The sequence below is a fragment of the Mobula hypostoma genome, chromosome Y (assembly GCF_963921235.1).
Source record: "Mobula hypostoma chromosome Y, sMobHyp1.1, whole genome shotgun sequence".
NCBI classification, from domain to species: domain Eukaryota; kingdom Metazoa; phylum Chordata; class Chondrichthyes; order Myliobatiformes; family Myliobatidae; genus Mobula; species Mobula hypostoma.
Window position 1 is genome coordinate 3270011 of NC_086130.1, and position 72089 is coordinate 3342099.

At 42.5% G+C, this 72089-nt stretch overlaps 2 protein-coding genes across 2 annotated transcripts; one reads left to right on the forward strand and one right to left on the reverse strand.

The window, feature by feature from the left end:
• Positions 1-1941: 1941 nt before the first annotated feature.
• LOC134341074 (transcription factor Sp1-like) lies at positions 1942-33520 on the forward strand. Its single transcript, XM_063038821.1, has 6 exons — positions 1942-1948; positions 4860-4942; positions 5278-6541; positions 30421-30571; positions 31019-31218; positions 33132-33520. Exons 1-6 carry the CDS (start codon positions 1942-1944, stop codon positions 33518-33520), a joined length of 2094 nt encoding a protein of 697 aa, XP_062894891.1.
• Positions 33521-60416: 26896 nt separating this feature from the next.
• Positions 60417-62531, reverse strand: LOC134341087 (zinc finger and BTB domain-containing protein 39-like). Its single transcript, XM_063038838.1, has one exon. It carries the CDS (start codon positions 62529-62531, stop codon positions 60417-60419), a length of 2115 nt encoding a protein of 704 aa, XP_062894908.1.
• Between the last annotated feature and the right edge of the window lie 9558 nt (positions 62532-72089).

Below are 72089 nucleotides of genomic sequence, written 5' to 3' on the forward strand. Positions count from 1 at the left end.
TTTTGAACACTGAAAACTTCACCATATAAATTGATGGCCAATACGCTCCTTGAAAATCCCCTGCAACCAGACCAACTTCAAGGAGAAATGCCTCGAACAGGCGTCCATCATTAAGGACACCATCACCCAGTACATGCCCTCTTCTTATTGCTATCTTCAGGGAAGAGGTACAGGAGCCTGAAGAAACACACTCGATGATTCAGCAACAGCATCTTCTCCTCTTCCATCTGATTTCTGAATTCACATTGAACCCATGAACTTGACCTCATCACTACCTCATTACTTCCTTTTTTTTCACTACTTATTTAATTTAATGTGTGTGTGTGTGTTATTATGCCAGTGATATTTAACCTGATTCTGTCTTGATTCCTTGCTTTCATATTCTAGTTCTTTCAAAATGAATACTAACATTTCATTTGCCTTCCTTACTATTGACTCAATCAGCACATCAACCTTTAGGAAATCCTGCATCAAAGACTCCCATGTTGCTCTGAACTTTTGATTTTTCAATTTTCTCTGCTTAGAAAATAATCTTTGTTTCTTCTACTTTATGATGAATCACCCCTCTGCCACAACCTGCCTACAAGGGGTGAGATATATAGATAAATAGATACTTCATGTTCCCAATGGAAATTACCGCTTCACAGTAGTATTACCAATGCAAAGGTATACAATATTAGAAGAGACAGGGAGAATCTGCTAACTCTGAGGCTGGAGAACTTGGTGCTAAAGTTGAAAGTGTTTTTATTTAGTCAGAAAGAGGAGGGAGAGGTCACATACTGGGGAGGGTAAGGAGTATAGTGTGTAATTGATGAAATTTCAGTGTTTAGATATATCTCTATTTTGCCTTTGAGTTATTTTGTGATGTTTGATATTGATTTATATCATTTATACTGTTTTTGTATGAACTAACTATAGTTTGTGTTGCTGCTCAACTGAATCTGAACGTATTTCAGTAATAGTGCAGTCCATTCTATTCCAACATTAAATTTTGTTATTATGTACAAATTCACTGCTTTTTATCAACATTTGTTATACTTTGGGACCTGCTGTTCAATTAAATCCCATATATATTAAACCTATGGACTCAACTACATCATTTTAACCTTCATTTGTACTCAGTTTTGATTTTCTTTACAGTTTCATAATTATTGTTTTATATAATTTTACACTTTAAACAAATTACCATATTTGGAAGCATGTATTCATTATTTACCAAAGTTTTTGGTACAATTTATATTATTCTACATTATTTAATCGTGATCTATGCTTTTTGATGTCATTTTTCCATGTTTAACTCATGTTCTTTTATATTAATTCGCGAATGTTTCTCGACATCAACCATTAATGCTATTCTAATTGCACTGTCGATCAATCACATTTCCAGCTCCTGCTCACGATATTTCCAATGACTAGAACGGAGGAGGGGGGTGAGGATAGATAGTCTCCGACTGGCGAATCTGTCGATAGGCCATTGCCGACAAATTTGCCATCACTTCATAGCTGGACCGGAGAGAGTCACTGTTCTGTATCGGATTGGTTAGTTTGCCACGCGTGGTCGCACGTACTCCGCCTACGAATCATCTTTCACTACTGATTGGGTTCGGTTAAAGCTGTGGTTACGATTGGTGAGAACTCCAGTCACTCAAGTTTCCGCCCCACACTCCGATTTAACATTTTTTCGCGTCACCCTATCCCTCGTCCGTATTTCAAAATATGAGCAGCTGTCCTCGTCATTCTCAATAGAGTGGACAGGACAAACGATATTTCCCGCCCCTTCTCCAAATCCGTTACCTCCGTCTGCCAATCAGCAATTATCACTGCTAGATCATTGGGTGACTGACAGGCCGACGACGAACATTTGGCACTAGCGGCTAGCGAGTTAGGTAGTACCGTAGACAGTTTGTAATATTGGGAGCGGGGCGGTTATTGGATGCCGGAATGAGCGGTAAGAAGGCGGGGAAGCGGTTAAAGAAAACCCTCTCACCATATGAGAAACCGTCTAAGGGAGGGGAAATGGAGAGGAGAGAAGAGGCGGAGAATGATGAAGAGTGGCGGAATGTGGGAGATGTAGGGAGGTATGGGAGTTTGGAGATGGGTTGGGAATAAATTGAGAAGAATGAATGGTAGAATGAGGGGAGGGGTGTCGTGAGAGCAGACGGGGTTTCAAGGAGTGAATATCGGCAGGAGGACGAGAAAAAGAATTTGGGGTGAATGATAGGACGAGGAGGTGTGCGGAAAAAGGATGTTGGGAGAGATTGAGATGCAGTGGTATGAAGGAGATAAGGTGGGGTTGGATGTGGATGGGGAACCGGATGAAGAGCGAGGTTTTGAGAGAGGACATGGAATGTAATGGACCGGTGAGGAATGAAGGAGATGGGAGTCGGGGTGTAGGTTTGAAGGAGTTGAGGGTGATAATGGAGCTGTTGGATCAATCAGGTTGTGACACTTTTTGCTTTACAGCTGCAGTATAGAAGCAACTCATAAAAGAATGTTACAAAAAGAAGTAAACTAAATTAATAATGTAAAAGTGGAAGGGGTAGAAGAAAAGAAGTTGTTCCTAAAATGTTCGTTATGAATATTTAGTCTGTTCCTCAAGTCCAATGGCAGTATTGAGAAAAAAAAGCTTAGACTGGATGGTAAGGGTCTCTGTACTTGTGTTGCCCTCTTGAAACTTCTTGTAGAAGTTCCTCAAGCACTGAGGGAACTTTCGGTGATGAAACTGGTTGAGCCCTACCACTCAGTAGCCTTTTATCATTCTGTGGCACTTCACTTGGAAAGGGATAATGGACTGTGGAACAAGTTCTAGTGGAAAGGTGGATGCAGGTTCATTTGCAACAGAGAAGTCTGGATAGATATATGGATGACAGCAGTATGGAGAGCTATAGTGTGGGTGACAGATTAAACTAAATTAAAGACCAAGGCAGCAAGGACTAAGTGCATGACGGTCCTGTTTCTGTGTCGTAGTGTCTATGACTATGGTAGATGACACCAGAAAGAGGGAACAGCATCAAGATTCAGTGAGCTGATTTAAGCCAGAGATAAGGACAAATTGTTTTTCATAGGGAGTAGTAAATCTGTGTAATTCTATGCAGAAGGAAACAGTAGAAGCTCTACCAAATATATTAAATGACACTGAGCTCAAGAGTCATTAAATAATGCTGTAGCTCTATAGAACTTTGGTCAGGCCATACTGTAGTATTCTGTTTTAGTTGTCCCATTAAAATAAGGGAGTAGGCAGGGTGCAGAAGTGATTCAGTATCAAGTTTATTGTCATTGGTATATGTTGGGAAATTATCTATCTTGTGACAATACAGTGCAAAACATAATTACGGATAATAGTGTAAAAGAAACAGCAATGTAGTGTTCATGAACTGTAGATAGCTCTGAAGACAGAGAGAAATATTGAGTGTGGGTTTTCAGGGTCCTACACCTCTTCCCTAGTAGTTCCATCAGAATGCTATTACAGAGTTAGAGGACATATGCTGTAAGGAGAGGTTGGTCAAATGTAAATTGTTTCGACTAGTGTAGGATGAATTATTTAAGAAGCTCTTACATTAGGAAATCATGTGCAGTGAATCGAGATGTGGATGTATAGACAGATGGGATTCATTTGGTTAGGTGTTTAATTGCTAGTTAGTTCAGCAGAACATTGTGGGCTGAAGGGCCTGTTCCTGTGTTCTGTGTTCTAATTTATCTCCTGTCATGCAAACTCTAGTCTGTCTGCCGTCTGAGGAAGATTTGAAGAGAGGGTGAATCTTAAGATGATTCCCTTATTTTTAAACAGTGAGCTCCAACCCCAGCCCCTGTTTTGAAGTTACCCCTCATGAGGAAAGTCCTGTTCACCACACCCACTATATCTGAGTCAATTCCGAAGACAGGAGGAAAATGAGGGTGAGGTGTGGTCAGTAAGGATTGCCACAGACAATGTGGTCCAATACGCCCTGTATAATAGTGTTCCCAGGGTAGATATGAGTCATAGAACACAGGAACAGACCCTGGTGAACAATATTTGTTCTGAACAGCACACCATGTACCTATCCCATGTGCCTTTTAAATATTGTTAAAGTACCTGCCTTAACCATTTACTCTGATTGTTTGTTCCACATAAAGACCACCACAATATGGCAGCAGTTAGTGTGATGCTATTACAGTTCAGGGTGTCAGAGTTTGGAGTTCAATTCCAACATCATCTTTAAGGAATCTGTATATCCTCCCCATGGAATGTGTGGGTTTTCTCCGGTTACCTCCGACAGTCCAGTTAGTAGATTGATCATTGTAAGTTGTCTCATATTTAGTCTGGGGTTAAATCAGAGATTTCTGGGCAATGCAGCTTGAAGAGCCAGAAGGGTTTATTCCATACTGTGGTCAAAAAATAAATAAACCTTTTGGATGAAAATCATACCTCTCAGGTCCTGATTAAACCTCTCCCTTCTCATCTTAAGCCTGTGCCATCTAGTTCTCGATTTCCCCAAAACACAGTGTATCTTCACCCAGTTTCCCATTGAAGCCTGTCCCATCTGCCTGCATTTGGTCTGTACATCGGTTTTCTACATATGTACATTAACATTCCCTAGTACCCTGTATATGTCTTACCCACAATGAGTCATAGAGTAACAAAGGTTCAATTTAACACATGAAAACAATTCTTCTGACCAACCCTCTAAATTTTTCCAAATATCTGTTAACTTGGGGGGGAGGTGAATGGAGTAGTCAAGGAGGAAAGAGCCAAGTTCTGCTCAGAGTAGGCCTGGCCAAGAAAGTGTGGCAGAAGTGTACACTGAGGATTGTTCTTCGGAACTAATGCAGGTCTTCAAGGAACCTTGCTTACAATCCTCACTCCTCTCTGTAACCTCCAGAGAAAGACCACAGCGGGGAGATAAACACTTCAGCAGAGGAAGCAGCAAATGCTTACATGCAGCAACAATCTAATTCCAACCAGGTAAGTGGAGAGGTGATAGGGTGGGGGAGAGGCACGGATGCAGCAGGATGGGGTATTGGAAGTCTCACTGAAATGCACTGTGGGAGGGGACGAAGGATTACCTTCCCCTTGTTTGTAACCACTTCGGTCTGTAAGCCTCCCCATCTTTGTGACTGTTCTCCCTTACGCCCACCCTATGTCTGACTCTTCCCCCATCCACTCTTTCCCAACCCTGACTCCTTTCCTCCGCTACATCATAAGCGCCTCTGTGACCCTCCTCCCTCCTGACACTTCATTGTGACCCCTTCCCTCACAGGGACCCCAGTTCATCTCACTCACTTACTCTCTCTTTACAGGGGTCCCAGCCCTCACCCCTGGCCCTGCTGGCCACCACCTGCAGCTACTTGGAGACCCCTTTGGAGGAAGAAGGGAGTGTTTGTGGCATTGAGCCCGTGGTAGACACACTGGCAGAGCCTGAAGCCTCCAATTCTGCTAACCAGCTTAATCTCAGTACCACACAGACCATTCAGACTGCCAACAGCTGGCGAATGATCATCCCCACTGTTGTCCCAGTCCTTGGACAATCCCCAAGGGAAGAGGAGCAGGGAGGAGAAGTGAAAAAGAAGGGGCTTCAGGGAGAGGAGGCTGATACTACTGGCAGACAATCTAAAGACAAGAATGGCATTTACCTCCTGCCTCATCAGCTCCTGGGACCACACCAGTCCCCTCACCCAACCTCTTCCCAACTTCATCACCAGTTCATGACACCCCACTTCCCCTCTACCTCCTCCTCGTCTCCTCTTCCCACATCACCCTACACTTCCCCTCAACCCCCTACCTCCCAGCCAACCACCTCAGCTGGGCTTTTGGGTCCTCTGCCCGCTCTCCAAATCCTCCCAGGCTCTATAGGAGCTGCTGCAGGAGTTGAAAAGGGGTTGAAAGCAGGAGGAGGTTCCTTTGTAGCCAATTTCCCTCTCAATCTCAATGGCAACATAGCTTTGGTTTCAGTGGCGAGCTTGACAGCCCCTCAGACACTGCCTCAGATATCTATGGCCTCGTTCAACCTAGATGGAGGTGGGAGAGTGAGAATTGGAGGAGTTGTCTCCCCAACAAAAAGTGTGCAGCACCAGCAGCCTTCAGCCCTTCCACAGATCATCGTCCAGGGGCAGCCCTTCCCTGATCATTCGCAATTCCAGGAGCCCTCCCAGGGCTTCCAGGCTGTGTCCAGTTCAGTTGGGCCCCTCATCCTCCGGACACCCCCACTCTCCCTTTCAGGGCAATTGGGCTGCTGGCAGGCCATTCAGCTAAGAGCATCGCAACATCAGCAACAGGAAGTGCAAGGCATGGAAGGCCAGGCCATTACATTCCAGGGTCTTTCCTTGGCCCAAGGGCTGGGACTGGCAGGCGGCTCCATTGTTCCCACAGTCTCCCCCTCTGCCTCTTCCTCCTCGCCCTGTTCTTCCTCTGCTGCAGTAACAACGGCTGGGACACTGAAAGTTAACGCCACCCAGATCTCCAGCTTACCAGACCTCCAGGCCATTAACCTCAGTGCACTGGGAGCTTCTGAAATTCAGGTGCATCAGCTCCAGGGCATCCCAGTCACCATCGCCAGAACAGCAGGTAGGAAGTGCAACTCTTTAATTCCACTCTTCGGGGGCAGATAAGTTTCAGTGAGGGGGTGTGGGATGAAGGGATGGATCTCATATCAATGGTGCTGGTTTTATTGCAGAAATAGGTGTGAGTTTATTGTCACATGCACAGGTACATGTGTGCACACTGAGGCAATGAGAAACGTGATGTGCAACAGCATTGCAGGCATATAGCATCAGATACACAACATTTGCAAGGAAAGCATAAATTGAACTTGAATTTCTTTCTTGCTGTCTTGCTTGTCTATTACTCTCTCCTGCATTTTTCTCTTGCTCTTTTACCCCTTTCTCTCTCTTCCTCTCCATTCTCTGTTTTTCCTCTTTCTTGAGCTCTCAACTTTCTCACTATTTTGCTTTCTCATGCTCTCTCTCACTTTCCTTTTTCTCTCATTCTCACACTGTCTTCCTCTATTCTTCTCATTTTTGTGTTCTTACTCCTATTTTTCCTCACTCTCATATTCTCTTTTCTCTCACTCTTGCACTCTCAACTGCCCTTTTTCTGTCACCCTCTCTCTCACTCATGCCCTGTCTCCATCACCCTCCCTCCACACCTACTATCTCAAATGCCATCTGACCAGCATCTTATAAAGCCTCAACAGAAATACCTTTTTACTGGTTTTCAGGAAGTAATAGGTAACATCTTTATTTGCCTTCCTTCCTAACCAGAGTTGAGTGTTTATTTTCAAAGTTGAGTTGGTTACATGCACACCTATATAGCTGCATTGAAAACCATTTTCAGCAGCATCACCAATCTATAAATTTTAGTACATCTTTCAAGAAATGACATAATCAGAACAGACAAAAATTGTGCAATGTATGAAGAGTTCCTTGTGTTGCTATGAGAATATGGTGTTTTGCTGTGATAATATAATCATTTTAAAAAACTTTTGCATAGAGAACATAGTCATTAGGGTTCAAGGAACCAAATTGTTGAAGAGAAGTAGCTGTTTTGTAGCAGTAAGAAGATGTCACGGGCTGGATAATAGTGATGCTTGATTGTAGATGTTGCCTTCCTGAGGCATCACCCCCTGTAGATACCAACAATGGTGGGAAGGGATATGCCTGTGATGGAATGGCCATTCTCTCTGCAGTTTCTAGCAAGCTTATGCTTTTGAATTACATTATGGAACATGATGCAACTGATCAGGAGACTTCCAACAGCATAATTGAGAAGTTTATTAGTATATTTTTTAACCTTCTCAGAAAGCAAAAGCATATCTTATGCTTACAGTTATGTACCGAAGACAGGGCAGGTCATTGATAGGTTGTGTTATCATGCAGGAAGAACTTTTGTTCTGTATGCCATTCGTAATTATCATTAGTACATCAAGGTAGTACCAAAGGGAAGCAACGTGGAATGATGAGCCCTCCATTTTATTTGCCACTGGAGAATCCTGAGATCATTTTGGTAGTGGTGTACATTCTACCTCAGGCCAATATCAAACATGCTTTAGATGATCTGCAATGAGATTAATATGTATGAAGCAGCACACCCTGCTGATGGTTAGATACATATATACAAAATAGATAGATGGCTTCACCATCATTTGGGGGGATTTTAACCAGGCCATGTTGAAGAGTCACTAAATAATTACCATCAACAATCGCGTGCAGTATCAGAGGAAACCACACACTGGATGACTGTTACACCACCATCAAGAATACCTACCGTGCTATTCCACACCCTCACTTCAGGAAGTCTGATCACCTGGCTGTACTTCTACTCCCTGAGCACAGGCAGAGACTGAAGACTGCAGCACCAATAGTGAGGACCCAGAAGGTATGGACAGGGGAAGCACAGGAGCACCTACAGGACTGCTTTGAATTTGTGGACTGGATTGTATTCGGGGATTCATCTTCAAATGTGGATGAGTATGTCACAGTTGTTACCAACTTCATTAAAACCTGACGATGAGTGTGTGCCCACAAAAACTTGCTGTACATTCCTACTGCAAAAGCCAGGTATGAACCAAGAGGTATATCATCTGCTGAGGGCTAGATTGGTTGCATTTATGTCTGGGAACACAGGCCTTTACAAAAGATACAGATATGACTTGCAGAGGGCTATTGTAAGTGTGAAAAAATAGAGTTCGGACTGACGTTGAAGGCAACATCAGCTGCATGCCAACTCTAGTAGCATTTGCAGGCCATTAACTCCTACAAAGCAAAACTCAAAGGTATGAATGCAATGGTGCTTCACTACCAGATTAGTTCAACATCTTTTATGTCTACTTTGAAAGGGAGAACATAAGTGCAGCTGTGAAGATCCCTACTGCACCCGGTGACCCTTTGATCTCTATCTCTGAGGCTGATTTTAGGCTGTCTTTCAGCAGGATCAACCTCGCAAGGTGGTAGGTTCAAATGGAGTACCTGGTAAGGCTCTGACAACTTATCGCAACAAGTTAAAAGTAATATTCAAGGACATTTTCAACCTCTCACTGCTATGGTTGGGACTTCAAAAGGCAACAATATGCCAGGGCCTAAGGGTAGCCCATAAAACACTGGAGCAGAATTAGGCCATTCAACCCATCAAGTCTGTGCCACCATTTCATCATGGCTGGCCACAGCTCCATTCAACCCCTAACCTGCCCTCACCATATCCCTTGATGCCTGACCAATCAGGAATATATCTACTTCTACCTTAAACATACCCACGGACTTGAAATCCACTGCATTTTGTGGCAGGGCATTCCACAGATTCACCACTCGTTGGCTAAAAAAAAATCCCCCTAAAAGGTCACCTCTCAGTTTTTTGAGGCTGTGCCCTCTAGTTCTGGATACACCCACCACAGGAAACATCCTCTCCACATCCACCCTATCTAGTCCTTTCAACATTCGGTAGGTTTCAATGAGATACCCCTGCATTCTATTAATTTCCAGTCAGTACAGACACGAAACTGCCAAACGCTCCTCATATGTTAACACTTTCATTGCTGGAATAATCCTCATGACCCTCCTCTGGACGTCCTCAAATAACACAACATATCTGATAAGGGACGCAAAACTATTGACAATACTCAAGTGCAACCTGACTAGGACCATGTGAAGGCCCAGCTTTATCTCCTTGCTTTTATATTCTATTCCCCTTAAGATGAATGCCACTTACCAGAGACTGAAGCTATAAATTAACCTTCCGGGAATCTTGCACCAGGACTCCTGTCCATCTGCATATCTGATGTTTGAACCTTCTCCTCATTTAGATAATAAGTTTGCCCTATTGCTCCTTTTACCAAAATGCATTATCATACATTTCCCAACACTGTACAGGTGTCCCCCGCTTTTCGAACGTTCGCTTTATGAAACCTCACTGTTACGAAACACCTACATTAGTACCCTGTTTTCGCTTTCAGAAGGTGTTTTCACTGTTATGAAGAAAGGCAGCACGCGCCCCAAGCAGCCTCTCTCTCCCTGATTCGGAACGGCATTGCTTAAACACGTTGCATTGAGCAGCCGTTAGCAAGATGAGTTCTATGGTGTCGGAAAAGCCTGAAAGAGTAAGGGTATTACACTTAGCATAAAACTAGACATAATTAAGCGGTTTCGATCGTGGTGAATGAAGCACGGGCAAAATGAGTTTGGCTTGTGGAAGTTGACGAAGATGATGTTGAAGAGGTTTTGGCATCCCATGACCAAGAACTGATAATGAAGAGCTGGTGCAATTGGAAGAGGAAAGGATAACAATCGAAACTGAATGCATAAAGTGAAGCAACTGCGTGAGATTTTCGCTGCAGTGATAAAGTACGACTTTAATTTTGAAAGGGTATGTAGGTTTAGGGGATATTTGCAGGATGGTTTGAATGCTTACAAACGACTGTATGATAGAAAAATGCGCGAGGCTCAGCAGTCAAGCAAGCCTTCCACAGCAGACGACGAACCTCGACCTTCGACATTGAGGCAGGCAGTCAGGAGAAGATGAGCTGCCTGTCCTGATCGACAATGAGATGACACCCCCATGTCCCACCACCGCAACACCCAGGCCCCGGACAGATACTGTACCGATTCGCGAAGAACGCAGCAGTAGCCGGGAGGCACACAGCACATCTTTAAGGAAAGTGCCAAAATAACATGCTAATTAATTAAGTGCCGCCTAGCATGTAATTGTTGGCCCAGATCAGAGGCAATGCAATCGGCAATCGCCTCTGATCTGCGCCGACATTTACGTGCCGGGCAGCACTTAATTAACTAGCATGTTTATTTCGGCTTTTTTCTTAAAGATGTGCTGGGTGCCTCCCGACTACCGCCGCATTCTTCGCGGCAATGTATCGGGTCGGCGGCCCGGAGGGGGGGGCCACTGCACCACCCAGCCTGCGACAACTCAGTCTAACACACCATCATCAGTGTGCTCAGCGCTGTCTTCCCAATTCCGGTAAGTGATACTACACTGTACATACATTATTTCTACTTTATATAGGCTGTGTATTTTTACGTGTTATTTGGTAGATTTGGCAGCTTCATAGTTTAAAGGTTACTGGAGAGCGTGTTTATGCCAACATCGCTTGCGTGAGATTTTCTGCCAAGAGCACTTGCGTGAGATTTTCGCTACGGAAATCTGCAGGCAATCGTTGTAGAGAAGTATTTCTACTTTATATAGGCTGTGTATTTATCATATCATTCCTGCTTTTACTATATGTTACTGTTATTTTAGGTTTTATGTGTTATTTGGCATGACTTAGTAGGTTATTTTTGGGTCTGCGAACGCTCACAGATATTTCCCATATAAATAAATGGCAATTGCTTCTTCACTTTATGACATTTCGGCTTATGAACCATTTCATAGGAGCGCTGTACCTTCGGATGGCGGGGGAAACCTGTATTCCATCTGCCGCTTTTTTGTCCTGCTGCAATTGCTTCCTCAGCACTACCTACCCCTCCACCTATCTTCGATTCATCCACAAACTTTGCCACAAAGCCATCAATTCATTGACAAACAATGTGAAAAGTAATGATCCCAATACTGACGCCTGAGGAACAGCACTACTCACTGGCAACCAAACAGAAAAAGTTCCCTTCATTCCCACTCGCTGCCTCCTGCCTGACAGCCATTCCTCTATCCATGCCAGTATAGTTTCTGTAACACCATAGGATTTTACCTTTTAAGTAGCGTAATCCAAAGCACCTTAACCAATGCCTTCTGAAAAGCTAAGTAAATGACATACACAGCCTTTCCTTTGTCCATCCTAAATGTTACTTCCTCAAAGAATTCTAACAGATTTGTGAAGCAAGATTGCCCATTACAGAGATCTGGTTGACTCCAAGTATCCCAAAACATTGTTTTCAATAATGGTCTCCAACACTTCCCCAACCACTGAGGTTAGGCTACAATTTGCATATAACCATATAACAATTACAGCACTGAAACAGGCCACCTTGGCCCTTCTAGTCCGTGCCAAACTCTTACTCACACTTAGTCCCACCGACCTGCACTCAGCCCATAACCCTCCATTCCTTTCCTGTCCATATAGCTATCCAACTTTACGTTAAACAACAACATCGAACCTGCCTCTACCACTTCTGCTGGAAGCTCATTCCACACAGCTACCACTCTGAGTAAAGAAGTTCCCCCCATGTTACCCTTAAACTTTTGCCCCCTAACCCTCAACTCATGTTCTCTTGTTTGAATCTTGAATTTCCTTTCTCCGGCACAGAGTCCAGCCCTATAGCTCAGAAGGGTAGGGAAAGGAAGAGGAGGGCAGTTGTGATAGGGAACTCGATAGTAAGGCGATTCTGTGGACGCAGTCCAGAGACCCGGATGGTAGTTTGCCTCCCTGGTGCCCATTCAGAATAGAAATGGGAAGACATTTTTTAGTCAGAAGGTGGTGAATCTATGGAATTTGTTGCCACGAGCAGCAGTGGAGGCCAAGTCATTGGGTGTATTTAAGGCAGAGATTGATAGGTATCTGAGTAGCCAGGGCATCAAAGGTTATGGTGAGAAGGCGGGGGAGTGGCACTAAATGGGAGAATGGATCAGCTCTTGATAAAATGGCGGAGCAGACACGATGGGCCGAATGGCCGACTTCTGCTCCTTTGTCTTACGGTCTTATGGTCTAAAACCTATTATTAATAAAGTAAGCTGTCGTATAATGAGATGACGACTATTTCCTACCATTTTCCTTAAGACCACAAGACCAAAAGACATAAGAGCAGAATTAAGCCATTTGGCCATTGAGTCTGCTCCTCCATTCAATCATGGCTGATCCTTTTTTTCTCCTCCTCAACCTCAGTCCACAGCCTTCTCCCCATAACTTTGATGCCTTGTCCAATCAAGAACATATCAATCTCTTCCTTAAATACTTTATACTTTATTGTCGCCAAACAATTGGTACTAGAACGTACAATCATCACAGCAATATGTGATTCTGCGCTTCCCACTCCCTGGATTACAAATATTAAATATTAAAAATAGTTAAAATTAGTAAATATTAGTAAATAGTAAATACACCTAACGACCTAGCCCGCATAGCTGCATGTGGCAACAACTTTCCACAATCTCAGCACGCTTTGGCTAAAAAAATTACTCTGTCTCTGTTTTAAATGGACTCCCCTCTGTCCTGAGGCTGTGCCCTCTTGACCTAGACTCTCCCATCATGGGAAGCATCCTTTCCACATATACTTATCCTGCTGAATTCCAGTGAGTACAGACCCAGAGCCATCAAACATACCTTGTAAGATAACCCTTTCATTCTCGGAATCATCCTTGTGAACCTCCTATGAACCCTCTCCAATGCCAGCACATCTTTTCTAAGTTGAGGGGCCCAAAACTGTTCTCAATACTCAAGCTGAGGTTTCACTGGTGCCTTACAAAGCCTCAGCATCACATCCCTGCTCTTGAAATGAATGCTAACATGGCATTTGCTTTCCTCACCAACAAACGCATCTCCCCCATTTCACGTACATCTGCTCTCACTCCATCCTCCCACCATCCCACTAGGAATAGAGTTCCCCTGGTCCTCACCTACCACCCCACCAGCCTCCGGGTCCAACATATTATTCTCCGTAACTTCCGCCACCTCCAACGGGATCCCACCACTAAGCACATCTTTCCCTCCCCCCCTCTCTCTGCATTCCGCAGGGATCGCTCCCTACACAACTCCCTTGTCCATTCGTCCCCCCCATCCCTCCCCACTGATCTCCCTCCTGGCACTTATCCGTGTAAGCGGAACAAGTGCTACACATGCCCTTACACTTCCTCCCTTACCACCATTCAGGGCCCCAAACAGTCCTTCCAGGTGAGGCATCACTTCACCTGTGAGTCGACTGGGGTGATATACTGCGTTCGGTGCTCCCGATGTGGCCTTTTATATATTGGTGAGACCCGACGCAGACTGGGAGACCGCTTTGCTGAACATCTACGCTCTGTCCGCCAGAGAAAGCAGGATCTCCCAGTGGCCACACATTTTAATTCCACATCCCATTCCCATTCTGACATGTCTATCCACGGCCTCCTCTACTGTAAAGATGAAGCCACACTCAGGTTGGAGGAACAACCCCTTATATTCCGTCTGGGTAGCCTCCAACCTGATGGCATGAACATTGACTTCTCTAACTTCCGCTAGGCCCCACCTCCCCCTCGTACCCCATCTGTTACTCATTTTTATGCACACATTCTTTCTCTCACTCTCCTTTTTCTCCCTCTGTCCCTCTGAATATACCTCTTGCCCATCCTCTGGGTCGCCCCCCCCCGTCTTTCTTCCCAGACCTCCTGTCCCATGATCCTCTCGTATCCCCTTTTGCCTATCACCTGTCCAGCTCTCGGCTCTATCCCTCCCCCTCCTGTCTTCTCCTATCATTTTGCATCTCCCCCTCCCCCTCCAGCTTTCAAATCCCTTACTCACTCTTCCTTCAGTTAGTCCCGACGAAGGGTCTCGGCCTGAAACGTCGACTGCACCTCTTCCTATAGATGCTGCTTGGCCTGCTGCGTTCACCAGCAACTTTGATGTGTGTTGCTTGCTTGTAGAAGGTGGTTTACCTATTTATGCAAGTACTTCTCTGACAATAGATGTGTGACAGCCTGTTGTAACATCGTATGGAAATACAAGATAACACTGAAGCAGACATGTTTTATACATTTAACAATGTGCTTTATTAATTCAACAGAGTTAGTCAGTTTTTCAATGTTCGTTGTCAGCCAGCTCATACTGTCTGTGAACTCCGATACGCTCCAGTATTTGTTTTTTTTTTCAGTTTTAAGTCCTCCTGCGCAAGAGCCAAGAGCAATTCCTTTTAAGTTTTTCTAGTCTGTAACTGGACAAACGCGCACCAAGTATATCATTTCCTCTTCACTTGTTTTCTGTGTGTCCTGCGCGTGCCCAGTAGGAGGAGATTTGCCCAAATATCCGTCTAGTGTGGACAGAGATATTTTGAAGCAACTCACATCAAAGTTGCTGGTGAACGCAGCAGACCAGGCAGGATCCCTGGGAAAAGGTACAGTTGACGTTTCGGGCCGAGACCCTTTGTCAGGACTAACTAAAGGAAGAGCTAGTTTCAAATCTCTTACTAGCTCCCAGAAGGGTCTTGGCCTGAAATGTCGACTGTAGCTCTTCCTAGAGATGCTGCCTGGCCTGCTGCGTTCAGCAGCAACTTTGATGTGTGTTGATTGAATTTCCAGCATCTGCAGAATTCCTGTTGTTTGTGTTCCTGATGTAAGTATTAGTATTGTCCAGGTTATCTGAGGCCACGTGCAGAGCCACTAAGATCACATGTGCTGTAGACCTATTTTGGCGAAAGGCAAATTGCAATGGGGTCCAGTTCCTTGCTGACGCAGGAGATGATTCTACCATGACCAACCTCTCAACTCGTTTCACCATTGTGTGCATTTATTTACAGGTAATTATCAAAGGCCTATGGTAGTGCATCAGTATTGAAGGATGTCTTGATGTATCTTGATTATTTACAGGATGTTCCAGGAAGTATGTTGATATTTATATTGATTCTTTGAGGAGTGCATCAGTATACAGCAGGTTATAGGGAAGTGTCAGTATTTACAAGGCTCTCAATAGACAATAGATAATAGGTGCAGGAGTAGACCATTCTGCCCTTCAAGCCAGCACCGCCATTCACTGTGATCATGGCTGATCATCCACAATCAGTACCCTGTTCCTGTATTCTCCCCATATCCCTTGACTCCGCTATCTTTAAGAGCTCTTTCTAACTCTTTCTTGAAAGAATCCAGGGTATTACTAAGGAAACTGGCATGAAGTCTATGGAATTAAGGGAGTCAAGTAGTGAGATCATGGAAACTGTACAGATTGAAAAGGAGGAGGTGCTTGCTGTCTTGAGGAAAATTAAAGTGTATAAATCCCCGGGACCTGACAGGGTATTCCCTCGGACCTTGAAGGAGACTAGATTTGAAATTGCAGGGGCCCTGGCAGAAATATTTAAAATGTCGCTGTCTATGGGTGAGGTGCCGGAGGATTGGAGAGTGGCTCATGTTGTTCCGTTGTTTAAAAAAGGATCGAAGAGTAATCCAGGAAATTATAGGCCAGTAAATTTAACAACGGTAGTAGGTAAGTTATTGGAGGGAGTACTAAGAGACAGAATCTACAAGCATTTGGATAGACAGGACTTATTAGGGAGAGTTAACATGGCTTTCTGCGTGGTAGGTCATGTTTGACCAATCTATTGGAGTTTTTCGAGGAGGTTACCAGGAAAGTGGATGAAGGGAAGGCAGTGGATATTGTCTACATGGATTTCAGTAAGGCCTTTGATAAGGTCCTGCATGGGAGGTTAGTTAGAGAAATTCATTCGCTAGGTATACATGGAGAGGTGGTAAATTGGATTAGACATTGGCTCAACGGAAGAAGCCAAAGAGTGGTAGTAGAGAATTGCTTCTCTGAGTGGAGGCCTGTGACTAGTGGTGTGCCACAGGGATCAGTGCTGGGTCCATTGTTATTTGTCATCTATATCAATGATCTGGATGATAATGTGGTAAATTGGATCAGCAAATTTGCTGATGATACAAAGATTGGAGGTGTAGTAGACAGTGAGAAAGGTTTTCAGAGCCTGCAGAGGGACTTGGACCAGCTGGAAAAATGGCAGATGGAGTTTAATACAGACAAGTGTGAGGTATTGCACGTTGGAAGGACAAACCGAGGTAGAACATACAGGGTTAATGGTAAGGCACTGAGGGGTGCAGTAGAACAGAGGGATCTGGGAATACTGATACAAAATTCCCTAAAAGTGGTGTCATAGGTAGATAGGGTCGTAAAGAGAGCTTTTGGTACATTGTCCTTTATTAATCAAAGTATTGAGTATAAGAGCTGGAATGTTATGATGAGGTTGTATAAGGCATTGGTGAGGCCGAATCTGGAGTATTGTGTTCAGTTTCGGTCACCAAATTACAGGAAGGATATAAATAAGGTTGAAAGAGTGCAGAGAAGGTTTACAAGGATGTTGCCAGGACTTGAGAAACTCAGTTACAGAGAAAGGTTGAATAGGTTAGGACTTTATTCCCTGGAGCGTAGAAGAATGAGGGGAGATTTGATAGGGGTATATAAAATTATGATGGGTATAGATAGAGCGAATGCAAGCAGGCTTTTTCCACTGAGGCAAGGGGAGAAGAAAACAGAGGACATGGGTTAAGGCTGAGGGGGGAAAAATTTAAAGGGAACATTAGGGGGGGCTTCTTCACACAGAGAATGGTGGGAGTATGGAATGAGCTGCTAGGTGAGGTGGTAAATGCGGGTTCTTTTTTAACATTTAAGAATAAATTGGACAGATACATGGATGGGAGGTGTATGGAGGGATATGGTCCGTGTGCAGGTCAGTGGGACTAGGCAGAAAATGGTTTGGCATAGCCAAGAAGGGCCAAAAGGTCTGTTTCTGTGCTGTAGTTTCTATGGTTCTATTGGCCTCTACTGCCTTCTGAGACAGAGCATTCCACAGATCCACAACCCTCTGTGTGAAAAAGTTTTTCCTCAACTCTGTTCTAAATGGCCTACCCATTATTCTTGAACTCTGGCCTCTGGTTCTAGACTCCCCCAACATCAGGAACATGTTTCCTGCCTCTAGCGTGTCCAATCCCTTAATAATCTTATATGTTTCAATCAGATCCTATCTCATCCTTCTAAATTCCAGTGTATACAAACCCAGTCGCTCCAATCTTTCAACATATGACATTCCAGCCATCCCTGGAATTAACCCAGTGAACCTACGCTGCAAACCTTCCATAGCAAGAATGTCCTTCCTCAAATTTGGAGACCAAAGCTGCACGCAATACTCCAGGTGGCGTCTCACCAGGGCCCTGTACGCCTGCAGAAGGACCTCTTTGCTCCTACACTCAACTCCACTTGTTATGAAGGCCAACATGCCATTAGCTTTCTTCATTGCCTGCTGTACCTGCATGCTTACTGATGACTGATTAACAAGGACACCCAGATCTTGTACCTCCCCTTTTCCTAACTTGACACCATTCAGATAATAATTTCCCTTCCTGTTCTTGCCACCAAAGTGGATAACCTCACATCTGGTGAGGTCAAGTGGATAACCACTGCATCTGCCCACTCACCCAACCTGTCCAAGTCACCTGTCCATATTTATTGGTGAATCCTGGTGGGGGGGGGTGGGGGGCGGTGGTGGTTTATGTCAGTATTTAACCGGAGTCCCGGGGAGTATGTCCTTAACCACAGGGGATCTTTGGGGACTGTGATAGTAGTATAACAATCCCAGTGAGTGTGTGTCATATTTACAAGTGGTCCTAGAGACTTTGTCAGTATTTATTGGAGGTCCCCTGTTGAGTTGATATTCATAGAATGGCTCCAGTTGATTATATACGTATTTACATACTATGCCCTGGGTGTGTGTCAGTATTTGCAGATATTCCTAAGAAGTGTTTTGGTATTTATAGAATATTGTTGACAGTGTGTCTGTAATTACCATAGATCAAAAGAAGTTCTTCAGTATTCACAGGGGGTTCATATTTATGGGGGTTGCATTGGAGAGTGTGTAAGTGTATGCATGTAGTCCTGAAAAGTATGTCATTACTTACAAGGCAACCGGGAGAGATTTTAGCCAAAGGGTTGTGAATTTGTACAATTTGTTGCCACATGCAACTGTGGAGACCAGGTCACAAGAAAACCTACAGCACAATACAGGCCCTTCAGCCCACAAAGCTGTGCCAAACGTACTTAATTTAGAAATTACCCGTGGTTACCCATAGCCCTCTATTTTTCTAAGCTCCATGTACCTGTCCAAAAGTCTCTTCAAAGACTGTATCATGTCTACCACTGTTGTCGGCAGCCCAATTCCATGCACTCATCACCCTCTACGTAAAAAACTTACCCCTGACATCTCACCTGCACCTACTCCCAAGCACTTTAAACCTGTGGCCTCTTGTGAAAAGCCTCTGGCTATCCACACGATCAATGCTTCTCATCATCTTATACACCTCTATCAGGTCACCTCTCATCCTCTGTCACTCCAAGGAGAAAAGGCCGAGTTCACTCAACCTTTTCTCATAAGGCATGCTCCCCAATCCAGGCAACATCCTTGTAAATCTCCTCTGCACCCTTCCTATGGTTTCCACATCCTTCCTATAGTGAGGTGACCAAAACTGAGCGGAGGTCGTTGAATGTATTTAGGCAGAGATTGATAGTTTCTTGATTGGACATGACATCAAAGGTTACGGGGAGAACACCGGGAACAGGGGATGAGGAAGAGATAGAGAAAAGATCGGCCATGATTGAATGGCAGAGCAAACTCAATGGGCCAGATGGCCTAGTTCAGTTTCTACGGCTTATGGTCTTATGGATTTACAGAGATGTGCTGAAGGAGTTTATTGGTAATTATATGGAGTGTAAGGTATATTTTAACACGTTGCCAGGAGGTTGGTTGGTGTTACCAAGGGTCTTACTGAGTATGTTGGTATTTACAAATGGTGTCCTGTGAGTGTATCAGTATTTACAGGTGGTTCCCAGTGAGTGTGCTGCATTTTTGAGGTTCTCCTGTTATGTATTAATATTTACACATGGTCCTGCGGGGGTGTGGTGGAATTTACAAGTGGTCAGTTCTAAGTGTATCATTATTTACTGGTGTTTCATGGATGTATATCAGTATTTCTAGGAATCCCTATGGAGTGTGCTGGTATGTACAAGAGTCTGATGACTGTGTCATTATGTAGAGGGATTCCCATGTGTTTGTAGGTATTTACAAGGAGTTCCAGTGACTGCATTAATTATTTAGTAGGGGTTCCAGAGTTTCTCAGTGTTTACAGCGATTACCAGGCTATGTGCCAATATTTACATGTATATCTTAGGGATTGGTCGCTATTTGCAAGTGGTCCTCAGGAATATCATTATCTACCATGCTCCCGTGTCAGTATTTACAGGGGACCTGATGAGAATGTGTCATATTTACAAGTGGTCCTGGAGATGTTGTTGGTATTTACTGGAGGTCAGCAGGTGAGCGATATTTACAGGTTGTCACCAGTAATTATGTAAGTATTTATAAGGTGTGACCAAGGAGTGTATTGGTATTTGTAGATTGTCCCAATGAAGATGTTTCATTTCCTGATGGACCCACTAAGTATGTCAGTATATACAGGGAATTTGTCAGTATTTACAGGTAGTCCCAATGAGTATATTGCATTTCCCGATGGTCTCCAGCGAGCATCCTTGAAGCTTATGTTGGTAAGTACAGGAGACCTGGGCAGTTATTGATAATTACATGGAGTCCCCTTGGAGTCTGTGACTAGTTATAGTGGATCCCAGGGGAGAGAATCACTGTTACCCGTGAAGCCAAGGAACGAGTAAGTGTTTACAGTTGATCTCAGAGACATCAACTTTCAGTGCATCTCAGCTTGCTTTGGTATTTACATGCACCTATGGGGAGTGTGGATGTTTACAGGTAGTTCCTGGAGAGTGAGCCATTATTTACACTGAGTTCTAGATAGTGTGTCAGTATTTACAAGGGATCCCAATGGGCTGTTTCTTTCTCAGTGGTGTTTTGACAGGATATTCCGGGGTGGGTAAGTATTTACAGGGGTTTCTGGGTGTGTGTTGGTATTTATAAGGCATCTAATACCTATATCAGTATTTATATAGGTTTCTTGGTGAGTATCTGCTACATACATTGTGTCCTAGGGAGTGTATTGCTATTTACATGGGTTTGGGGACTATTGTTGTTAACAGGGATTCATTTAGATGTGTGACAGTATTTACATGGAGTCTCAGGGACTGATTTGTATTGAGAATTTCTGGGGAATGCGTCAGTATTTATATGGAATTTCTTGGTAGTTACTGGTATCTCTTTGGATTATGTCATTACAGGCAGTTCCCGGGGTGTATCAACATTCTTTCCTATATTGGGGTATTAGTATTAGTAATTAGAAGGAGTCACAGAAAGAGTGTGTATCACCCTGTAAGGTTTCACTGCTAATGTAATAGCTTCTATGTAATGTTCCACTGCCAAGGTAATTGTTTCTCTGTAGCAGCAATGTTTGGTTATGACTAGAGATAACAGGGCATGTTAGCCAATGAAAGGGATGTAGTTCTTTCTTGTGTGTCTGGGAGCCGAGCATTCATGGACTTTTGCCAGGGAGACATGAGGAGAAAAGATGCGATATGGAGAGAGTTCGTAGACCGTCAGATGGGGTGGACTTGGAGCAAGGGTCTGAAGGGCAGCGATGATCGGAGGAGGTTGACAGTGGACGATCGACTTATCAGTGAGCCCCAACTTTGCGCATTAGACTGTTTCATGAGAATGGACCCTTTTTCTCTTTTTGTTTTCTGTACTAACCATATAGTCAAATTCAGAATTATAAACCTCAATCATTTAATCGCATATTGTGTACTGTTTGTTATTTCATGGTACTGATCTGTAACAGGGGACACATCACACAGCATCCACCCAAACGAGATTTCTTAAGTTTGGCCGGGCCGGGAGCTATCATCCCCTATATTAAGCCGCTAGCCGAAGCGAGAGTTACAAGTGTCCATATTTACGATTACTTCTGGGTAGTATGTTGTTATTTACAGTGCATCCACTGGTACTTCCAGGGATTCTGAAGCGGATATCCGTAACTAAAGGAAATTGTCAGTACATACAAAGGTTCCCAGTGATGTCTAGGTATTTACAGGTCATATTGAGTGTTTTGTTATTTGAATATGTGTTGGTGTTTATAGGAAGGATTTCCAGGTAGTTGTATCTATGGGGGTGGAGGTATCACATGGTTTGTGTTTGTATTTACAGGGGGCCACATGGAGTATCATTATTTTCTGTGGTTGCTGGGAAGTGTATCAGTATCTATAGAGGGTCCTAGAGAGTGTGTCAATATTTACAAGCAGTTCCACGAAGTGGTTGTACTCCTGAGGAGTGTGCCAGTATTTTAGGGGGGTGGGTCATGAGGGATGTATCTGTATTTATGGATTGTCCCCAGGGAGTGTGTCAGCACTCACAAGGAATATCAGGATATTTGATAGTTTTTTACAGAATGTCCTAGAGGAGTGTATAAACACTGATGTCCCCAGGATTTGTGCCAATATTTACAGTTTCCAGGAGGGGTGTCAGTATTTGTAGGGTTTACCAAGGGGTCACTGGGATATGTCAGTATTTACAGGGTATCCTGTATATGTGTGTCAATATTTATAGAGCATCTTGGGTAGTGTGTCAATTTTTATAGTATGTGGGGCTGTGAAGAGTTTGTTGATATTTACAAGATGTTTACAGTGGATCCCGAGTGTATGTGGTCTTTACAGTGTCTTCAGAGTGAATTTTGATATCTATTGTGATCACTAAGGATTGTCTCAGTATTTACATAGGGTCCAGATGGTTCAGACAGTATTTACTGTGGATCTCAATGAATATGCCTGCAATTTCAGTGTGTCCCCTGGCAGTGAGGAGCTATTTAGAGTGGGTCCTGGGGAATCTAATGATATTTACAATGTGTCCTTAGGAAGTGTGTTACTATTTGCAAGGATTCCAAATAATGAGTCAGTGTTTACAGTGAGTTGTGAGGAGTACGTTTGTATTTACATGTCCAGGAAGGAAGTCACTATTTACAGGGTCAATTTTTCTCAAATATGTGTCAATATTAAAAGTATGTCTCATGGAGGGCATAATTATTTACATGGTGTCCTTTGGAGTGTGTAAGTATTTACATGGGATCTATGGTGTGCATCGATAATCACAGAGATCTCATAGACTTCATTGGTATTTAGGGGTGTTCGGAAGAGTATGTCATTATTTCCAGGAGGTCTCAGGAAGAGTGCTGGCATTTTCGTGGTTTCCCATGGTGTGCTTCAATATTCACAGGGAGCAAATAAATATTCCCAGCATATGCGGGGTGTCTTGGTGTGTTTGCCAGTAATTGCAGGGGATTTTGGGGGTGAATTGGTATTTAAAGTGGGACCCTAGCAGTGCATCAGTCACTGGAATGTGTCAATATTTACAGTGGATCTGGGGTGAATGTGTTGGCATTTTACGGAAGATCACTGGTGAATGTGTCCAGGTTTATAGGAAGACCTAGGGAATGTGCCACTATAGATAGTTCTGTTACTTCTGGAGGATATTTATAATTAAAGGTGTCCCAGGCAGTGTTCTGGTTCCTGGGGCACTTCACAGTATTTATAGGATCTCCTAATGAGTATGTCAGTATTTACAGGGAGTGTCTTGATATTTACAGGTAGACAAGCAAACTGTCAGTATTTACATGTCCCTGGTGGTGTGTCTGTATTTAGAGGGGAGTTCTGGGAAATATATTGCTAATTTCAGGGAGTCCCCATTGACTGAACATAATATTACTGAGTGTGTCAGAATTTACAGGGGATCATAGAGAGTGTGTGTTTATTTATTGGGGTCCCAGAGAGATTGTGGGTATTTGTAGGGGGTAGTGGGAAGTGAGTTGGCATTTCTAATTGGTACAAGAAAACTGTATCACTAATTACAAGGGGACCAGGGAAGAGTGTCAGTGTTTACAGAGGGTCCCACTGGAGGATGTCTGGACAGAGTGTTCTCGAGAGTACTTTGGTATCTACAGACAATCATAGTAAGTGTGTCAGAGTATATGACAGAGGAGCTTATTGGTATTTACTAGGTTGGGGAGTTTGTCTGTATTTACAGCTGGTCTTGGGGAGTGTCAGTATTTACATGGGATCCCTTGGGAATATGTCAGTATTTGCAGAGGTTCCAGTCAATCGTCTCAAAATTTATAGATAGTCTGGGTAGTATGTAATATTTTAAGATGCCTAGGACCCTAACTCCCATCAGAGTCTTTTTACACTTGCGGTTTCTTAACTCTAACAACAAGGATTCTACATCTTCTGATACAATGTCGCTTCTTTCCAAGTTTTTTTTTTATTTAATTTTTTACCAGCAGAGCCACCCCACTTCCTCTGCCTGTTCTTTTGATACAAGGTGTATCCTTGGATGTTGAGTTTTTAAATATAACATTCTTTCAGCCATGACTCAGAGATGCTCCCAATCTCATACCTATCAATCTCTAACTGCATCACAAAGGGTCTCTGGCAGTATTGACAGGGTATCCTAATAGGGTGTGAGTCAGTACTGACAGAGTTTCTCAGGGTATATATAGGATTTACAGGTGGTCCCAGGGTTTCTATTGAAATTTACTGGGAATCATGAGGAGTGTGTTGTTATGTTCAGATGGTTCCTTGACAGTGTGTCAGGAATTATAGGGAAAGGAAGTGGGAAAATGTCAGAATGAAAAGATGGTGGGAGGGTGAAGGAAGATAGCTAGAAGGAAAGGTGGATAGGTGAAGCCAGGTGTGTGGGAAAGACATAGGGCCAGAGAAGAAGAAATCCGGTAGTAGAGGAGAGTGGACTATAGGAAAAAGGGAAAAAGAAAGTTCACTGGGAGAGGTGATAGAGAGATGAAGAGAAAAAATAGTGTTGGTATTTACAGGAATTCATATGTCAGTATTTATGGTGTCTCAGGGATTGTATTGCTATTTACATATGATCCTGGAATATGTGTTAATATTTATAGGGGTTCTTGTGGAGTGTGCATGTATTAGCAGAATATCCTTAAGTAATTTAAAGGAATGGCCAGGTTTATCAGTATTTATTTGGAATTCCTTGATGAGTCACTATTTACAGGGGACCCCAGTAAATGAATCAAAATTTACAGGAATCCTGGGCTGGCTGGTGGCGCAATGAAATCGGCGCCGGACCCGGGAGCGGAGGTTCCCAGGTTCAAAACCAGTCGGGTCCGCTCGCGAGTACGCTTTCCATCCGTGCTGGGTTGAGTGTCGAGAACGCAACTCGACCGCGTAAAATAAAGGGAAAATACTGTGAAAATGTCTGTGTGAGGAGTGGCACGTCACACAGTCTCTCTCTGTCTCGCTCCACGCCTTGTAAAGGCATGAGAAAGACATTATCACAGACTCGCACGCGCCAAAAAAAAGAAAAAGGAATCCTGGGAAATATGACATTACTTACAGGGTGTGATGGATAATTACATGGTGTGTGCAGAGTTTCGGTATTTGCAGAGTATGCCTAGAGATTGGACTGACACTGGGTCTGTGCTGAGTATGTTGGTATTTACTGGGTATCTCCAGAGTGCTTCTGTATTATGGTTGGTTCCTGGAAAGTGTCTCTGTGAGTAAATTTTCAGGGTGTCTTGTTGAGCTTGTCTCTTTACAGGAAGTTCTGTGGTATGTGTGTTGGTTTTTGTAGAGGCTCCAGAGAATGTGTCAGGATTTACAAGGGGTCCTGGAGGAAGTGTTGATATTCACACAAGGTATCTGGGATGCGTGTTAGTATTTCTCAGAGAGTGTATTGGTATTTGCAGAGCTCTTAAGGTTTACATAAGGACTGAGCCTCTGCCATGTGTATCAATATTTACAGGCTACTTGGACAGTGTGTTGGTATCGTGGGAGTGAATTATAAGGAGTTACGGGGAGTATTTCTGTTTTTATAAGCTCCTGGGAAGTATTTAGAGTGTGTCCTTGGGTGTGTGTCTTTTACTGCAATGTGTCTCTGGAGAGATGTCAGCATTTACAGTGCATCCCTGGGAGAATGTCTGTTGTATTTACAGTGTGTCTTGAGAGGTGTGTATAGGTATTTACAGGATAATCCTGATGAGTGTGTCAGAATTTACAGTGAGGGCCCTAGAAAGCATATAGACAAGACAAGCATATAGCTTGTAACCATTGCAGCATTATGTGGGCTACATATAGTTTACCGTGATTGCTGTCTACGGGTGAGGTGCCGGAGGATTCCCTAAAAGTGGCGTCACAGGTAGATAGGGTCGTAAAGAGAGCTTTCATTGGCCTTTATTAATCAAAGTATTGAGTATAAGAGCTGGAATGTTATGATGAGGTTGTATAAGGCATTGGTGAGGCCAAATCTGGAGTATTGTGTTCAGTTTTGGTCACCAAATTACAGGAAGGATATAAATAAGGTTGAAAGAGTACAGAGAAGGTTTACAAGGATGTTACCAGGACTTTAGAAACTCAGTTACAGAGAAAGGTTTGAATGGGTTAGGACTTTATTCCCTGGAGCGTAGAAGAATGAGGGGAGATTTGATAGAGGTATATAAAATTATGATGGGTATAGATAGAGTGAATGCAAGCAGGCTTTTTCCACTGAGGCAAGGGAAGGAAAAAAACAGAGGACATGGGTTAAGGCTGAGGGGGGAAAAGTTTAAAGGGAACATTAGGGGGGGCTTCTTCACACAGAGAGTGGTGGGAGTGTGGAATGAGATGCCAGATGAGGTGTTAAATGCGGGTTCTTTTTTAACATTTAAGAATAAATTGGACAGATACATGGATGGGAGGTGTATGGAGGGATATGGTCCGTGTGCAGGTCAGTGGGACTAGGCAGAAAATGGTTCGGCACAGCCAAGAAGGGCCAAAAGGCCTGTTTCTGTGCTGTAGTTTCTGTGGTTTCTATCTTTGAATATTGATTGGCTATATCACGGCCTGGTATGGAAACACCAATGACTTTGAACGGAAAATCCTACAAAGAGTAGTGGACACAGAGCAATCCATCACAGGTAAAGCCCTCCCCACCATTAAGCATATCTACATGGAGTATTGTTGCAGGAAAGCAGCATCCATCATCAGAGACCCCCACCATCCAGGACATGCTCTCTTCTCATTGTTGCCATCTGGAAGAAGGTACGGAGCCTCAGGACTCAAAGCACAATGTTTAAGAATACTTATTACCCCTCAATCATCAGGCTCTTGAACCAGTGTGAACAACTTCACTCAAATAAATATAGCAGAATCGAAGGTTATGGGGATAAGGCAGAAACTGGATACTGATACTGGATGATCAGCCATGATCATACTGAATGGCGGTGCTGGCTCAAAGGGCCGAATGGCCTACTCCTGCACCTATTGTCTATTAATTTCACTTTGGAGGACCCTTCATCTCATGTTCTCAATATTTATTGCTTATTTATCAGTAATATTATTATTTTCTTATTTCTTTATATATTTGCTCATTGTTGTCTTTTGCACACTTGTTGTCCACCCTATTGGTGCAGTCTTTCATTGATTTTATCATGGTTATTGGATTTATTGAGTTTGCCCACAAGCAAAAATCTCAGGGATGTTTGTGGTGACATATATGTGATTTGGTAATAAAATTGCTTTGAACTTTGAACTTTAAAGTGAGCTGATACTTACATGGGGGACAAGAGTAGTTTGCTGGTATTTATAGAAAATACTGGAGAGGGTCTTGATATTTATAGGTGGCTGAGATATATGGGGCCAGTATTTACAAGGTGTTCTAGGGTACGTGTTTGCATTTACGTTAGATCCTGAGCACGTGGCCAAGTGGTTAAGGCGTCAGTCTAGTGATCTGAAGGTCGCTAGTTCGAGCTTCAGCTGAGGCAGCGTGTTGTGTCCTTCAGCAAGGCCCTTAACCACACATTGCTCTGCGACGACACCGGTGCCAAACTGTATCGGCTCTAGTGCCCTTCCCTTGGATAACATCAGTGCATGGAGAGGGGAGACTTGCAGCATGGGCAACTGCCGGTCTTCCATACAACCTTGCCCAGGTCTGCGCCCTGGAAACCTTCCAAGGCGCAAATCCACGGTCTCACGAGACTAACGGATGCCTATTAGGATCCTGAGTGGTGAGTCCATATTAAAAGGCCTCCTGAGGAATATATGGGGGTTCCAAGTGGCTAAGATAATATTTACAATGATACTAACATACTCATCAGTATAAATTTATAAGGTACTTGGGGAAACTGAAATGTCTGAAGATAGATAAAGTCACCTGGACCAGATAGACTACACCCCATGGTTCTGGAAGAGGTGGCTGAAGAGATTGTGGAGGCATTAGTGTTGGTCTTTGAAAAAACTGGATTCTGGAATAGTTTCTAAGGATGGAAAATTGCAAATGTAACTTCACTCTTTAAGAAGGGATGGAGGCAAAGGACAGGAAAATATGGGCAGTTACCCTGACTTTACTGGTTGGGAAGATATTGAAATCCATTATTAAAAAGGATTCGGGATATTTGTAAACCAAATTCAGTATTGGTTCTAAAAGGTGAAAACTTGCCTGGCAAATTGGCTGGATGGGTAGGGATTGGTGTTGGGACTCCTTTTCATGTAATATGTCACTGATTTGGATGATGGAATTGATGGCTTTTTGACCAAGTTTGCAGATGATACAGAGGTAGGTAGTGTTGAGAAAACAGGGACTCTGCAGAAGGATAAAAAGATTAGGACTGATAAATGGAATATAGTGTATTAAGGTACATGGTCATGCACTTTGGTATACAGAGTAAAGGCATAGACTATTTTCTAAATGGGGAGAAAATTCAAAAGCCACAGGTGCAAAGGCACTGGAGAGTCTTTGTGAAGGATAAATTGCTGGCAAGGAAGAGAAATACAATGTTTGCATTCATTTTAAAGCAAGAATATAATGCTGAGACTTTATAAGGCATTGGTCAAACTGTACTTGGGAGTATTATGATCAGTTTTGGGCCCTTATCTAAGAAACCATGTGCTGAGGTTGGAGAGGACCAGAGGAAATTCATGAGAATGATTCTGGGAATGAAGGGGTTAATGTATGAGAAGCTTCTGATTACTCTGAGCCTGTATGCACCGGATTTTAGAAGAATGTGGGGGGGGGGGGTGAACCTATTGGATATTTAAAGTTTAGATAAAATAGATGTGGAGAGGAGTATCCCATAGTGGAGGAGTTTAGACACAGCCTCTGAAAGTAGGGATGTTCCTTTAGAATTGATATGAGGAAGAATTTCTCTAACCAAAGGTTTGTGAATCTGTGGAATTAATTGCCAAAGGTAGCTGTGGAAGCCAAGTCATTGAGTATATTTAAAGCAGTGTTTGATATGTTCTTGATTAGTAATAGTACCAAAGGTTATGAGAAAGAGGCTAGAGAATGGTGTAACATACATCAAAGTTGCTGGTGAACGCAGCAGGCCAAGCAGCATCTATAGGAAGAGGTGCAGTCGAGGTTTCAGGCCGAGACCCTTCGTCAGGACTAACTGAAGGAAGAGTGAGTAAGGGATTTGAAAGCTGGAGGGGGAGGGGGAGATGCAAAATGATAGGAGAAGACAGGAGGGGGAGGGATAGAGCCGAGAGCTGGACAGGTGATAGGCAAAAGGGGATACGAGAGGATCATGGGACAGGAGGCCCAGGGAGAAAGAAAAGGGGGAGAGGGGGGACCCAGAGGATGGGCAAGGGGTGTAGTGAGAGGGACAGAGGAAGAAAAAGGAGAGAGTGAGAGAAAGAAAGAAAGAATGTGTGTATATAAATAAATAACTGATGGGGTACGAGGGTGAGGTGGGGCATTAGCGGAAGTTTGAGAAGTCAATGTTCATGCCAACAGGTTGGAGGATACCCAGACGGAATATAAGGTGTTGTTCCTCCAACCTGAGTGTGGCTTCATCTTGATAGTACCCCTCGTACCCCATCCGTTATTTATTTATATACACACATTCTTTCTCTCACTCTCCTTTTTCTCCCTCTGTCCCTCTGAATATACCTCTTGCCCATCCTCTGGGTCGCCCCCCCCCGTCTTTCTTCCCGGACCTCCTGTCCCATGATCCTCTCGTATCCCCTTTTGCCTATCACCTGTCCAGCTCTCGGCTCTATCCCTCCCCCTCCTGTCTTCTCCTATCATTTTGCATCTCCCCCTCCCCCTCCAGCTTTCAAATCCCTTACTCACTCTTCCTTCAGTTAGTCCTGACGAAGGGTCTCGGCCTGAAACCTCGACTGCACCTCTTCCTATAGATGCTGCTTGGCCTGCTGCGTTCACCAGCAACTTTGATGTATGTTGCTTGAATTTCCAGCATCTGCAGAATTCCTGTTGTTTAGAGAATGGTGTGTTGAGAGGAATAATAATCAATGGACCAAATGTCCTTTTTCTGGTCTTATGCCATATGGTCTCATAGAAAGCCCCAAAGAGTGCTGATAGTTACAACTGGTCCCCAGGTTCTGTGTGTGTACTGAGTGGCTCCAGGTAGATTGTCAGTATTTACAGATGGTCTTCAGAGATTGTGTCAATATTTTTTGGTAGTCCCAGGTAAAGTGCAGTATTTCTAGATGGTCTCTGTTTGCAAATACTGATATTTGGTATTTACAAATAGTTGTGGGGAGTGTGTTGTCATTGAAAATTTTCCTCAAGGGGTATTTTGGTATTTACGTAGTGTCCCCAGTGAGTGTATCGATATTTACGGTGGGTCCTGTGGAGTGTACCTTTTAAGACATTTTCCGAGGAATGTTGTTTACAGAGGATTTTGAAGAGTTTGTCAGTTTGGAGAGTTTACAATTGTTCCTAGTGAATGTTTCAAAAATTTATAGGTATCCCATTGGCTGTGTTGCTGTTGTCTGATCTTTTATCATTTTGACCTCAAGCTCACTCTTGTTGTCTCTTTCCAGTTACATAACCCAGCTCTCCTTTGCTTTCTCACAGACCAGACATCACACTTAAAACGTCATCCCTCTGGTGTGGATCCTGTCGAGGATGAAACACAGATGGACAAAGGGGAGGCCAGTCCCGAACTCACCCAACGGTTGAGAAGGGAAGCCTGCACCTGCCCCAACTGCAAGGAGTCCGAAAGGAGGTGAGTGCTTGGGTCGCCTTTCCTTGCTTTCACCAGTCCTGGGCATCCCTGTTCTCCTTCTTCTCTCCCTCTATCTCACTGCCCTCCTTCTGTTACTTCTCTCCTCCTCCATCTCTCTCTCTGCTTTTATGTCTTCAAATGTGCATTACTCTGTTCTAATATTTCCTTCTCGGTGCTTTTTGCTAAACCATGTTGCCTCTCACCTACTGTTCATCACTCTGTCCCAAACCCCCCTCTGTATGTCTGTTTCTCTCTCTCACTCCCGATCTCTTTACATACCTTTTTCCCTCTTCCCCTCTCAGTTTATGACTCTCCCTCTCTCTTACTATGGTTCTGCAAAACTTTTCTCCGTCTGTCATCAACCTCACTCTTACACATGCACACACACCAACTTTCAACCCCTGCACCCCCCCGCCACCAAATTTTCCTTCCCTCTTTGGCCAACAGGATCTCAGGAGATCCCAGCTGCAAGAAGAAGCACATCTGCCACATTGTGGGCTGCGGCAAGGTGTATGGAAAGACTTCTCACCTGCGGGCTCACCTGCGGTGGCACACCGGTGAGAGGCCCTTTGTTTGCAACTGGCTGTTCTGCGGCAAGCGGTTCACCCGTTCTGATGAACTGCAGCGGCACAAACGCACACACACGGGTGAGTACACTAGAGGCCGGGCCAGGGGAGATCAAGGGATATAGCGGGAGTTTGTGTGTGCATGTGTATGTGTGCGCGCGCGCGCTAAGGTGTTTGTCTATGTATGTGAGTGGTTCTCGCTATGCGTATATTTGCAAACAAAAGTGCTAGAAAGTTTGTGAATCCTGTAGAATTTTCTCCATTTCTGCATAAATATAACCTCAAGTGTGATCAGATCTTCCAGTAAATCCTAAAATTACGTAAAGAGAACATAATTAAACAAATAACGCAACAACATTATACTCGTTCATTATTTTTTGCGAAAAATTATTCAAATTTACATTCATTTGTTCGAAAAAGTGTAGAAACTCTGAGGTATTGCCTTCTACAAAAGCTATTTGGAATCAAGTGATCCGATCAATGAGTTGAGATTGGAGGTGTGGGTTGTAGAGGTGCCCTGCCCTATAAAAAAGACACACAAAGTCAGGTTACTGATAAGCAGGATCTGTTTATGTGCACCATACTTCAATCAAAACAACTTTCAGAGGTCCTGAGAAGAATTGTAGAGATGCACAAATCTAGAAACATTACAAAAGCATTCCTAAAGACCTGAGTGTTCATTAGTTCACAGTAAAAGAAAAGTTTTTGTGTTAATTGGGTTCTCCTTATCTAGTTTTAGGACATGTGAAGATCTGATCACGTTTTAGATCAGATTTATACAGAAACAGAGAAAATTCTACATGGTTCACAAACTTTCTAGCAGCATTGGGAGTTAGACCAACAGACCATTTCAACTCCTACCACTTTTGCTGTCTTTATCCCCCTAGGTATTGGTGCTGGGTGGGATGGTTTGAGACCAGAGATTGAATAAGCAACACACATCAAAGTTGCTGGTGAACGCAGCAGGCCAGGCAGCATCTCTAGTAAGAGGTACAGTCGACGTTTCGGGCCAAGACCCTTCGTCAAAAGGGATACGAGAGGATCATGGGACAGGAGGCCCAGGGAGAAAGAAAAGGGGGAGAGGGGGGACCCAGAGGATGGGCAAGGGGTGTAGTGAGAGGGACAGAGGAAGAAAAAGGAGAGAGTGAGAGAAAGAAAGAAAGAATGTGTGTATATAAATAAATAACTGATGGGGTACGAGGGTGAGGTGGGGCATTAGCGGAAGTTTGAGAAGTCAATGTTCATGCCAACAGGTTGGAGGATACCCAGACGGAATATAAGGTGTTGTTCCTCCAACCTGAGTGTGGCTTCATCTTGATAGTACCCCTCGTACCCCATCCGTTATTTATTTATATACACACATTCTTTCTCTCACTCTCCTTTTTCACCCTCTGTCCCTCTGACTATACCCCTTGCCCATCCTCTGGGCTTCCCCCCTCCCCCTTGTCTTTCTTCCCGGACCTCCTATCCCATGATCCTCTCATATCCCTTTTTCCTATCACCTGTCTAGCTCTTGGCTCCATTCCTCCCCCTCCTGTCTTCTCCCCCTTCAGATCTCCCCCTCCCCCTCCCACTTTCAAATCTCTTACTAGCTCTTCCTTCAGTTAGTCCTGACAAAGGGTCTCGGCCCAAAATGTTGACTGTACCTCTTCCTAGAGATGCTGCCTGGCCTACTACGTTCACTAGCAACTTTGATGTGTGTTACTCGAATTTCCAGCATCTGCAGAATTCCTCGTGTTTATATTATTGAATAAGCATGAGCTGTTGGATGGGATGGAATGAGGGTCGAGTTTGAGATAGAAGCAATGTTGGTAGCCATTCCTTTACCTGGCTCATTCTCTTCTTTTTCTACTTCCTCTCCTTTCTAACCACTCCCCCCTCACTCCCACTCCATATTCTGTACCTCCCTTCCCCTCTTTTCCTTCTCCCTCATTCCATCTCCCTTTCCCTCTTTTCTTGTCCCCCCTCCTTCCTCCATTTCTCCCCCTCCACAGGTGAGAAGAAGTTTGCCTGTCCCCAGTGTCCCAAGCGCTTCATGCGGAGTGACCACCTCTCCAAGCATATAAAAACTCACCGGAACAAGGAGAGAGGAGGAGGATTAGAAACGGAGACTGTAGTGATTGGTGCTCCAGATCCCATGGACGGAGCTTCCCTTTGCCCTGTAAGCACTCCACTCATCTTGACCTCTGGCATGGCAGGAAAGATTGTTTCCCAGGATGGGATCAACCAGTTGGTGGGGGTGCCAGCTCTTGGAGGCTTAGGTAGTGGAGCAGGAGAAAGAGAGATAGCAGGGGCTCCCTCTGTCCAATCTGAGGCTTGCAATATCACCGTTATGCAGGTGTCTGACCTCCAGACCATCAACATCAGTGGGAATGGCTTCTGACTGTGCTGGGGGTCAAGGAATGGTTGGTGGGGCTGGGTCTTTGAGGTCTGGCCTTTGGATCTGGGAAGGAAGGAATAGGGATGCAAATGTCAGAGGAATACAGCTACACACTCTGAATTTCTCCTTCTGACTCTGCCTCTGTGCACTTCTCTCTCTCTCTCTCTCACACACACACTCTTTGTCTCTTGAGTAGCCTACTTAAAATGGTGGAGGAACCCAGCAGCCCAGGTAACATTTATGTAACATTTAGGTAACAGTTGACGTTTTGGATCTCAGCCCAAACTACACATCTGTGTATTACTCTGCCTTTCCAGTAAAAGCATTTTTCTTTCTTTCTTTTCACTCTGTCTTTCACATATCCAAATATACTAACACATCTCCTTCAGACATACTAACTCCCTGTATGACTCTCTCACTTGCTGGTTCCCCCCACCCCCACTTCCCATTATCTCCTGTGGGCCCCTTTTTTCCCTTTGTCCTGTGGTCCACTCTCCTTTCCTATCAGATTCCTTTAATCCTTTACATCTACCATTTATCATCTTACAGCTTTCACTCCCACCTTCTTACTCGCCTGATCTCACTGATGTACTCCATCTCTCCCTCCCTCCACATACTTATTCTGGCTCTTTTCCTCCTTTTCCAACCTGTTGAAAGGTCTTGGCCCTAAATGTTGAGTTTTTATTCCACTCCATAGATGCTGAGGTCTTCCAGCATTTTGAGTGTGTTTCTGTGGATTTCCAGCATCTGCAGAGTCAGTATCGTTTAGTACTCACTACGGAGAGAAGCTGTACAGTTGAAAGTCCATAGCTTTCCTTCTGATTAAACAAAAAAGAAATAGAATCTCTTTAGAATTTGCTTAAAATAATCTTTTTTTGAAATAAGACAATCACTCACTTTTTGTTTTCTTTGCGTACTAAATGAAAGAATAAACTGGCTTTTAAATAGCAATTTAGTGATGGATCTCCATTAAGACCGTACAGTATAGAAGCAGAATTAGGCCATTTGGCCCAACGTCTGCTTTGCCATTCAACATAGCTGATCCATTTTCTCTCAGCCCCAATCTCTTGTTTTGGCCCCATATCACTTCATGTACTGACCAATCAAGAATTCATGAACCTCTGTTTTAAATATACATAAAGACTTGGCTTCCACAGCTACCTGTAGTAACAAATTCCATAGACTTAACACTAGCTAAAGAAATTACTCCTCATCTTTGTTCTAAAAGGACTCCACTCCCTTCCGAGGCTGTGTCCTCTAGTTAAGACTCTCCAACCATAGGAAACATCCTCTTCACAACAACTCCATCAAGGCCTTTCGCTGTTTGATAGGTTTCAATACGGTCACCCCTCATTCTTCTGAATTCCGGTGAGTATAGGCCCACAGCCATTAAACAATTTTCATATGACAAGCCGTTTAGTCCTGGTATTATTTTCATGGACCTCCTTTGAACCTTTTTCAGTTTCAGTAATCTTTTCAAATATAAGGCACCCAAAACTGCTCACAGTACTCTAAGTGAGGCCTCCCAATACATCCTTGCTTTTATATTCTTGTTCTCTTGAAGTTAATGTGAACATTGCATTTGCCTTCCTCACCACAGAGTCAACCTGCAATTTAACCTTTATGGAATCCCAAGTCCCTTTGCACTTTGTACTTTTTCATTTCTTCTACAAAGTGCATGACCATACACTTCCCAACACTGTATTCCATTTGCCACTTCTTTGCTCATTCTCCTAATCTAAGTCCCACCTGTAGCCTCTCTACTTCCACTAAGCTACCTGCCATTCCACCTATCTTCATATTGTCTGCAAATTTTACAACGAAGCCAGCAATTCCATCATACAAATCATTGAAATACAACATAAAAAGAATTGGTCCCAACACAGACCCCTGTGGAACATCACTTGTCACTGTCAGCCACCCAGAAAAGGCTCCCTTTATTCCCACTTTTTGAAGAAACCACGCTGACTATGGCCTATTTTATTATGTGGCCCCAAGTATCCCAAAACCACATCTTTAAAAATCATCTCCATCTTCCCAACTACTTAGGCCAGACTAAATTTCCTTTAATGTGCCTCTCTCTCTTCTTGAACAGTAGGAGTGGCATTTGCAATTTTTCTGTCTTCTCGAACCAATCCAGAGTCTATGATTCTTGAAAGATCATTAATAATACCTCCACAAACTTCAGCCAATTCTTTCAGTACCCTGGGGTGTAGACTATCCAGCTCAGGTGAACTTCAGACCTCTCAGTTTCCCAAGCACCCTCTCCCTAGTAATGCTAAACACTTCATGACTCCTGATACAGTACCTGGAACTTCCACCATACTGCTAGTGTCTTCTGCTGTGAAGATTGATGCAAAATATTTATTCAGTTAGTGTGCCATTTCCTTGTCCTCCATTTCTATCTCTCCAGCATTCTTTTCCAGTGGTCAGATATCTACACTGATCTTTCTGTCACACTTTATGTATTTGAATAAACTTGTGTATCTTTAACATTATTGGCCAGCTTACTTCGTATTCCATCTTTACCTTCATAATGACTTTTTCGTTGTCTTCTGTTGATATTTAAAAGTTTTTCAATCCTCTAACTTGCCACTAATTTTTGCTCTATTATATGTCCTCCTTTTGGTTTTTATGTTGGCTTTGACTGCTTTTGTTAGCCATGGTTGTGTCATCCTGCCTTTAAAATACCTCTTTGGGATGTATATCCTGTGCCTTCTGAATTGGCCAACTCCTCTCTCATGCTTCTGAAATTCCCTTTACTCAATGTAACACTGATACACCCGACTTTAGCTTCTCCTTAAATTTCAGGGTGGATTCAATCATATTATGATCACTTTTCCCTAAGGTTTATTTTACCTTAACATCTCCGATCAATTCCGGTTCATTGCACCACTCCCAAATCTGAATAGTTGACTCCCTAGTGGGCTCAACCATTAGTTTCACTAAAAAGCCATCTTGGAGGGACCAGATTCCGCTTCCTGGAATCCAGCACCAACCTTATTTCCTCCAGCTACCTGCATATTGATATTCCCCATGACTGCTGTAATTTTGCCTTTTTGGCAAGCAATTTCTATTTCCTATTGTAATTTGTAGACCATATTCTTACCACTATTTGGAAGTCTATACACAACTCCCATCAGGGTCTTTTTACCCTTAGCTCTATCCACAATGATTCAACACCTTCCAACCCTATGTCATGTCTTTGTAATGATTTGATTTCATTTCTTACCAATAGAGTAGAGTAAGCCCCTCTGCCTTCCTGCTTATTCTTTTGCTACAATGTGTATCCTTGGACATGAAGCTCCCACTATAATCTTCTTTCAGCCATGATTCAGTGATGCCTACAATGTCATAAATGCTGATCAGTATTTGTGGTCATCTACCTTACTCCGTATACTGCATGCGTTCAAATACAACAACTTCAGTCCTGTATTCACCATTTTCGATTTTGTCCACTTTTCACATTCCAACTCATCCTGTTGACCGCAATTTTGCCTTGTCATCAGCCTCTCCTTGTTTGTGGTCTCACTACACATTGCCTTTGTTTGTAAACCAACCACCTCATCTTCAGCACTATCATTCCAGCTCCCATCCCCCTGACAAATTAGTTTATACCCTCCTGAACAATTCTAACCAAGCTGATACCCACTCCTTCTGGTTCAGGTGTAACCTGTCCCTTTTGTACGGATCATATTTTCCCCAGAAGAGATCCCAATGATCCATAAATAGGAACCCCTATTCTTACCCTCACAAGCACATGGCATAGGCAGCAATCCAGAGACCACCCTGGAGGTCCTGTTTCTCAGCTTTTTATCTAGCTTCTTAAAATCTCTCTTCAGAACTTCCTCACCTTATCTATCTATGTCACAAGACTACTGGCTGCTCACCTTTGCCCTTGAGAATGAAATGGCACGATCTAAGAAATCCCTGATCCTGGCACCAGGGAGACATATACTCTCTGGATGTCTTTATTGCTCTTTCAGTGCCTCGTCTCTGTTCCTCTGACTAGGGAATCTCCTACCAACACTGTAGTCCTCTTCACCTCTCTGCTCTTCTGAGCCACAGCACCAGCCTCAATGCCAGAGACCCAGTCACTACAGCACCCCTTGGTAGATCGTTCCCCTGAATAGTATCTAAAGTTATATACTTATTGGGGGCAACAGCCACAAGTGTACTCTGCACTAGCTGTGCATTTTCCGCTCATTCATTTGACAGTCACAGTTACATGTCTCATGTAACTTAGGGTGACTACCTCTCTGTATCTCCCGTCTTTCACCTGCTCATTCTCCCGTTTGAGTCAATGGTCTAATTGCAGTTCTAGTTCTAGTTCCTTAATACAATCTGTTAGGAGCTGCAGCTCAGTGCACCTGGTGTAGATGTGTTTATCGGACAGACTGGAGACAGACTTCCCACATCTCACACAGAGTACAAAACACTGCCCCTGCAGCCAATCTATTACTGACCTACCTGTGAGTGGACACAGTGAGAGAAGAAGGGAGAATGTGGGTAGAAAGAGAATGTGTGAAAGATGGGAGAAAAGACTGATGAATCAAGGGGGATTGGGTGGACGAAAGACAGATCAGTTGCAGAAATAAAAGGGAAAAGACTTGATTGAGAAATATTTTCTACCACCCACCCGTTAAGCTGGGGAGACAGAAGGTTCTGTTTAAATCCTATATTCTCAAAAGGCATCCACAGAAGGAAAAATGAAAGACCACATTATCTTAACTCTTTGTTGTAGAGTGTGCAGTGAGTAAAATATATTTTTCTTCTGATTGGAAGAGTGAAATCACTGATGTTGGGAGTTAATCACCTGCCTTCGTTTGATGGAAAATTATTTTTGCTGTCACTTTAATGTTAAAAATATATACAAATGTATATCTTTATATAGTGGATCCTGGTTAATGTGGACACAGTGGAACTGGTATATTTTGGCCCAATTATGCTGCTGCCCCATTAGCCGAAGTTTTGGAAATAATTAAAAATATAAAAAAACAACAAACTATGGTGTAACTGGGTAACAAATTGTGGATTTAAATGAAATACAGAACACAACAGAATGTTACCAAAGCTTCTACATTACTACAAAACTGTGCTTGAGTTCCTAATGGTCATCAACGGAGGAATTAATCTAGTGTTCCTATGATTGATTATAAATGTAGATAAGGAACTGCTTTCAAACAATGCTTTTGATGATTACATCCTCAAATCTTAATTTTCATTGTAACATTAAACATAATTGTAGAAGCCTTCATATTCTTTGTAGTGCCTAACTTGTTGAAATAATGAAATTGGTTCATTTTCACTTCCATCTGTTTCCAGCATCTCTGAGCCTGAATTCTTGAAACTGCAGTGAGCAAAACAGTTCTGAATTGTCTGGCTATTGAACTGCTTATTACTCAACAACTGTCAGTGGTAAAAATTCACTGTTTTTTGAACATAAACGCTCACAAGTAGCATTATTTTGCTCTAAGCATGATATAGTGTCTAATGGTCACACTATGAGCTTGTGATTGATGCTAGTTGGAGACTATACAGCACAGTCTTAAGTAACAATGTCGCAAACTAAACAAAGGGAATCACAGTTATTTCCGTGGCCGGATATTGTTTTTTAAGAGTTGTTTCAAGTAAAATGCCAAGGAAGAAAGTAAAATATTGCATTTTCTCTCAGCTGCAGTGATTTGTGTATGAAGGCAGAGAGGTAGCTTCCTATGTTTATAACTGTTGTCAACTTCTACATTGAATCTGTTTTTTGGGGTGCAGCATTGTGATATGGATAAGTGTACAGTCATTATTAATCTTGCAATAATATGTTTTTACTAATCTGCAAAATTTTTCTTTCTTCCCCATTTAAACACACCCACACTCATAAAAATGAGGAGACCCTACATCTTCATTCCCTCAGAAACCAAAAAGTGGGGATCTATTTGTTCTTTCCCCTTTCCTAGTGTAAGTCCGTAAACTAATCTCACTGCCCCACTCTCTCCACAGTTGTGTCAATCTTCAAACTAATCCTTTTACCCAGTCAACTTCCACAGCCCTGTGGTAGTCTCCACATTAAACCCTAATCCCCATAGACCCTCTCAATCCTCTCTCTCCCTTTATATCATATTCCTGAGTCCCTTTAGTATGTGTATATCTCATTTAGTGTATAATTCATAGTTTTATTTTTTAATTTCTTTTTTAAAGGTCTGTATAATAAAGTTGAAAATTGGTTTTATCCCTTTCTTTTCGACAACATCTAGTTTCCACCTAGGTCTGCAGTATCCATATTACCAGCAATCAAAAGTTTTTATTAAACCACTCTGTATTTTTGCTTGCTTCTATTCATCCAGAGCCATTTGTTCACTCAAAAACTTTAGAAACTCGGGGTAAACAGAGTGGGGAGAGTCTTCTCTCTTCTTCCTTCACCAACTTGTCAAGAATTATGATCAAATAAATACACGTTATGAATTGTAGAGAGATCCTTTGTGATACAGCATCTCACATTGTGAATCTCACATGTATCAGTATCGCAAAGGAATAAAAGGAATTAGGTATGAGAGAGGAGCTTGCCCAGGTGGACTACAGCAGGGGTCCCCAACCTTTTTTGCACTGCGGACTGGTTTAATATTGACAATATTCTTGCGGACTGGCCGACCCGGGGGGGGGGGGTAGGGTTGCTGGTGGACAAGAGTAGCAGTCAAATACGTTGGGTTTACCCCGAGAAAGACTACAATGACCATGAGGCCATGCGCCGGCACTGGTGCATATGCGTGTACATGCAACATGCTGAATTTTCTCTACAAATCGTTTTTGACGATTCTGTCGGGGGGGGGGTGTTAATCACGACCAGAATATAGGTGATAAATTGCTAATACACTCAATTTTGTTTCTAAAAGGGTTTCTGTAACGAATTTAATATTAAACACACAGCGTATTTTTTCCTCGCATGAATATAGTGGTCAGTCAATTATCAGGGGAGGACAGGGGAGCTTGAAGTAAGTGTTGAACAAACTTCCAGTAGAAGTGGTAGAGGCAGGTTCGATATTATCATTTAACGAAAAATTGGATAGGTATATGGACAGGAAAGGAATGAAGGGTTATGGGCTGAGTGCAGGTCAGTGGGACTAGGTGAGAGTAGCATTTGGCACGGACTAGAAGGGCAGAGATGGCCTGTTTCCGTGCTGTAATTGTTCTATGGTTATATAAGTCAATAGCATCATAACATTTTAACTAACGTTTGGATATTAAACACACAGCACATATTTTCCCCGTATGAACATATAAAATCATTGCAACACACCAGTATCACTGAATCAGTGGGAGCCCTGGGCTTGTTTCCCTGCAACAAGATAGTCCTATCGAAGGGGTGATGGGAGACAGTGATACTCGAACGGGGTTCCTTATGTCCGGTCTATTCCACAACTTAGTTTTCGTTGCATTCATTGCAGAGATACGTTGGAAATGGAAGCAACGTTTTCTGCACTTTTGTTGCTATCTCAGGATATTCAGCCTTGACTTTGATCCAGAATGCCGGCAGAGATATTATGTCAAACATACTTTTCAGCCCATCGTCATTTACAAGCTCGAGGGGTTGATCTTCCAGCGCTGACATGGATGATGCATGCGTAATGACCTCGTGTGCGTTCAAGCTCAGCAGTGCGTGACAGGGAATGAGGAAAGTTGCAGCTGACTTATATCGCCAAATCATACCTCATGGCCCGGTAGCGCTTTGCGGCCCGGTGGTTGGGGACCACTGGACTATAGGGAGTATTGGCAGGGATGGCAGCAGAGGTAGCTGAAGTTTGGGCTTAGTTCACAAGACACAGGACAGATATGTGTCTCAGAAGAAGTTCTCAAAGGGCAGGGCTAGGCATGGTCATCAAAGGAAATTAAGGACTACATAAAGTCCAAGGAAAGGCATATAAGGTAGGAAGTGGGATGACTGAGAAGCTTTTAAAATCTAACAAAAAGCACTAAAACAGCTATAAAAAAGGAAAAGATGAAAATTGAGAGCAAGCTAGCTAATAATATAAAGAAGAATACTAGAAGTTTTTTTAGTTATATAAATAATAAAATGAAGGTCAGAGTTGTTATTGGACCACTGGAGAATGATGCTGATGAAGTAGTAATGGTGGGGGCGGGGAGAACAAGGAAATGCTGGATGAAAATAAGTATCTGATTTAGTTTTATTGTGGAAGTCACTAGTGGTATGCCAAAAATCCATGAGTGTCAGGGAGCAGGAGGACAAAGTATTAGGCAAACTAAAAAGTCCTATTACAAAGGACAAAGTACTAGGCAAACTGGAAAGTCTAAGGTGGATGTCACCTGGATCAGACGGACTGCATCCCAGAGACTGAAAGAGGTTGCTGAAGAGATAATGCACGCATTGGTCATGATTTTTCAAGAATCACTTGATCCCAAAGGACTGCAAAATTACAAATGTCACTCCACTCTTTAAGAAGGAAGGCAAAACATAGAAAATAGGTGCAGGAGTAGGCCATTCGGCCCTTCGAGCCTGCACTGCCACTTATTATGATCATGGCTGATCATCCAACTCAGAACCCTGCACCAGCCTTCCCTCCATACCCCCTGATCCCCGTAGCCACAAGGGCCATATCTAACTCCCACTTAAATATAGCCAATGAACTGGCCTCAACTGTTTCCTGTGGCAGAGAATTCCACAGATTCACCACTCTCTGTGTGAAGAAGCTTTTCCTATTCTCAGTCCTAAAAGGCTTCCTCCTTATCCTCAAACTGTGACCCCTCGTACTGGACTTCCCCAACATCGGGAACAATCTTCCTGCATCTAGCCTGTCCAATCCCTTTAGGATTTTATACGTTTCAATCAGATCCCCCCTCAATCTTCTAAATTCCAACGAGTATAAGCCTAGTTCATCCAGTCTTTCTTCATATGAAAGTCCTGCCATCCCAGGAATCAATCTGGTGAACCTTCTTTGTACTCCCTCTATGGCAAGGATGTCTTTCCTCAGAGTAGGGGACAAGAACTGCACACAATACTCCAGGTGTGGTCTCACTAAGGCCTTATACAACTGCAGTAGTACCTCCCTGCTCCTGTACTCGAATCCTCTTGCTATAAATGCCAGCATACCATTTGCCTTTTTCACCGTCTGCTGTATGTGCATGCCCACTTTCAATGACTGGTGTATAATGACACCCACGTCACGTTGCACCTCCCCTTTTCCTAATCGGCTACCATTCAGATAATAATCTGTTTTCCTATTTTTGCCACCAAAGTGGATAACTTCACATTTATCCACATTAAATTGCATCTGCAATGAATTTGCCCACTCACCCAACCTATCCAAGTCACCCTGCATCCTCTTAGCATTCTCCTCACAGCTAACACTGCCGCCCAGCTTCGTGTCATCCACAAACTTGGAGATGCTGCATTTAATTCCCTCATCCAAGTCATTAATATATATTGTAAACAACTGGGATCCCAGCACTGAGCCTTGCGGTACCCCACTAGTCACTGCCTGCCATTCGGAAAAGGTCCCGTTTATTCCCACTCTTTGCTTCCTGTCTGCTAACCAATTCCCTATCCATATCAATACCTTACCCCCAATACCGTGTGCTTTAAGTTTGCACACTAATCTCCTGTGTGGGACCTTGTCAAAAGCCTTTTGAAAATCCAAATACACCACATCCACTGGTTCTCCCCTATCCACTCTACTAGTTACATCCTCAAAAAATTCTATGAGATTCGTCAGACATGATTTTCCTTTCACAAATCCATGCTGACTTTGTCCGATGATTTCACTGCTTTCCAAATGTGCTGTTATCACATCTTTGATAACTGACTCCAGCAGTTTCCCCACCACCAACGTTAGGCTAACCGGTCTATAATTCCTCGGTTTCTCTCTCCCTCCTTTTATAAAAAGTGGGGTTACATTAGCCACCCTCCAATCCTCAGGAACTAGTCCAGAATCTAATGAGTTTTTAAAAATTATCACTAATGCATCCACTATTTCTTGGGCTACTTCCTTAAGCACTCTGGGATGCAGACCATCTGATTTATCTGCCTTTAATCCCTTCAATTTACCTAACATCACTTCCCTACTAACATGTATTTCGCTCAGTTCCTCCATCTCATTGGACCCTCTGTCCCCTACTATTTCTGGAAGATTATTTATGTCCTCCTTAGTGAAGACAGAACCAAAGTAATTATTCAATTGGTCTGCCATGTCCTTGCTCCCCATAATCAATTCACCTGTTTCTGTCTGTAGGGGACCTACATTTGTCTTTACCATTCTTTTCCTTTTTACATATCTATAAAAGCTTTTACAGTCAGTTTTTACGTTCCCTGCCAGTTTTCTCTCATAATCTTTTTTCCCCTTCCTAATTAAGCCCTTTGTCCTCCTCTGCTGAACTCTGAATTTCTCCCACTCCTCAGGTGAACCACTTTTTCTGGCTAATTTGTATACTTCTTCTTTGGAATTGATACTATCCCTAATTTCTCTTATCAGCCACGGGTGCACTACCTTCCTTGATTTATTCTTTTGCCAAACTGGGATGAACAATTGTTGTAGTTCATCCATGCAATCTTTAAATGCTTGCCATTGCATATCCACCGTCAATCCTTTAAGTGTCATTTGCCAGTCTATCTTAGCTAATTCACGTCTCATACCTTCAAAGTTACCCCTCTTTAAGTTCAGAACCATTGTTTCTGAATTAACTATGTCACTCTCCATCTTAATGAAGAATTCCACCATATTATGGTCAGTCTTAACCAAGGGGCCTCTCACGACAAGATTGCTAATTAACCCTTCCTCATTGCTCATACCCAGTCTAGAATAGCCTGCTCTCTAGTTGGTTCCTCGACATGTTGGTTCAAAAAACCATCCCGCATACATTCCAAGAAATCCTCTTCCTCAGCACCTTTACCAATTTGGTTCACCCAATCTACATGTAGATTGAAGTCACCCATTATAACTGCTGTTCCTTTATTGCACACATTTCTAATTTTCTGTTTAATACCATCTCCGACCTCACTACTATTGTTAGGTGGCCTGTACACAACACCCACCAGCGTTTTCTGCCCCTTAGTGTTATGCAGCTCTACCCATATCGATTCCACATCTTCCCGGCTTATGTCCTTCCTTTCTATTGCGTTAATCTCATCTTTAATCAGCAACGCCACCCCACCTCCTTTTCTGTCATGTCTATCCCTCCTGAATATTGAATATCTCTGAACATTGAGCTCCCATCCTTGGTCACCCTGGAGCCATGTCTCTGTGATCCCAACTATATCATAATCATTAATAACAATCTGCACTCTTAATTCATCCACCTTGTTACGAATGCTCCTTGCATTAACACATAAAGCCTTCAGGCGCTCTTTTACAACTCTCTTAGCCCTTATACAACTATGTTGAAAAGTGGCCCTTTTTGATGCTTGCCCTGGATTTGTCGGCCTGCCACTTTTACTTTTCTCCTTACTACTTTTTGCTTCTACCCTCACTTTACACCCCTCTGTCTCTCTGCACTGGTTCCCATCCCCCTGTTGTGAACTAACCTCCTCTCGCCTAGCCTCTTTAATTTGATTCCCACCCCCCAACCATTCTAGTTTAAAGTCACCTCAGTAGCCCTCGCTAATCTCCCTGCCAGGATATTGGTCCCCCTAGGATTCAAGTGTAACCCGTCCTTTTTGTACAGGTCACACCTGCGCCAAAAGAGGTCCCAATGATCCAAAAACTTGAATCCCTGCCCCCTGCTCCAATCCCTCAGCCACGCATTTATCCTCCACCTCATCGCATTCCTACTCTCACTGTCACGTGGCACAGGCAGTAATCCCGAGATTACTACCTTTGCAGTCCTTTTTCTCAACTCCCTTCCTAGCTCCCTATATTCTCCTTTCAGGACCTCTTCCCTTTTCCTACCTATGTCATTGGTACCTATATGTACCACGACCTCTGGCTCCTCACCCTCCCACTTCAGGATATCTTGAACACGATCAGAAATATCCCGGACCCTGGCACCAGGGAGGCAAACTACCATCCGGGTCTCTGGACTGCGTCCACAGAATCGCCTTACTATCAAGTTCCCTATCACAACTGCCCTCCTCTTCCTTTCCCTACCCTTCTGAGCTATAGGGCTGGACTCTGTGCCGGAGAAAGGAAATTCAAGATTCAAACAAGAGAACATGAGTTGAGGGTTAGGGGGCAAAAGTTTAAGGGTAACATGGGGGGAACTTCTTTACTCAGAGTGGTAGCTGTGTGGAATGAGCTTCCAGCAGAAGTGGTAGAGGCAGGTTCGATGTTGTTGTTTAACGTAAAGTTGGATAGCTATATGGACAGGAAAGGAATGGAGGGTTATGGGCTGAGTGCAGGTCGGTGGGACTAAGTGTGAGTAAGAGTTTGGCACGGACTAGAAGGGCCAAGGTGGCCTGTTTCAGTGCTGTAATTGTTATATGGTTATATGCAAATTGTAGCCTAACCTCAGTGGTTGGGGAAGTGTTGGAGACCATTATTGAAAACAATGTTTTGGGATACTTGGAGTCAACCAGATCTCTGTAATGGGCAATCTTGCTTCACAAATCTGTTAGAATTCTTTGAGGAAGTAACATTTAGGATGGACAAAGGAAAGGCTGTGTATGTCATTTACTTAGCTTTTCAGAAGGCATTGGTTAAGGTGCTTTGGATTACGCTACTTAAAAGGTAAAATCCTATGGTGTTACAGAAACTATACTGGCATGGATAGAGGAATGGCTGTCAGGCAGGAGGCAGCGAGTGGGAATGAAGGGAACTTTTTCTGTTTGGTTGCCAGTGAGTAGTGCTGTTCCTCAGGCGTCAGTATTGGGATCATTACTTTTCACATTGTTTGTCAATGAATTGATGGCTTTGTGGCAAAGTTTGTGGATGAATCGAAGATAGGTGGAGGGGTAGGTAGTGCTGAGGAAGCAATTGCAGCAGGACAAAAAAGCGGCAGATGGAATACAGGTTTCCCCCGCCATCCGAAGGTACAGCGCTCCTATGAAATGGTTCATAAGCCGAAATGTCATAAAGTGAAGAAGCAATTGCCATTTATTTATATGGGAAATATCTGTGAGCGTTCGCAGACCCAAAAATAACCTACTAAGTCATGCCAAATAACACATAAAACCTAAAATAACAGTAACATATAGTAAAAGCAGGAATGATATGATAAATACACAGCCTATATAAAGTAGAAATACTTCTCTACAACGATTGCCTGCAGATTTCCGTAGCGAAAATCTCACGCAAGTGCTCTTGGCAGAAAATCTCACACAAGCGATGTTGGCATAAACACGCTCTCCAGTAACCTTTAAACTATGAAGCTGCCAAATCTACCAAATAACACGTAAAAATACACAGCCTATATAAAGTAGAAATAATGTATGTACAGTGTAGTATCACTTACCGGAATTGGGAAGACAGCGCTGAGCACACTGATGATGGTGTGTTAGACTGAGTTGTCGCAGGCTGGGTGGTGCAGTGGCCCCCACCCTCCGGGCCGCCGACCCGATACATTGCCGCGAAGAATGCGGCGGTAGTCGGGAGGCACCCAGCACATCTTTAAGAAAAAAGCCGAAATAAACATGCTAGTTAATTAAGTGCTGCCCGGCACGTAAATGTCGGCGCAGATCAGAGGCGATTGCCGATTGCATTGCCTCTGATCTGGGCCAACAATTACATGCTAGGCGGCACTTAATTAATTAGCATGTTATTTTGGCACTTTCCTTAAAGATGTGCTGTGTGCCTCCCGGCTACTGCTGCGTTCTTCGCGAATCGGTACAGTATCTGTCCGGGGCCTGGGTGTTGCGGTGGTGGGACATGGGGGTGTCATCTCATTGTCGATCAGGACAGGCAGCTCATCTTCTCCTGACTGCCTGCCTCAATGTCGAAGGTCGAGGTTCGTCGTCTGCTGTGGAAGGCTTGCTTGACTGCTGAGCCTCGCGCATTTTTCTATCATACAGTCGTTTGTAAGCATTCAAACCATCCTGCAAATATCCCCTAAACCTACATACCCTTTCAAAATTAAAGTCGTACTTTATCACTGCAGCGAAAATCTCACGCAGTTGCTTCACTTTATGCATTCAGTTTCGATTGTTATCCTTTCCTCTTCCAATTGCACCAGCTCTTCATTATCAGTTCTTGGTCATGGGATGCCAAAACCTCTTCAACATCATCTTCGTCAACTTCCACAAGCCAAACTCATTTTGCCCGTGCTTCATTCACCACGATCGAAACCGCTTAATTATGTCTAGTTTTATGCTAAGTGTAATACCCTTACTCTTTCAGGCTTTTCCGACACCATAGAACTCATCTTGCTAACGGCTGCTCAATGCAACGTGTTTAAGCAATGCCGTTCCGAATCAGGGAGAGAGAGGCTGCTTGGGGCGCGTGCTGCCTTTCTTCATAACAGTGAAAACACCTTCTGAAAGCGAAAACAGGGTACTAATGTAGGTGTTTCGTAACAGTGAGGTTTCATAAAGCGAACGTTCGAAAAGCGGGGGACACCTGTACAGTGTTGGGAAATGTATGATAATGCATTTTGGTAAAAGGAGCAATAGGGCAAACTTATTATCTAAATGAGGAGAAGGTTCAAACATCAGATATGCAGATGGACAGGAGTCCTGGTGCAAGATTCCCGGAAGGTTAATTTATAGCTTCAGTCTCTGGTAAGTGGCATTCATCTTAAGGGGAATAGAATATAAAAGCAAGGAGATAAAGCTGGGCCTTCACATGGTCCTAGTCAGGTTGCACTTGAGTATTGTCAATAGTTTTGCGTCCCTTATCAGATATGTTGTGTTATTTGAGGACGTCCAGAGGAGGGTCATGAGGATTATTCCAGCAATGAAAGTGTTAACATATGAGGAGCGTTTGGCAGTTTCGTGTCTGTACTGACTGGAAATTAATAGAATGCAGGGGTATCTCATTGAAACCTACCGAATGTTGAAAGGACTAGATAGGGTGGATGTGGAGAGGATGTTTCCTGTGGTGGGTGTATCCAGAACTAGAGGGCACAGCCTCAAAAAACTGAGAGGTGACCTTTTAGGGGGATTTTTTTTTAGCCAACGAGTGGTGAATCTGTGGAATGCCCTGCCACAAAATGCAGTGGATTTCAAGTCCGTGGGTATGTTTAAGGTAGAAGTAGATATATTCCTGATTGGTCAGGCATCAAGGGATATGGTGAGGGCAGGTTAGGGGTTGAATGGAGCTGTGGCCAGCCATGATGAAATGGTGGCACAGACTTGATGGGTTGAATGGCCTAATTCTGCTCCAGTGTTTTATGGGCTACCCTTAGGCCCTGGCATATTGTTGCCTTTTGAAGTCCCAACCATAGCAGTGAGAGGTTGAAAATGTCCTTGAATATTACTTTTAACTTGTTGCGATAAGTTGTCAGAGCCTTACCAGGTACTCCATTTGAACCTACCACCTTGCGAGGTTGATCCTGCTGAAAGACAGCCTAAAATCAGCCTCAGAGATAGAGATCAAAGGGTCACCGGGTGCAGTAGGGATCTTCACAGCTGCACTTATGTTCTCCCTTTCAAAGTAGACATAAAAGATGTTGAACTAATCTGGTAGTGAAGCACCATTGCATTCATACCTTTGAGTTTTGCTTTGTAGGAGTTAATGGCCTGCAAATGCTACTAGAGTTGGCATGCAGCTGATGTTGCCTTCAACGTCAGTCCGAACTCTATTTTTTCACACTTACAATAGCCCTCTGCAAGTCATATCTGTATCTTTTGTAAAGGCCTGTGTTCCCAGACATAAATGCAACCAATCTAGCCCTCAGCAGATGATATACCTCTTGGTTCATACCTGGCTTTTGCAGTAGGAATGTACAGCAAGTTTTTGTGGGCACACACTCATCGTCAGGTTTTAATGAAGTTGGTAACAACTGTGACATACTCATCCACATTTGAAGATGAATCCCCGAATACAATCCAGTCCACAAATTCAAAGCAGTCCTGTAGGTGCTCCTGTGCTTCCCCTGTCCATACCTTCTGGGTCCTCACTATTGGTGCTGCAGTCTTCAGTCTCTGCCTGTGCTCAGGGAGTAGAAGTACAGCCAGGTGATCAGACTTCCTGAAGTGAGGGTGTGGAATAGCACGGTAGGTATTCTTGATGGTGGTGTAACAGTCATCCAGTGTGTGGTTTCCTCTGATACTGCACGCGATTGTTGATGGTAATTATTTAGTGACTCTTCAACATGGCCTGGTTAAAATCCCCCCAAATGATGGTGAAGCCATCTATCTATTTTGTATATATGTATCTAACCATCAGCAGGGTGTGCTGCTTCATACATATTAATCTCATTGCAGATCATCTAAAGCATGTTTGATATTGGCCTGAGGTAGAATGTACACCACTACCAAAATGATCTCAGGATTCTCCAGTGGCAAATAAAATGGAGGGCTCATCATTCCACGTTGCTTCCCTTTGGTACTACCTTGATGTACTAATGATAATTACGAATGGCATACAGAACAAAAGTTCTTCCTGCATGATAACACAACCTATCAATGACCTGCCCTGTCTTCGGTACATAACTGTAAGCATAAGATATGCTTTTGCTTTCTGAGAAGGTTAAAAAATATACTAATAAACTTCTCAATTATGCTGTTGGAAGTCTCCTGATCAGTTGCATCATGTTCCATAATGTAATTCAAAAGCATAAGCTTGCTAGAAACTGCAGAGAGAATGGCCATTCCATCACAGGCATATCCCTTCCCACCATTGTTGGTATCTACAGGGGGTGATGCCTCAGGAAGGCAACATCTACAATCAAGAAAAAATCTATCAGAAATAAAAACTAGAACACAGTAAAAAGGCAGTTGTGCTGCGGTATTCAGTCTCTGCTATACTCAGGGACAGAGAGATAGACAGTGATATAGCATTCTATCTATCTACCTAGCTAGCTGGATAAATAGATAGAATGATAGGTAAGAATATAAATGGATGGATGGATAGATAGGTACTTAAATATATAGATAAATAAATAGAATGACAGATAGATACACACATTGATTAATAGGTAGATAGATGGATATACAGACAGGCAGACAGATGGTTAGATACATATATACAAAATAGATAGATGGATAGATAGATAGGTACATACACCCTATTCTCGTTATATTCCTCGAAGCTGACGCATAATGTGAATAATTATTTAAATGGAGAAAATAGGGATGCGTTCCAGAGGGCTTCCTAAATATGTTTTATCTGTAATTTATTCACATTTTTATACCAATACAACACAAAAGCAGTACTACAAGACAACATTTGTATTATATTTGATCAATTTAAGGTAATATTCAATGTAATAAATCATAGAAAGTTAACATCTTCTGGTGTGCAGTACTCACCAACAGTGCAGTTCACTCCAGGAGTGGTTGTTGTGCTGTCGGGCAGCTTTACATGGATGGTTGTGGTCGTCAGGATCATATCAAGCACAGCAAGGCGTGAAGGAAGACTCTTAGAACTGCCGGCAGCAGAAGATTACAGCGATTTGCATAAAGTGGTGAGGGTTGTTTGCTTGGGAGCATTTTGTTTTTCAGCATAAATTTGCTTGTAGGGAAGAAGGGTTGACGGCAGGGAACGACTGAAATGCTGACTCCATTCTAAACTTGGGTCCATGTCCATCACCATTTGTTCCAACTTCCACCATTCCCTCACCATTGGTAAACTCCCGGGATTTTCAAAATCATCTGTTGCTTGCAGCATCTGAGAGATAGTTTGCCTTTAAAAAAAAAGTATTCCTTGAAAGTGGATCACACCTTGGTTGAGTGGTTGAATCAGCGATGTTGTGTTAGGTGGCAGGAAACGCACTGTTATGTTAGGATGAATGCTGTCCAAATGTTTAGGATGGGCTGGCGCATTGTCAAGCAACAAACGAACTTTAAAGGCAAGATTCTGTTCCCAGCAGTAGCGTCCCAGAGCTGTGTTATCTTCAGCTGATGCCGTGCTGTTTATAATTTCCAACTTTTTCTCAAGTGTTAAAGCGGTTCTCTGCCACTTAGCTGACGGCCCACGACATGACATCGGATGCTTAGGAGGCATAGTTAAATATTTCAAGCACAAAATCACTGCACCGTAGGTAAAACCAACAACATTTTAAGATCGCGCATCCACACCTTGCCAAAACCAATGCGAGAGTGGTGGGAGTGAAATTGTGAGGCACGCGCACGTGACTTGTATTGGCGGGAAGGCAGTGCTCCTCGCATAACTGAATGTTGGATGCATATAACGAGACGCTGGTAGAAATAGGTTCCTCACATAACTGAATCCGCATAGTCTGAAGACACATATAACGAGGATAGGGTGTATGTATATAGATGGATCTGTAGAATGATAGGACGATAGCCAACAGAAACATAAATACATAGATATATAGATACATGCATAAATTGACAGATATGTATCAATGTATCCATAGAGATATACACATAAAAACGTAAGAAATAGGTATAGGAGTAGGCCATCTGGCCCATCGAGCCTGCCCCACCATTCAATAAGATCATGGCTGATCTGTCTGTAAACTCACCTACATCTACCTGCCTGTTCCCAACCCTTAATTCCCCTACTATGTAAAAATATGTATACAGTGGCATGCAAAAGTTTGGGCACCCCGGTCAAAATTTCTGTTACTGTGAATAGCTAAGTGAGTAAAGATTTCCAAAAGGCATAAAGTTGAAGATGACACATTTCTTTAATATTTTAAGCAAGATTACTTTTTTATTTCCATCTTTTACAGTTTCAAAATAACAAAAAAGGAAAAGGGCCCGAAGCAAAAGTTTGGGCACCCTGCAAGGTCAGTACTTAGTAACACCCCCTTTGGCAGGTATCACAGCTGGTAAATGCTTTCTGTAGCCAGCAAAGAGTCTTTCAATTCTTGTTTGGGGGGATTTTGATCCATTCTTCCTTGCAAAAAGTTTCTAGTTCTGTGAGATTCTTGGGCCGTCCTGCATGCACTGCTCTTTTGAGGTCTATCCACAGATTTTTGATAATGTTTAGGTCGTGAGACTGTGAGGACCATGGCAAAACCTTCAGCTTGTGCCTCTTGAGGTAGTCCATTGCGGATTTTGAGGTGTGTTTAGGATCATCCTGTTGTAGAAGCCAACCTCTTTTCATCTTCAGCTTTTTTACAGACGGTGTGATGTTTGCTTCCAGAATTTGTTGGTATCTAATTGAATTCATTCTTCCCTCTTCCAGTGAAATGCTCCCCATGTCACTGGCTGCAACACAAGCCCAAAGCATGATCAACCCACTCCCATGCTTAACAGTTGGAGAGGTGCTCTTTTCATGAAATTCTGCACCCTTTTTTTCTCCAAACATCTTTGCTCATTGCGGCCAAAGAATACTATTTTAACTTCATCAGTCCACAGGGCTTGTTTCCAAAATGCATCAGGCTTGTTTAGAATTTCCTTCTGATGCTGAATTTTGAGGTGAAAACAGGAAAGGTTTTCTTCTGATGACTCCTCCATGAAGGTCATATTTGTGCAGGTGTCGCTGCACAGTAGAACAGTGCACCACCACTCCAGAGTCTGCTAAATCTTCCTGAAGGTCTTTTGCAGTCGGGGGTTTTGATTTGCCTTTCTAGCGATCCTACGAGCAGTTCTCTCAGAAAATGTTCTTGGTCTTCTAGACCTCAACTTGACCTCCACCGTTCCTGTTAACTGCCATTTCTTAATTACATTACGAACTGAGGAAATGACTGTCTGAAAACGCTTTGCTATCTTCTTATAGCCTTCTCCTGCTTTGTGGGTATCATTTATTTTAATTTTCAGAGTGCTAGGCAGCTGCTTAGAGGAGCCCAAGGCTGCTGATTGTTGGGACAAGGTTTGAGGAGTCAGGGTATTTATAAAGTTTTGAAATTTGCATCACCTGGCCTTTCCTAACGATGACTGTGAACAAGCCATAGCCCTAACAAGCAAATCAAGGTCTCAAACCTTGGTAAAAGTTATCTGAGAGCTCAAATCTCTTGGGGTGCCCATACTTTTGCATGGTGCTCCTATCCTTTTTTCCCACTCATTTTGTTTTGTACAATTCCCACAATTGTACAAAACAAAAATAATATGCTAATCTTGCTCAAAATGTTGAAAAGAATGTTTCATCTTTTACTTTACGACTTTTGGAGATCAGTTCATCTTCTACTCACTTAACTATTCACAGTAACAGAAATTTTGACCGAGGTGCCCAAACTTTTGCAAGCCACTGTAACTGTATATTAAATATGCATAGTGAAGAAGCCTCAACTGTTTCCCTGGGCAGAGAATTCCACAAATTCACCACTCTTTGGGAAAAAGTTTCCCCTCATCTCCGTCCTAAATCTTCTCCCCAAATCTTGAGGCAATTTCCCCTAGTTCTAGTCTCACCTACAAATAGAAACGACTTTCTTACTTCTATCTTATCTATCGTTTCAAAATTTTGTATGTTTCTATAAGATCACCTCTCATCTTCTGAATGAGTTCCCCGGGTTTTATTCCTTGATCAAGGTTTTGCATTAATTATGACTGATCTTTTCCTGGACCATTTTTATGGCTTCTTCACAGCTTGTCGCATCCCAAGTTCCTCCCCATGGCCACACTTCATCCCCCAATTTCTTATGTAAAATACCACTTAAAACATGGAAATCTCTCTCTTTATCATGAAACAACTTATACTTTTTACCTAGTGAAGTTCCTGTACCTTTTTATCACACAACAGATCTTGTCCCGCGTTTTTGTCTTTCCACCAGGCAGGGTATCTTCTGCTCAATTCTCCTGTTGATTCTTATCTGACTTTGTTACCCGATACCTGCGTACAGTATCTACTGTTCAATTTTCCTGATTCGTTTACCCAACTTTAATTCTTAGACGACTTCAAATTTTACCCGACCTGTGCCACCTATCCAATTTTACCCTTTTTTTTTTAACCAGACACAGTGTCAGCTGTCCAATTTTTAAATACTTGTTCTACCTTATACGAGTCTCTCAGCAGATTCAATCTAGGTCCCGTCAAGGTCCTGTGTTGCGGTCCAGGCGAGGGGCAGAGACTCACACCGGTATTGTAGGGAGCGACAAAGACAATTCGTCTTTGCGGGCCTGATCGTTCCCTGTAGATGGGATGTTCGGTCTGTCACTTACTCAGCCCGCCTCCATGTCACAGTCCCTATGTTGGTACCCTGCTCACTGTGCCAGATGTGGAAGTTGAATCGGATAAAGTCACTCAGAGACCGTATAAGTACAAACTCTTTATTCAAAGCACCTTGGGGCTTACTCAGTTAGTTGCTCAAACAGGAACAGAATGTCTGTGACTGTTCCTGCCCGATCTACCAAACTAACTAACAATTCCCCTTACAACATTTGTTCAGATACACCCCACACTAGACAGACTGGAGTCAACTACATGCCTGCCCTGAAAGACAAATTAAAAAATAGGGATAATGGACAGAACATACAGAAACAGGCTGCAGCTGTCCTATCTCTATGCATGAGTGCACATGAGATAAGCATCCTGAAACCCTAGCTAGCTACCTTATGGCTCAGCATTGTTTAGCACATCTGTTGAACATCAGCAGTTTCTTTCAGAAAAACAGGCTGCTATTGTTTAACGAAGTGTTAACCCTTTTACATACTTCATCACCTCTATCAATTTATCTATTTGTTTCACTGTCTATCAATCCATCTACATATTTATCTAGCTAGTAGATATCTATTTAGCTATCAGTCAATCTATCCATCTATCAATCAATCTAACCATCTATCAATCCAATCGATCTATCCATCCATCTATCTATCTAGCTTGATATCTATCTATCTAACAATATATCAATCATTCTATACATTTATCTATCCCTCTATGAATTTATCTATTTATCTCCCTATCTACATATCTATCTAGCTATCTATCAGTTTATCCATCCATCCATCCACATATGTATCAATCTTCGATCTATCCATCCATTTGTCTATCTATATCTATACCTTTCTATCTACTATCCATCCATCTATATACCTATGTATCTCTCTCCATCCCTCTATCTATCTGCCTATCAAGCTATCAATCTATCTCTCTCTAGCTACCCATCTATCTGTGAACATACCTTTCTATGTACCTCTATCTATCCTATTTCTCTATTTATCATCTTCAATCTAATTATCTCACTATCTATCCAGCTACCTGTCTGTCTACATATTTAACTATCTCTCAATCTATCAGTCTATCTATTCACCCATCCATCCATCCACCTACCTACCTGTATCTACCTATCTATCCCTCTGTCTGTGTAAATCTCTAATTATATATCTATCTAGTTAGCTTTCCATCAATCTATTGATCTATCTCTCTATGTATCTATCTCTTTAGCTAGCTTCTAATGTATATCTCCATCTAACTAGCAATCTAGCTATTTATCTCTCCATTTATCTGTCTGCCCATCCATCTATCTATCTATATATTTATCTATCTATCTACCTAGCTAGATAGCTCTCTATTATATCGATCCATCTATGTATCTATCTATTTACTTACAATCTATTGATCTAGCTATCCATCTGACTATCTGTCTCTCCATCTACCTAGCTATTTGTCTATCTATTTACCTATCTATCTATTTATCTATCCATCTATGAGCAAGAAAGTGGTAAATGAAATACAATGTTGGAAAATACATGGTCAGGCACTTTGGTATAGAAATAAATGTGTGAACTATTTTTTAAGAAGGGAGAAAAATCCAGGAATCTCATATGCTGAGGGACTTGGAGGTCCTTGTGCACAACACCCTGAAGGTTAACTTGCAGGTTGTGTTGGTGAGGAAAGCAAATGCCATGTTAGCATTCATTTCAAGAGCAGGGATGTGATGCTGAGGCTTTGTAAGGCACCAGTGAAACCTCAGCTTGAGTATTGAGAACAGTTTTGGGCCCCTCAACTTAGAAAAGATGTGCTGGCATTGGAGAGGGTTCATAGGAGGTTCACAAGGATGATTCCGAGAATGAAAGGGTTATCTTACAAGGTATGTTTGATGGCTCTGGGTCTGTACTCACTGGAATTCAGCAGGATAAGTATATGTGGAAAGGATGCTTCCCATGATGGGAGAGTCTAGGTCAAGAGGGCACAGCCTCAGGACAGAGGGGAGTCCATTTAAAACAGAGACAGAGTAATTTTTTTAGCCAAAGCGTGCTGAGATTGTGGAAAGTTGTTGCCACATGCAGCTATGCGGGCTAGGTCGTTAGGTGTATTTACTATTTACTAATATTTACTAATTTTAACTATTTTTAATATTTAATATTTGTAATCCAGGGAGTGGGAAGCGCAGAATCACATATTGCTGTGATGATTGTACGTTCTAGTACCAATTGTTTGGCGACAATAAAGTATAAAGTATTTAAGGAAGAGATTGATATGTTCTTGATTGGACAAGGCATCAAAGTTATGGGGAGAAGGCTGTGGACTGAGGTTGAGGAGGAGAAAAAAAGGATCAGCCATGATTGAATGGAGGAGCAGACTCAATGGCCAAATGGCTTAATTCTGCTCTTATGTCTTTTGGTCTTGTGGTCTTAAGGAAAATGGTAGGAAATAGTCGTCATCTCATTATACGACAGCTTACTTTATTAATAATAGGTTTTAGACCATAAGACCGTAAGACAAAGGAGCAGAAGTCGGCCATTCGGCCCATCGCGTCTGCTCCGCCATTTTATCAAGAGCTGATCCATTCTCCCATTTAGTGCCACTCCCCCGCCTTCTCACCATAACCTTTGATGCCCTGGCTACTCAGATACCTATCAATCTCTGCCTTAAATACACCCAATGACTTGGCCTCCACTGCTGCTCGTGGCAACAAATTCCATAGATTCACCACCTTCTGACTAAAAAATGTCTTCCCATTTCTATTCTGAATGGGCGCCCTTCTATCCTTAAGTCATGCCCTCTCGTACTAGACTCCCCCATCATGGGAAACAACTTTGCCACATCCACTCTTTCCATGCCTTTCAACATTTGAAATGTTTCTATGAGGTCTCCCCTCATTCTTCTAAACTCCAAGGAATACAGTCCAAGAGCAGACAAATGTTCCTCATATGTTAACCCTCTCATTCCCGGAATCATTCTAGTGAATCTTCTCTGTAACCTCTCCAACGTCAGCACATCCTTTCTTAAACAAGGAGACCAAAACTGCCCACAGTACTCCAAGTGAGGTCTCACCAGCGCCTTATAGAGCCCCAACATCACATCCCTGCTCCTGCACTCTCTCTAGAAATGAATGCCAACATTGCATTCGCCTTCTTCACTACCGACTCAACTTCGAGGTTAACCTTAAGGGAATCCTGTACGAGGACTCCCAAGTCCCGTTGCATCTCAGAACTTCGAATTCTTTCCCCATTTAAATAATAGTCTGCCCGTTTATTTCTTCTGCCAAAGTGTATAACCATACACTTTCCAACATTGTATTTCATTTGCCACTTCTTTGACCATTCTTCCAATCTATCCAGGTCTCCCTGCAGACTCTCCGTTTCCTCAGCACCACTGGCCCCTCTACCTATCTTCGTAAACTTAGCCACAAAGCCATCTACTGCATAATCCAAATCGTTCAACGTAAAAAGAAGCGGCCCCAACACTGATCCCTGTGGAACACCACTGGTAACCGACAGTCAACCAGAATAGGATCCCTTTATTCCCACTCTCTGTTTCCTGCCAATCAGTCAACACTCTATCCACGTATGTAACTTTCCCGTAATTCCATGGGCTCTTATCTTGTTAAGTAGCCTCATGTGGCATTTTTATTTTATTTATGAGTATTAAATTGGACCATGTTTAACTATGAAAGCATCAGGTAGGTACTGGGGAGCGTTAATTAAGGATAGCTGCTTATCAGGTCTATAAATGATGTGGAGAGTACAGGATAAGTATGTTCCAATAAAAATGAAGGACAAGGAAGCAAGGGCACCTTCACTGAAACGAGAAGTGATTAATTTAATTAAGATGAAAAAATGAAGTGAATACATGGTTAATGAAGCTAAAGTCAGAGCCCATGAAGATCATAAATAAGATTTTTAAAAAAGAACTTCAGAAGAAAATTAGACTATCCACACGATCAATGCCTCTCATCAACTTTTACACCTCTCATCCTCTCTCACTCCACGGAGAAAAGGCCGAGTTCACTCAGCCTATTCCCATAAGGCATGCTCTCCAATCCAGGCTGGATTAAACCCTAGATTTAATCCAGGGTTAAATCTCCTCTATACCCTCTCTATGGTTTCCATGTTCTTCCCATAGTGAGGTGACCAGAACTGAGCACAGTACTCCAAGTGGGGTCTGACCAGGGTCCTATATAACTGTAATATTACCTCTTGGCTCCTAAATTCAATCCCACAGTTGATGAAGACCAATGCACCATATGCCTTCTTAACCACAGAGTCAACCTGCACAGCAGCTTCGAGTGAATAAATGACCTCTTCTCATTATTCCTATTGGGGAGGAGGTAAAGATGCCTTAAGACACACAGTCAAAGCACTAGGAACAGCTTCCTTCCATCTGACCTCAGATTTCTGAACAGTGTAGGAACCCATGAATACCACCTCATTATTTCTACTTTGCATTATTTATTTATATTATTTCTTATTGTACATTGTAATTTTTAATGTCTTGCACTGTACTGTTTTCACAAGACAAATGTCCCTACACATATCAATGATTATAAACTTCATTCTAATTCTGATTCATTTTGTCCACAGTAAAAATAGAAGAGAAATTATTTAAACATCTCTTCCTTTGGTTGCAGTCAGTCATGCTGATTTTCTCATAAACTTTTTCTGTACTCCTTGCCTATCTTAACTGCATTCCTACATATCTTGTAATCATCACTACTTCCTGTACTTACATGCCTTGCATGCCTCCCTCTTTTTCTTAACGACGACTTAACACTTCTCGTCAACCAGAGTTTTGTACACGCACCACTCTTGTCCATTACCTTAACAGAACTTAACTGAATACTTGACATCACAACTTAAAAGTCCTCTCAAATGGCATTAAGAATCTTGCCCAACCTCTGACAACTCAGCCAAATAGCTTGAAACTTTGCTGTCACCCACATCATAACACTAATTTGTGAAGTAGTCATATCCCTGTCCAAAAGTATTTTTAAAATAAAACAATAACATTTACTGGACCCAAAGAACTCACTGGTTTCACCCTCTCTGAAAGGAGATTAAAGCAAAGCTAGCATTTAACAGATGTTTTCTAATCACAGGTTTTATATAGATCAAAGTTAGAATTTATTTGATGTCTAATGGCGAATACAGTTTTTCAAACCAACATTAAGATTAGTTAATACACACAAAATGCTGAAGGAACTCAGAAGGCTAGGCAGCTTTTATGAGAAGAGTACAGTCGACATTTCAGACGAGACCCTTCAGCAGGACTGGAGAAAAAAAGCTGAGGAGTAGATTTTTGAAAGGTGGAGGGAGGGGAGAGAAAAACACAAGGTGACAGGAGAAAAATGGAGGAGGGGTGAAGAGCTGGGAAGTTGATTACTGTAAGAGATACAGGGCTGGAGAAGGGTGAGTCTGACAGGAGAGGACAGAAGCCATCAGGTTGGAGGCTACCCCGATGGAATATAAGGTGTTGTTCCTCCACCTAAGTGTGACCTCATTACGACAGTAGAGAAGGCCATAGGTAGATATATTGGAATGGGAATGGGAAGTGGAATTAAAATGAATGGCCACTGAGATATCCAAATTTTTCTGCTGAGTGGAGCGTAGGTTCTCGGCAAATTGGTCTCCCAATCTACGTCGGCTCTCAGCGATACACAAAAGACTACACCAGGAGCACTAGACACAGTATATGACCCCAACAGACACATAGGTGAAGTGTCATCTCACCTGGAGGACTGTTTGGGGCCCTGAATGGCAGTGAGGGAGAAAGTTCTGTTTTTTTTGTATCAAATATTAGTCCATCATTTTTACTGACTGTTTGGAATGCACAATGTACATAAAAGTCTGAGCAATATTGAAGTCAGGAGGTAGTCCTCCATCTTTGTGCATCTCCACATGTTTAATCATGAGGTTCAAAGTGGGACAGTATCTCTGGCAAACAGTGCAGCAATACATGAGGGCACCAGAATGCGTCTTTAGATGGTTTTTTACAGTTGATCGCCCTCTGAAGAACTTGTGGCACAGCTTGCATTCATAGGGCTTCTCTCCCGAGTGAATTCGTAGGTGATACTGAAACTCACTAGAATGGGAAAACCTCTTCCTACAAAACTCACATTCATACCAGTTCCCTTTGGAAATGACCTTGCCCTGGTTTAAAGCAAGGGTGAGAGGAATCTCTTGCTGTAGAGCAGGTCCATGTCCATCACTAGTGGATTCATCTGAGGGTGATGTTGTTAAGGTTTTTTTGAGCCACTGGTGTTGACCATGATGACCCTTTGTGCTGTCTGAGCTGTACCTCTTGTGGATCTTCACATGGTTTTGATAAGAGGCTTCTAATTGAAACTTTCTGCCACACAAATTACATTCAAATAAATACTCCACACTCTGGTGCGAGGCCAAGTGTTGATCTAGAACTGTTCGATCCATAAAGCTATTACCACACACTGAACAAGAAAAAATAGATATGTTCATATGGGACAATACATGCCACATTAGGCTACAAACAGATCTCAATGGTTGCTCACACACACAACAAGAAAGACTTTTCATGTCAAGGTGAAAAAGAATGTGCTCTTTCACAGCAAGGTAGTCTTTAGCCAAGGCCTTTCCACAGACTGCACAGAAAAGTTCTGCTGGAGAGCCCCCAAAATTGGGTTCAGCTGGTGGCATGGAGTTGAGGTGGACAATAATATTAGTATCATATGGTTTTGCTTTCCTATGTCCAGCCACTTGCCACTGTGTTACAAACTTCATTTCACACATATCACACGAGAAGAGGAAGATTCCAATGTGAGATAAAACATGGATGATTCGAGAGCTTCTGTCAGTGAACTTCGTGCCACACACTTTGCACAACCCCTCCTTTGCATCAATGTGCAGTTTGCCATGTTGTCGAATCAATCCTATGTTAGCCGGTAACTCCTTTCCACACACCTGGCATGGCATGCTCTTTCCTTCACTGTTGCTGTCCTTAATACAGACAAGACTGTCATCTTCACTGTCATCTGTGAGCTCTATTATTTCTTCAGAAGGACCTCTATTCTCCTGGTGCACATCAAAATTAAGGTCATCGGGTTCAATACCCTCAAACTGCATACACTCCGTTTTCTTCATTGAATGATCTTGGAGGTCGACATTGTTTCCAGCACTAGATTCACCACTGCTCAATAAACTGGTTTCATAATATTCATTATTTTGTATCTCAAACAGTTCACAAGGGCCTTTATTTGAGGTTAGTGAAACACTATCAGTAGATGTGGACTGGCTGTATTCCATCAATAAGTTATCATCAGTTTTTGTTGACTGTTGGTGTATCACAGGGATGTGTGAACTACTTTGACTGGCAAGGTTTCTTTCTCCACTTCTGAAACTCTGTCCCATTTCAATTTGCATGATATAACCTTTATCATGACAAAACTGTGACCCTCTTGTACTCAAGTATCCCCCACGGGGATTTTGTTCATTTGAAGTCCCAGTGAAAAGTACATACTCTTCAGTTGACTGTTCTGTCACTTTGCTGATATCAGTTTTCTCCAGGTCAGGGAATGTACAGTAACAGGCCTTCAGGAGATCATGCATTCCCAGCTTCTCTGCCATCTCATAGATTACACCAACATTGATGAGATCTGTAAAAAGCTCTGCTGTGTAGATAAAATTCAAGATCCTTTCAAAATTTGCTGGTGTAATAAAGTCTACCACATAGGTTCTTACAGAGTTAACTTCCGAATTCAGAAAGAGGTTCTGGAAATAACTGGCGGCACATGCCAACACTGACTTATGTGCTGAAAACATTCTATTGCCAACCACAATGATAACATCACACATGATTTCTGAGAGCCTAAACTTATTGAGTTCCTTAAGAAGATTATTTGGGTGGTCACCGCAGTGTAATTTAATTCTCATACCCATTCTTTCAAGTGTTTCTGAAAAATTCCACTAATGTAATCTGCTTCAACAGTGAGTGACTTCACATATTTCCTTGAAATATAATTTGAATAAACACTGCAAACAAAAACAGTTATATTAATTAAAAGGTACAATAATTATAACATAAGGTTAACCTGTCTTTCATTGAGCAGTACAACATAGAAACAGACCATCCATGTCCATACTAACCTTTATGCTCTTCTACATCAATCCCATCTGCTTCTATTAGCACCATACCCTTCTATGCCTTGTCTATATAAATGTCTAAATATCTCGTAAACTTAATGATTCTAAGTGATTTTCCCTAAAATATTTTCTATGTAAAAACACTTAACCTTCGAATTTCATTAATTCCTCCCACTCACCTTAAATCCACATTATCTTGGGAAAAAGATACCAGTTATATGCGCTATTTGTTTCTCATAATGATATAAACTTTTGGAGGTCTCTCCTCAGCATCCCTCACTCTAGGGAAAACAGTCCCATCCCTCTTCATAAGTAAAATCCTCCAATCCAAGCAACATACTGGTGAATCTCCTCTGTACTCTCTTGGGCACAACTAAAACTGCACTATCCAATGGTTGTAAACTCTCAGTTTTGTCATTATCCAGAACAAATATCACATTATTTACTAAACATGTCATACATTAATTCATATTGCTAATACTTGTAAAGAGTACCAAATCTGATCACTACAGTACACTGACATTGATTGAGAATTCCATCATCAATACAATTCAACCACCTTCAATCCATGAGCTCCAGACTTGATGATGGACTTTATCAAAAAACTACTAAAAGCCATGCAACAAATCTACCTCTTTGTCAAAAGACTCAATCAAATTAGTGAAATGTCGTATTCCCTATACAAAGCCATGCTATCTACAATAAGAATCTTGTCTTTCCAAAGTTCTAAGAGCAAAATCTGGCCTTAATAGAATTTTCTCTACTAATATTCCAAGTACTTTCCAATGGTAAACTATTGGTGTATCTGGATCAAAATGTAAAAATTTATAGTAATCTAAATATCTCAAACAAAAAAATCTCATTATTACATACATACATATATATAGCAGATACTTAAAATTATTTTTAATAAGTATATTTTTTTACATTTGTTTTTCTAATTAATTTAAGAACAGGCATATATTTTGACCATTTGCAGATCAGCGAGTAAGTAACATTTAAATAAATCGTTAACTCGTACTAAAGAAGGGAAGTTACTAAAAATTCGAGAAGTGGTATCAAATAAGATAGTTAAACTGATCTGAAAAGTCACCAAGAATCTTGACAGTACGGCAATTTGTTGTTCCATATGACATAAAGGCAAAGTAAACGCTATTGACAAAATTGAGAGATCGAATTGAGGAATCATTAAATTGAAATCGACTGTTTTGTACCTTAATAAGAAGACACTCTGCCTAGCTTCAACGTAGAACTCCCACCCTCCAACCCCTTCCCAACAGACAGCCAGCATCTGAGCCCTAAATTCGGTGCCGGGATGAGAGTACCAGGGGATGATCCAAGGCCAAGCGCAAACAAAGGCCAGCGCCCTCAGTCAGACATCTTGCCATGCCCGCGGAGCAGCTGGAGGAGCCCAGCCGCTGCTCTTCCAGTTCTGCCATAATGGGTTTTCTTCCAACTTACCAGCCGTTTAGCACCGATTATAGCCATTAATCGTTAAAAGCAATAGCTTTTTAAAGTAAGTGGTAGGAGAGCGCCATTAGAAGCAAAATTCCACTTTGCTGCGGCAGCAGTCCGCTGGTGCCGCCCTAGCGACCGGGAGATCTCTTCAAGATAAAGGAAGTGTGATTAGAATGTCCGGTTCATGTCTTATAAATAATTAGGGGAATTTATTGATGTGAATGCTTAGTGACAGTATCTGTAAAATCTTTGGACAGTTTGCTTGGATTTGTGCGAGTGGTCTTCTCATAAACCTCAATACTATCTATGGAGTCACACGCAAAGCACGCTGGAGGAACTCGTGTTGCTTTGACCCCCCCGCATCTGCAGAGTATTTTGTGTATATCTATGGAGTCGGCAGAACTATAATACCGTGGACTCGGGTCAATTGGGCCATCGGTTAATCGGTACTGTCGCTTATTTTGGGGCAATTCTTAAGGAATGAAAAGTAAGAATATCCGCGATTCACTTCATTTATTTGGGACGGTCTGTTCCTTAATTGCGACAGGAGACTACTGCCGAATAGTTTCTAACTAGTTGACTTTCTTTGTGGCCGTTAGACATTACTACACTATGCGTAGAGCAAACATTTTAAATAGAATCAGTTGCGTTCAAACAGCATTTTTTTTGTCGCTGATAGATGGCGAGAAATAAATAGTAACCTTTCTATGATTGTATAATGGCAATCCATTATCTGCACGAGTAGTTCATTTACAGTCAATCAAAAGAACACTGGATGAATTCCAACATCTGTTATGAAATTAGATATTATGGAAAATAATTGGTTAGGGCTTTGAGAATAAGAGTAAGAAAATCAGTTGAACATACACACATACCTGGAGTACTGTTTTTTTGGGATGGTTGTCAATGCTACAATACCATTCTACATAATGAGTGATTCTACGAAAAAAAAGTTTCTAATTAGTTGACAGCAGCTCATTATAGATCATATTAGAAACACTTACTTAAAAGTTAAAAAATTCTTTTAACTAGATACAGCTTCACACTCAAAAGACTAGTTTACCCATTTACTAAGAGATTAGGAAGTTGGATTATAAATGGAAGTAATGTGTAGTGAGACTGTTAGCAAGGACAGGTTGATGGTAGAGCAGAAGTATAGCCGGCACATTGATTTACAACTTAAAAGGGTAACAAAATTTTTTTTTAAATGATGAGTAAAGGACTGTGTGTGCTATATTTGAATGCACACAGTATATGGAATAATGTAGATGTAGCACATTTAGAGATTGGTTGGTATGAAATTGTGGCTGAAAATTATATTTGAGAACTTAACATCAAGGATTCACATTGCATCAAAAACACAGGCAGGTAGGCCGAGGGAGTGGGGTGGCTCTGTTAGTAAAAAATGAAATCAATCCTTAGAAAGGATTATCTATAGGGTAGAAGATGTAGAATCCTTGTGTAAGGCTTTCTTCTTTTACTTTACTGCTAACGTGAATAAAATGGCTTCTCTGTACTGTTAACTGCTGAGACAGTGGTTCCCTGTAGCAATATGTTTGGGTTATAATTACTGATAATGGGACGTACTCATTTGCTAACCAGTTGGGAGTGGAAGCTGTTAGTCTGCGCAGGCTTTGGGGAGAAGGGGCGAGGAGAATGAAGAAAGGAGACGTGGCTTGAGGAGACAGTTGCCAGACCCGTTGGGCCTGGGCTCGGGGCAGGAGCCCAGGGGTCGATGACAAGTGAAGGAGGATCAGCGAAAGGGAATCCGTGAGCTCCAACGTTTGTGCACTGGACATGTTTATGAGATTATTGGTGCCTTTTTATTTGTTTTCCTTTTCTTTTGTTTCTCTACTAACCCCATACTTAAGTATAAAATCTTAATCCTTTAACTGCACACTGTGGACTGGATGTTATTTTGGGGTACTGATGTTACACAGTGGACACAACACGCAGCATCCACCCAAACAAAAGTGTTGAAGTTTGGCCGGGGAGGGGGCGCCACCCCCGAGATCATGCCACTAGGCAAAGGGAGTCTTACACTTGTGTGTAGAGCTAAGAAACTGCAAGGATAAAAAACCCTGATGGGGGATATATACAGTCCTCTGAACAGTAGGAAAGATATAGGCTACAAATTACAACAGGAGATAGAAAAGGCTTGTCAAAAATGCAACTCTATGATATGGAGGATTTCAATATGCAGGTAGATTAGGAAAATCAGGTAGGTGTTGGACCACAAGGAGGGAATTTTTAAATGCCTTCAAGATGAGTTTTTTAGAACCGCTCATAGTTGAGCCAGTTAGGATATTGGCTATTCTGGATTGGGTATTGTGCAATGAACCAGAGTGATTACAGATCCCATATGACCATAGGACCTTAAGAAACAGGAGTAGAATTAGACCATTTGGCCCATCGAGTCATTTCATCATGGGAAAACCACTTTCTCTTTCAGCCCCTTTCTTGTGCCTTCTTCATGCCCAACTAATTAAGAATCTATTACCCTCTGCCTTAAATATATCCAAAGACTTGGCTCCACAAATGCCTGTGGCAATGAATTCCACAGATCCATCACTCTCTGTCTCAAGAAATTCCTCCTCATCTCTGTTGGAAAAGGATGCTCCTCTATCCTGTGGCTGTGTGGATCTTAGACACTCCCACCTAAGGAAACACCCTTTCCACATCTACTCCATCAAGGCCTTTTAACATTTGATAGGCTTCAATGGGAATTCCAGTAAGTACAAATCTAGAACTATCAAACACTCCTTGTATGACAAGTTTGCCAATCCCAGAAATATTTTCATCAACTTGCTTTGAACCCTCTCCAATATCGGCACATCCTTTGTAGGTGAACGGCAGATGCCCTCTCTCTGGCCCTGCATTCCTCCTTAGAACACCTGGAGAATAAAGACACATACGTAAGGCTTCCTTTCATTGACTACAGCTCTGCCTTTAATACCATCATTCCAAATAATCTGATTCCTAAACTCCGGCAGATTTGGGAACAGCTTCTTTCCAACTGTGATAAGACTGCTGAACGGATCCTGACCTGGATCTGGGCCGTACCCTCCAAATATCCGGACCTGCCTCTTTGTTTTTTTTGCCCTACCTTACTTTCCATTTTTCTATTTATAATTTACAATTTAAATTTTTAACATTTACTAATTTTTACTATTTTTATTATTTAATATTTGTAATCCAGGGAGCGGGAAGTGCAGAATCAAATATCGCTGTGATGATTGTACATTCTAGTATCAATTGTTTGGCGACAATAAAGTATGAAGTATAAGTATTAGATATGGAGTCTAAAACTGCTCATAATACTCCAAATGAAGCCTCACCAGTGCTTTATAAAGCCTTAACATTGAATCTGTTTTTATATTTGTCAGAAATATTCTCAAAAAGAATATTAACACCTCATTGCCTTCCTTACCACAGACTCAGCCTGCAAGGTTACCTTTAGGGAATCTTGTACATGGACTCCAAGGGCCTTTTGTACCTCCACTTTTTGAATTTTCTCTCTGTTTAGAAAATAGTCTACACTTTTATTTCAATTGTTCCATTTAATATCAGAAAACACAATATACAATATGTTGTACATCCTGAAATTCTTGTCATTAGCAGACATTCACAAAAACAGAAGAGTACCCCAAAGAATGAATGGCAGAAATAACATTGAAACCCCAACTCCCTTCCACGTCCCCCTCCCACACACAAGCAGAAACAAAGCAACAACCTCCCAATCCCCAATCATTTCTGCAAAAAAGCATCAGTACCCTCCATTGATCAAGTATGTAATAGCAAAACCCCTAAAAAGACCATGATCTACAGTACAGCAAAATATTGATCATCCTACAATTCAACATACCCAAAAAAGGAACAAAGAGGTCTTTTCTCAGCAAAACATAGAAACATAGAAACATAGAAAATAGGTGCAGGAGTAGGCCATTCGGCCCTTCGAGCCTGCACCGCCATTTATTATGATCATGGCTGATCATCCAACTCAGAACCCAGCCTTCCCTCCATACCCCCTGACCCCTGTAGCCACAAGGGCCATATCTAACTTCCTTTTAAACATAGCTAATGAACTGGCCTCAACAGTTTGCTGTGGCAGAGAATTCCACTGATTCACCACTCTCTGTGTGAAGAAGTTTTTCCTAACCTCGGTCCTAAAAGGCTTCCCCTCTATCCTCAAAAAGTGACCCCTCGTTCTAGACCTCCCCAACATCGGGAACAATCTTCCCGCATCTAGCCTGTCCAATCCCTTTAGGATCTTATACGTTTCAATCAGATCCCCCCTCAATCTTCTAAATTCCAACGAGTACAAGCCCAGTTCATCCAGTCTTTCTTCATATGAAAGACCTGCCATCCCAGGAATCAATCTGGTGAACCTTCTTTGTACTCCCTCTATGGCAAAGATGTCTTTCCTCAGATTAGGGGACCAAAACTGCACACAATACTCCAGGTGTGGTCTCACCAAGGCCTTGTACAACTGCAGTAGTACCTCCCTGCTCCTGTACTCGAATCCTCTCGCTATAAATGCCAGCATACCATTCGCCTTTTTCACCGCCTGCTGTACCTGCATGCCCACTTTCAATGACTGGTGTATAATGACACCCAGGTCTCGTTGCACCTCCCCTTTTCCTAATCGGCCACCATTCAGATAATAATCTGTTTTCCTATTTTTGCCACCAAAGTGGATAACTTCACATTTATCCACATTAAATTGCATCTGCCATGAGTTTGCCCACTCACCCAACCTATCCAAGTCACCCTGCATCCTCTTAGCATCCTCCTCACTGCTAACACTGCCACCCAGCTTCGTGTCATCCGCAAACTTGGAGATGCTGCATTTAATTCCCTCATCCAAGTCATTAATATATATTGTAAACAACTGGGGTCCCAGCACTGAGCCTTGCGGTACCCCACTAGTCACCGCCTGCCATTCTGAAAAGGTCCCGTTTATTCCCACTCTTTGCTTCCTGTCTGCTAACCAATTCTCCACCCACATCAATACCTTACCCCCAATACCGTGTGCTTTAAGTTTGCACACTAATCTCCTATGTGGGACCTTGTCAAAAGCCTTTTGAAAATCCAAATATACCACATCCACTGGTTCTCCCCTATCCACTCTACTAGTTACATCCTAAAAAAATTCTATGAGATTCGTCAGACATGATTTTCCTTTCACAAATCCATGCTGACTTTGTCCGATGATTTCACCGCTTTCCAAATGTGCTGTTATCACATCTTTGATAACTGACTCCAGCAGTTTCCCCACCACCGACGTTAGGCTAACCGGTCTATAATTCCCCGGTTTCTCTCTCCCTCCTTTTTTAAAAAGTGGGGTTACATTAGCCACCCTCCAATCCTCAGGAACTAGCCCAGAATCTAATGAGTTTTGAAAAATTATCACTAATGCATCCACTATTTCTTGGGCTACTTCCTTAAGCACTCTGGGATGCAGACCATCTGGCCCTGGGGATTTATCTGCCTTTAACCCCTTCAATTTACCTAACACCACTTCCCTACTAACATGTATTTCCCTCAGTTCCTCCATCTCACTAGACCCTCTATCCCCTACTATTTCCGGAAGATTATTTATGTCCTCCTTAGTGAAGACAGAACGAACGTAGTTATTCAGTTGGTCTGCCATGTCCTTGTTCCCCATGATCAATTCACCTGTTTCTGTTTGTAGGGGACCTACATTTGTCTTAACCAATCTTTTCTTTTCACATATCTATAAAAGCTTTTACAGTCAGATTTTATGTTCCCTGCCAGTTTTCTCTCATAATCTCTTGGGACATTTTAGTTGAAAATTAATTAAGTTATTAACTAATTGACAGCAGAAAATATAAGTAAGGTCAAGTAGAATAGCCTTTCCTGAATGGCCATTGTATTATTGGATTAGTGATAGTGGTGAGCTGAGGCTCAAGAGATTTCAGCAAGAAGAAATGGAGGGGGAGCAGCTGTTCAGGGACAAAACAGCTTCAAAGAGAAGGCAGACAGCACTTTATAAATGCACTCCTTACACGCATGCATTCACTCTTACACAAACTTTGCCTAGTAATTCTGCTGTATGCACTTCAATGTCTTCCCCAGTTTATTCTCCCAATTAACCCACTGCTTACTTTCTATATTGCTATGTACATTCAAAGTCAGGTGCCAAACTTTAGTTTGAATTAATTCTTTATTTGTACTTAACTGCGTGTTGGGTGGTCTGTTGTTTCACACTGTCATATCCAGGCAGTCCTATGGCAACTATTGGGTCCTAAACTGAGCTGATGTGTTCAGGTCGACTTTATGGTGCCTTTCCCACCATATATGGTGAAATATTGAACTTCTTTAATAATGGGGATGTGTATATGTTGTTTGTATACTGTATTGAAGGTATATTCTTCTGCTTATTTTGTTATATAATTATATCTACATTGTGAGATGCATCATATTGTGGAGTGCATCACTTTCTGAGAGCCCTTGGTTTTACAGGAAAATTACTAACATGTTAGAGCATTGACTGATTGGTAGGAAGCAGCAAGTGGGAATAAAAGGATTCTTGTCTGGTTGGCTGCCAGTGACTAGTGGTGTTCCGCAGGGGTCGGTGTTGGGACCACTTCTTTTTATGCTGTATATAAGTGATTTAGATGATGGAATAGATGGTTTTGAAACCAAGTTTGCAGATGATACCAAGATTGGTGGAGGGACAAGAAGTGTTGAGGAAACAGGTAGGATGCAGAAGGACTTAGAAAGATTAGGAGAAAGGGCAAGAAAGTGGCAAATGAAATACAATGTTGGAAAATGCATGGTCATGCACTTTGGTAGTAGAAATAAATGTGCAGACTATTTTCTAAATGGGGAGAAAATCCAGGAATCTGAAATGCAGAGGGACTTGGGGGTCCTTGCACAGAACACCCGAATGGTTACCTTGCAGGTTGAGTCAGTGGTGAGAAAGGCAAATGCCAGGTTAGTATTCATTTCAAGAGGTCTAGAATACAAGAGCAAGGATGTGATGCTGAACTTTATAAGGTATCGGTGAGGTCTCACCTTAAGGTATTGCGAACAGTTTTGCGTCCCTCATCTTAGAATAGATGTAATGGCATTGGAGAGGGTCCAGAGGAGGTTCACAAGGATGATTCCGGAAATAAAAGGTTTATCATACAAAGAACGCTTGATGGCTCTGGGTCTGTATTCGCTGGAATTCAGAAGGATGAGGGAGGGATCTCATTGAAACCTTTTGAATGTTGAAAGGCCTAGACAGAGTAGATGTTTCCCTGGGAGAGTCTAGGACAAGAAGGCACAGCCTCAGGTTAGAAGGGCGCCCTTTTGAAACAGAGAAGTGGAGAAATTTTTTTAGCAAAAGGGTGGTGAATTTGTGGAATTTGTTGCCACATGCAGTTGTGGAGGCCAGGTCACTGGGTGTAATTAAAGCAGAGATTGATAGCTTCTTGATTGGACATGGCATCAAAGGTTAGAGGAGAAGGCCAGGAACTGAGTTGAGGAGGAGATTAAAAAAAAGATCAGCTATAATTGAATGATGGAGCAGATTCGATGAGCCAAATGGCCTTATTCTTCTCCTATGTCTTATGGCGTTATGGTCTATATTCTAATTCATGTGTAGTCATAAGTTTAAAATTCTAGTGTCTAATAAAAGGAGCTCATCACCCTCAATATGAGAGAGTGGTAAAGGCTGCCAGCATACTTCCCATTCTTCCCAATCCACAGTGTCATTTGCATTCCACCTCTAGGTGAAGCCCTGAAAAACTACCCCAAGTTACCCTCAACAGCCCTGCCTTTATACCCTTTCCAGTTATATGAAATGCTGCAATACATAGACCAGCACGAACCGGCACAAATCACTGAATCAGAACTAAGCATCTCTTGTTACCACTCTTTATGAGT

Excerpts from the sequence above, each read along its gene's own strand:
- LOC134341074 (XM_063038821.1), top strand. Across the intron at positions 6,542-30,420 it reads CACCATCGCCAGAACAGCAG|ACCAGACATCACACTTAAAA; the intron begins GTAGGAAGTGCA and ends GCTTTCTCACAG. Across the intron at positions 31,219-33,131 it reads GCACAAACGCACACACACGG|GTGAGAAGAAGTTTGCCTGT; the intron begins GTGAGTACACTA and ends CCCCCTCCACAG.
- LOC134341087 (XM_063038838.1), bottom strand. The coding sequence starts at position 62,531 with ATGGGTATGAGAATTAAATTACACTGCGGTGACCACCCAAATAATCTT.